Here is a 60,948-nt window from a genome sequence, read left to right on the forward strand (position 1 = left end):
TCTCTCTCTATATATATATATATATATGTGTGTGTGTGTGTATACATAAATACATACACATATATATATCCTATGAAGTAAATGCTTTAGAACACTGGCTGTCTTTTTGTGCTCCCTCAACCCCACACCACTCACAGCAAATGAGTTGCTTTTATACTAACAACCTCATGTAAAGAACAGACACAGAAAATTTTTCGGTGAAAGTAAAAGGATCAGTTTAGAAACTGAGTATAAAATATCCAAGTTATTGCCTTAGCAAAACTTCTGTGTATTCATACAAAAATTACTGGCCCTGTTAAAAATTAACTATTGGCCACCTGAGGGTTTTGAAGGGTCAGGGGTGGGAGGTTGGGGGAACAGGTGGTGGGTAATGGAGAGGGCACGTTTTGCATGGAGCACTGGGTGTTGTGCAAAAAGAATGAATACTGTTACGCTGAAAAAAATAAAATGAGAAAAAAAAAAAATTAACTATTGGCCAACTGGGTGGACATCCCCCAGCCATCCCCCAAAGCAGATAGGCCATCTATAATCATGACGTTTATGGCAACCAGGCTCAAAATATTTTTTTGACCAGCTGCTCTTTGAGAAAAATTATGAAGACCATGTGTCATTTTAATGTCCCCTTATATTCGGCTCAGCTGCAACAAATAACTTGGAAATAAGAAATGTATTTCTCTTCCGTGCTTATGTGAACAGAGCATTTCAAGGTTCCTACAGAGGCTTGAATATCATCAGATAGCGAGACTCCATCCTTTTTACTGCTCTGCTATTCTCAACATCAAGCTCTTGGCCTGTGGTCCAAGATCCAAGCCTTTTGCCAGTATCTATTTTATTAGTCATCCAGAAGGACAAAAGGGAAGGAGAAAATCATGTCTCTCTCTTTAGGAATATTTCCTGAAAAAAATGTTAACACCAATTCCACGTATGTTCCATCAGTAAGAATTTAATAATGTGGCCACATCCCAGCTTAAAAGGAGGTCTGGGGATTGAGGTTTTGTCCTGGGCTACAGTTTCTGGTAACTTTTATGTATGCATTATTGAGGGAGAAGGGGAGGATGGATCTTAGGAGATAAGTAGTCTTTCCGCTTTCCATTTTTTCCTTCAACAAAATAGTGTAGCCACGTATATATAAGGCGCTAGCAACAGATTCTAAGATGTGGGATGAGCAAGCATACCATCCTAGCCACGTCCCTCCCACGTGAATCGTACAGTCAAGTAAATGTATGCAAGTTGAGTAACTAAGAACGTGTATCTTCTATGCCCTTCCTACAGCCTATTTTCCGTCACTTCTGTGTGTACTGATATGCTGTTGGTCTAATTCCCTACAAGTCACCCATATCATTAAGCTCCCCAAGAACTCAGCATCACACTATGAGAGAGTCTTTCTAATTAAAGTACACTTCAGCGATCATTCATCTTTTGTGGTTAAGAAAACTGAGGTCCAGAGAGGAAGGGACTTACCCAAGGTCCCTCCTCCAATCTCTTTGTTGGCAAGAACTCAGTTGGCTATCTAAAGTCACTACGGCTCCTGTCAAGACTGAAATTCAAGAAGTAAAAGCTGAGCTTCCCTCAGGATTCCCCTGCTGTGTATGAGTCATAGGGAAAAACCCCTGGGGACAATCACCAACTAACTAAGGCTGCAGCTATGAAAATGTAGCTGGCTAGGCATTTGAACTCCATTCTTAAGTGGGAACTGATGCCGCCTAAACAACTGAAGGACGTTTTGAACCAGCCTCTGTGCCTGGAAAGAAATCATGCTGGAGAAAAGGAGATCGTGCTGGACTTAACTCCCCCACACTCACCGGCTGTGTATCCTTGAGAACACTGCTTCGCCTCACTGAGTTAGACTGCTATCTCTAACTTGCAGATGGTTATCCCTAAACCACCATACTAAAGGGATCCTCTGAAATGCCATAGATAATACGCCTGGAGCTCCCCAGCTGGTACCCGATTAATGTCATTTTCATTCACTTACACTTATGTATCATCGCTTCCAAGGAGAACTTCCTCTACCAAAATTAATCTGGCTAATTTCACCACTTCAAATCCTTCTGTGGCTCCTAGTCACTTCCAGAAGAAAGTGAAAACCACTCGGTATGATTTTCAAGCTCTCCTCCTTTAAAAAACAAAATAAAAAAAAAGAAAAAAGAGGAGCTTTGGCAAAAATCAAAGATGGAACTAGAACATAAGTCCACTGACTCCTGTCCCAAGAATCTCTGAGCAAATAGCTATAACAGTTATTTACAAGTAGTTATTGAACAAATAATTATAGTAAAATGAAGGGAGTTCTACAAGAGAGATTTATATACAACACGGGGTTAAGAGGAGGTTCGTTGATCATCATGATGCTTATGTCTTCTCAACCATTCTCTCCAGGGAGCAGAGTGCATCCTAAAAGATTAATGGGCATCGTCACTCGGTGGCAGAGTTGTGGGTGGTTTTTAATAATTTGTTATCCGTTTGAATATTTTCCAACAGCAGAACATTTTTCACCTGTGTAATAAAGGTAAAATGATAACGATAGTGGTATGTTGTGCCTAGCCGAAGCTTAGGCAGGTGAAGGAAGTGATGAGGGGAAAGCTGGTGAGCCACGTCAGACACTAGGAGGCTGAATGATGAGATGACCCCAGTGACCCTCTGGGATCATAAACACATATATGTCGCACAGAGGATCACCAGCAGTTTATTTCATCTCATGTCTCAAGGTCATTTGTCTGTTTCTGAGACGCTATAACTCTGTCTTGAGGCAGGGCTCACAGTGGAAGGGCAATCCCCAGCTAACAGGTGGATTCATTAAGTCGCTAACGAGACATTAATATCTAAAATCTATTAAAAGAGCATGCAAATCAACAAGAAACAGCTGCCCCAAGAGAAATATGGCAACAGGATGTGAACAGTCGATTTCAGAAGGGGAAGCCTCAAAACTTCAGAAACTGATTTAAAAAAAGTGTTCAAAGTCATCAGCAATGCAAGAAACACAAATGACATTTTGCACCCAGGAAAAACGATACACATTTCACACTAGCAACGACTATAAAACTGTGTTTTTAAAACGTTGCTGGCAAAAGAGGTGGAGAAATTGGAATCCTCTACACTGTTGGTGGGACTACAAGACAGTGCAGCTGTTATGGAAAACAGTACTCAAGTTCCTCAAAACATTGAAAACAGAATGACGGTCTGATCCAGCAATTTCACTTCTGGGCGTATATCCGAAAGAACTGAAATCGGGATTTTGAAGGAATCGCTGCCCTTCTGTGTTCACAGCAGCAATATTTACAATAGCTAAGAGACGGGAAAAATCCAAAAAAAAGTCCATGGATGGATGGATGGATGGATGGATAAAAAAAAGTGGCATGCGTGCGTGTGCGTGTGTGTGCACGTGTGGGTATGCGTGTGTGCGTGTGTGTGTGTCTATCTACACTCAACGGAATATTATTCAGCCTTAAAAAGAAAGAAATCCTGCCATATGCAACAACATGGATTAATTTGGAGGACATTAGGCTAAGGGAAATAAACCAGTCACAGGAGGATAAATACTGCATGATTCTACGTGTATGAGATACCTACAGCAGTCTAACTCATACTGAGACAGAGAATAGGATGATGGTTGCCAGAGGTTGGAAGGAGGGGAAATGGGGGATCAAGTTTCAGTTATGCAAGATGAGTAAATCCTAGAGTTCTGAACACACAGTGCCTATGGTTAACAACACATATTGTGCACTTAGAGAGTATGTCTCATTTCATTGTAAGTGTTCTTATAAAATAACAGTAAGAATAATCCAAAGAGGCATAAGAAAACTTTTGGAGTTAGGAAAAAAGGAAGAAAGGAAGGAAGGAAGGAAGGAAAGAAAAGAAAATAAACTAGATTAACAGGAATGTGAAAATACTAATGTCCCAGTGATCTTGGAGGATAAAGTATTAATATTCACCCCATTACATATAAATATGCCCAGCAATCTCTCTCTCCAGGGTATAAAGCACAAGAAATTCTCACACAGGTTCATCAGAGAACATGCCTAGGGATATTTATTGCTGGGTTTTTTGGTGGGGGGAGAGCAAGAAGGAGGAGGGAATGGAAAGTAATGTTGATATCCTTCCCTGGGACAATGGGTAGGTAAAAGTAGGTAACTACACGCCATAAAATACCACAAAGTATCAGGCAGGCGTTCAAAGGAATGGCTTAGATTATTGTCATAGCAACATAGATCTTAAAAACATTGCCCTTAACTAACTGGAATTAACATTTTAAAAAACAAATTAAATAAAATAAAAATGTTGCCCTTGATGGGGAAAAAAAAGGAAAACCAGAATGGACACATTTATGGAGATTCAAAATATGCACATATATTTTGAGAGAACACATAGGAAGAAAGAGAGGGTCATAAAGGTTAATAGCATCTCTTTGGTGTCCCCTCCTCCCACACTCCCGGTGTGTCTATACTTTCCACGCCAACAATACCGAATGCTTGTAGTTCCACCAACTCAGCATGCTATTTCACTACTGGCTTAGCCTTTGTACATGCTGTTCCTCCCCCCACCCGTCCCCCTAGTTCACTGGGGGATGGGCACACAGAATCACACTACTGAATCATTAGAACTCCGAGCTTGCTACTTGGTGCAGGGAGGGGTGCTCAGTAAACAGTGCTCACTTGACCTCAGTTTGGGCACCGTCATCAGGCCTGCCCTGCATCCCAAACCGCCTGCATGCCTTCCCAGGCTTTTTGTGTAATAGCTCTCTTTGTTGAGTACCTTCTAAAGCCCAACACCAGATGGCTGTCTGGAAGGCACACAATTGAGGGCCATGATTCTGGGATCTCAGTGTGGGAAGAGGACTGGAGGTATAAAAGTTCCACATGTTGACTTTCATTTCACCTCCCACCCATTTTCAATGAGGTACCCCCTTCTTCCAACTACACCTGGAACCGACTTGTCCAGAGTCCCCTGACTGGCTTCCTTTAAAAGTAAACCTCCCACTACGCACCAGGCTCTAGGAGCACATGTTGGCTGATGTGATGGGTGGGTGATCTAGAGGTCCCTTTGCTTTTACAGATTTTCAGCCACTTTGCCTGTTTTAAGGCTCAACTTCACCCTGTTTGGAAGTCTCAGAATCCAGAATCTTTTGGGGGCTTTAGAGTGTGAATCTCTTTGGTCTTCTGCATATTCGCCTGCTTACGAATCAGACTTCTTGGGTCTGCTAAAATCAACTGGGACCAGTTGTCCACCAGCTTTTCAGCTTCCCGTCTTCTTACCACTCCCTCTTCCCTTCTTTTTGTCTTTGAGAGTTGACGCCATACATTATGCTAAAATCCCAGTAACTGTCCTTTTATTGGTGTTTCAGGTGAGAACGGGATAAATGAGAATGTTCAATCTATCATCATTAACCAAAAGCTGCCCGTTTTTATATAACTTAAACAGTTATAAAAAAAAAAGTCTTGCTTAGTTTGAGATGAAATGGGAAAATTAATAAGATTCACTTCCCATTCTTATCTAGATACAACAGATCTTAAGATGTTAGAGAAAACCTCGATTTCCCCCTTTGACTCCTCTCTTCTCCAAGATAAAGACAAGGAACCCCCACCCGCATATTCATGAAATCACTTTATTCTTGAGCAATGGAAACTATATCCAGCAAACACACACCAAAATTGTTGAGGGTGCACTGTTCCTAGGTGAGTGGTTTTCAACATATGCTCCCAGGCCAGCAGCATCAGGAGACTTTGGAACTTTCCAAAAAGCAAATTCTGAAGCCCCACCCTAGATCTACTAGATCAGAAACTCTGGGAAGAGGACCCAGCAGTGCCTCTTTTAACGAGGAGGTTCTGATACACACTCAAGTTTGGGGGAAACCGCCCTAGAACAAGGTATGGACGAGGACACAGAGGGATGAAGAACAAATCTGGCTACTGTGTTGCAGTCCACCATATTACCTGAGAAAGAATGATTATAAACTGAAGGCCTGCTCAATTGGTCTCACACTTTAAACTCCCAGTAACTAAAGTACTCCGATGGATCAGTCTGTGTTAAAAATGGCTCCCTCCCCCCATTTGTGCTTTACTCTCATGGTTTTACGAGCTCTAGCTACATCCTGTACATGAGCATCTATCCCAAGGCAGTTGACCCAGATCTTTGCCATCCTCCCATTGGGTATCCTTGGGGCTGCTCATAATTACAGGCTGGAAACGAGCTTTGTGCTGAAGGTGTGGCTGGTGGCCTTCCGAAGAGCTTTGCTCCAGGAGCTGAAGCTGAGGTTTTTCACCAAGTGGTCACCTACAATGAAGACAGTGAATTTCTCACCTCTGGTTTGACTTCGTTCCAGCCTTAGAAAATACAGAGGGGGATGGAGCCCTGGGGGTGGGCGGGGGGAATGTGACGTTGGTATCTGAGTTGCCATGATTCAGAAAAGTTTCTGAGACATTTCAGGAGAATGGGTGAAAAGTCATAAATAAAATATAACCTGTTTCTCTCCCCCATCCCCCACCAAAAGGCACTGCTTCTTACCCTTAAACTAACTTATTCTAATTGCTGCTAAGATTCTACTGTTCCAAAGATCCAGTTACTGAAATGAGAATAATGGTCTCACTACTGTGCCCAGCAGTGTGCAAACCTGTACGTATATTATGTCTATTCACTGAAAAGATACAACCTTCCCGAGTTTAACCTCCTTTTAAATATAAAGAAGCTAGGGCTCAGAAAGACCAAACCATTGACAAATGCCACACAGCTAATAAGTCAGAATTCACCATATCTATCCTGCAATATCTATGATCTTAACCAGCTGCCACAAGGGCTCCATGACCACACAGAGCTAGGTTTCTAATAAGCCAGCTTCCAGTTCAGACAGGACTGGGTCACTCCAAGAGCTATTCTGAATTTCGGGGTGCCCAGAACACACTCCTAATCTCCCATCCAGCAATCTTGTCTACCTAACACATTATTGCACGTCCTTTGGGAACCCCACACAGGGTCACCTCCTCTGTGAAGTCTTTCTCACTGCACCCCAACTCTGAAGCAGTCACTTACTTTATTCTCTATTATTTGGTTACCTGTCTGCCTTTTCCATGAAACTCTGAGCTCTTAGAAGGCAGGACTGACCTCATGGCTTGCCTTGCTAGCACCTAGGACAGGGCTAAACACGTGGGATACAGTTAGTACTTGTTTGTTGCTTCAAAAAAGAATGAATGGATGGGTGGGTGGTGGGTGGGTTTCAAAAGAAAGTGATAGCAGCAAATAAAGGACTCTAGTATCAATAGCTCAAGAGTTAATTAGGGTAAAACCAAAGCCATTTATCTGCAAACAGGGGTGCCTAAGCCCAGGGAATCTTGCCCTTGCTGCGTCATTTTCGCCTCTGCCATTTCTGCCTGTTGTCTCTCTCCCTGTTGTCTTTCTTCTCCTTCTCTCCCACAACCTCACTTTCTTTGTCTCCCTCTTCCCTTTAAATGCCTGCAATACAGAACGGAAACCATACATGTAATATTTTCATTTGTTGTAATATATGATTCAGATATAAATAATGTTCCCCATTCTTAATTTCAAAATCCAGTGGATGGAACATTTTTGTAATGTCTAAAAATAAGATCCAAAGCACAAACACCCACAACTCCCTCCCTCAAATTAAGAGCATACACTAAATTGATTATTTCTTCCTTCCTTTGTTTCTTGTTTTTTTTTTTTTTGGTGAGTCAGTGACTATCAATAGGAAAAAAAATCATCCAACGTTGTTCAATAGCAGGGATTTACATGATTTCAGTACCTATGAATTAACAGCAATGTGTTAATCATATACATATGATAATTAATCATAGACATAATATATAAATCATTAATTATACATTTATATGTATAATGTATCATAATATATAATTGACACAGGTATATTCTTATATAATATATATTCTCCATCTTCTTACTTCCATTTATAAGGAGACAGCCGAGACTCAGAGAGGTTAAGTGACTGTCGAAATATTAACCAGTAAGGAAGAGGAGGAGGTGGGATTCCAACTCAAGGCCCCTGCTTTCTCACTGGATTAAACATTCTCTCAATGCAAAGAGACCATATTGTTAAAGAAAAGGAAGAGGAAACGCCCCCCAGCTAAACACAAAAACCTAGGATTAAGGAACACTTTATTCAAGGCGAACAGCAAAATCCTGGGCCACGGTTTTGTAAGAACCCGTGCAGTGCTTGCCTGCTGACATTTCCTATGATTCAGCTCTGCCGTCTTACTCGGCTCTTTGCGAAATTAAACCACATTTCAGAAAAGGAAACAATATCGGACTGATAATAATTTCTGTTTAAAATCTGATCATTTAAAACGAAGGTGAAAACCAATGGAATGACATAGATTTTTATCTCACCTTCTAGTCACAGAAACGTTGAGTGTGAAAAACTTTGAATTCCAAATTCCAGAAATAATACTTTCTTTGCTGCCTCTGGAGGTTTCTCATGCTGTTTCACAACCTACATGCCCCACACCCCCACTCGCATGGTGTCTGCTTCCTCTTCCTCCCTCAGCCCATGCGGTGAACCCGAAGGCATGCTTCAGGAGGGTGCTCCATGGAGAGGAGCCCAGGACTCCTTCCCTGCATGGGGCACTCCTGAAAATCTCCAGAGCCCTCCTTCCCGTGATTCTCTCAGGCTGCTCTGTCCTGACCAAGCAAGGAGGAAACCAGGCAGGATGTTAGTTAGACCCGCCTGGGTTCTGAGAATTGCTACTTGACCATAGTTTTTCTCTGGTTTGAACCGAAGCAGCAGGAAGGGTAGAAAGTGTTAGAGAAGAAAGTGTTCTCGGGGAAGCCATCAGAGTGAAAGCAGGTGGGGTCTGCGGGAGACCTCGGCTCTGGCCAAGACCAGACTGACTGAAGCTGCCTGGCCTCCCTCCCGCCCAGACGATGGGGAGCCTCGCAGTATCGGCGTTCTTCCCGCACACCGCATTAGTTTCCAATTGCATTTTGCACCTTCATTCTTAAGAACTCACATATCCCATTAAATGTGAGTCTTGCCCAGGGCCAAAACTAAGCTTGTAATCTCCTGCTTCTTGAGAAAGTTTTAGAGTGAGTACAGTCTGTGGTTGAAGATGGACTATAGGCTTAGATCTGACTTCAAATTCTGGGTCTATCACCATTCATGTGCCTTTGTGCAAACCAGTCTTCCTTCATGGCTCTCTTTCCTTTGACTTCTCTGTGAGAACGACTCCCTGATCTACACCTTCATTTTCTACTTACATAGCCAACTGCCCACTAAAGACATCCACTTGGAGTTTCCTTCATGCCTCAAATATGAACAGACAAAACCATTATCTACTCTCTCCCTGCCCGCAATACCCTTTATACTGTTTGTTCTTTCTCTTGGTCCATGGAAACCCCAGTCATGTTGAATCAGAACATAAATCCTGGGGTTTCTTCCCCCAGAGCTCTGCCATGCACTCCTTCCTTCCTCGCGGGTTCTCATCAGTTCATGGCATTTTATTCCCCTTCCTGTATACTCCTTTCAAATGAGCCCTTAAACCACAGTCAGAAAAATCACATGGACCAGAATACCCTTCCACCACCACTGAAAAACCGTCAGTGGCCTTCCAACCACGAAAAACAGGACACAGTCCTTGGACTGGCACTCAAGACCCTTCATAATCTGGGCTCAGCTTCTTCTTCAAGCATCATCTCCCAGAGCTCCCCGACCTAAGGCTTCCATTCCCAACAGATCACTCACTCAATATGCATGCATTCACTCCATTCACTAAGTATCTGCAGAATGCCCACTTTGAGCCAAGCGTTAGGAACACAGTGGGTGAGTAAGCAGACATGGACCCTTTGTATTGGAGCAGACAGACAAATGACAAATTGTGAACTCCTCGTTCAACTCGATAGACTGACCACAGCATTTACATGGTTTCCTTCCCTCTATGAAATGGGGGGGGAAAAGTGTAGGATATAAGTGGACAACAAATTATAATGAAATTTTGGAAGACAGGCTATAGACAGATGAGCAATGATCAAGTTAGCAGAATGGAGAAAACTTCAACATAAAGGCCTAGAGACATGTATGCTGACCAAAGTGCATCATGCACTTTGCTGAAGACCTGGAAGGCGAGGCTCTCAGAGACCTGAAGCCCCAGAAACAAGGGGTAAGATGTGAGGCTGCCTATCTGGACACAGGGAGAGTAAAACCCTTTGATTGTCCCCTTGGTCCCACAGAGCCTGATGGCCACCATGCAGGGAGAAGAAAGAAGGGTGTTAGTGTCTGGAGAAATTGTCAGAAGAAGCTCCAGACTCACACACATCAAGCCCAGAGCAGAACAAAGATGAGGCAGGAGCTGAAAATGATCACGCCGAGGGGTGTCACCATGACATTTCAGGACTGCCCTGATAAAAAGATGATTCTAAAAGTCCATAGATGCGGGGCCGGGAGAGAGAAGAAGATCACATGCCCACATATACAAAGAAACACAATTGCAATCAGGCACTACCAGAAATTCTAGAGGCTGGAAAATAACGAGAAAGCCTCCTAAGTTCCAGGGAAATTTTTTAACTCTCAAACCCATGACTTCACAACACTACCAACAAACAGGGTGTGCATATAGATATTTTCAGACATAGGAAGACTAGGAAAATTTACCTCTCATACACACCCTCTTTTTTGAGAAGTTACTTGAGAATGTCCTCCAGCGGAGCAAAGGAGTAAAGCCAGAAAGAGGAAGATACAGAAACCCAAGACATAAGTGGTCCAAAAGAGGAAGGCAGTGAAGGGGAATTCCAGGATGTTAGCAGGCGGGACACAAACAAGGACAGGGAGGACATGTCTCCACTCCAAATGGAGGTCTGCAGGACAGTAGATGCAGGAGAATAAAAATAGTACGCATTAGTATCTGACATATTTTATCATTGAGAACCGGGGTCTGCAAACTCCCACCCGTGGACCAAATCCTGTTTGCCACTTGCTTTCCTCCATAAGATATAATTGGAACATGGCTATACCCATTCATTTAAGTCCTGTCAGGAGCTACATACTGTCCTTGACCGAGTTCCCTCTGCAATAGCAGAGCTGAGTGATTGCAACAGACTGTACAGACTGAAAAGTATACACTTTTTACATGTGATCCTTTATAGAAAGATTCCGTCAATCTCAGTTCAAAAGGGGAAAAAAATTACTGACTTGATAGACTGGGTTAAAAAAAAAAAAAAGATAAGAGTAGGTATAGAGAGTGCCTGGGTGGCTCAGTTGGTTAAGCGACTGTCTTCAGTTCAGGTCACGATCCTGGTGTCCCAGGATCAAGTCCCTCCTCCGACTCCCTGATCAGAAGGGAGTCTCCTTCTCCATCTGACTCACCCCTCTCTCATACTCTCTCTCTCTCATTCTGTCTCTCAAATAAATAAGTAAATAAAATCTTTTTTTTATAAAAATAGTAGATATAGAAAGAAAAAAAGCCCACAAAAATTGGGGGTAAAGAGGTCATTGTAAATTCAGGATATCAAAGTTGTATGAGAAAAGAAATGATCTTAGGAAAGAAATGATCCTAGGATGGTACTTGGACTCTGCAGTGAGAAGAGATCTTGAAGTGCAAGAGAAAAGATCTTGCAGTGCAAGATCATAAAAACATACATCTGATGTTTCTGATTCATCTAAAAATTATGATATAAATATTGAGGAAAAAGAAGAGGAGAAATGAGACATACAAAAGACCTAAATTGTCATCTCTTATAGCAGGAAATCAACAGAGCACTGACATTCATAAATCAAGAGTTTAACAATGTAAACATCTTTGCTGGAAATACAGAGGCTTATGCCATAAGAAATAATGAAAGAGTTAAAAGTAATTTGTCTGGTGAACAGGACCAAATGTGGTAGGGATTGGTAAGCAGGGCACTACTGTTTTCATCATAAGTCTTCCAAAACCTTTTTTTTTTTAAACTGTGTATACATATTATTGGATGAAGTAGCAATTTTTCAAAAATACACGATCTCAAAAATTACAAAAGACAGTAGGTTGAAAGCTATTCAGCTAGCTAGTTTAGGTAAAAAGGACTTCCCAGGCAGACAGACTAGCATGTGCAAAGGGCCAGGGGTAACATCAAGTATAATGATTTAGAGGACTGGAAATGGATGGGACTGGCTGACGAGAAGAGAGTGGATATGGAAAGACTAAGAACCAAACTAGCAAACACAGCAAGAAAGAGACCACAATGTCACCATGAAGCATCTCAAAGGCATTGCTCAATCGCTGGCTGATAATATCATCAATGGATTCACAAGACTGTGATCAATATTTGGAGCACATTTCTTCCTTTCATAAAGAAGAATTTTGCTTAAGAAACAGACTCAAATCCGTGACCTAACAAAAGAAGTTACTGGACAATCAGAAAGTTGAGCCAGATGGTATCTGTTTCCTTCAAGACCCTATGACAAATTCTTCTAAAAGCATCAAGGGGACCTCCCAGTGTCCCTGCCAGCACTGGAAGTGATCTGCCTTTCCCAAGGAAATTCTTGCTCCCACATCTGCCTACTCCATCCCCTTAATCTTTGTTAGCATTCTGGGGTAGAATTCCCTTCAGTCTCTTCTTGAGCGCCCACTTGCTACTCTTCCATCAAATCCAAAATCTTGGTCTTTGCCATCACTTGACTACCTAAGTGCCCTGTTCTCCACATTCCTTTATCAGTCTGTTCCAGATGTCTCAAAACAGACTTGAATCTTTCAAGAAAGGACCCAAGAGATGCTCTCTCTCTATCTTCATGAGGAAAACGGACCTCAGGGAAAGAAAGGATTTTCCCCAACGTCAGGCAGCAAATTGAGCAGAGAATCAGGATCACAATGCAGATTGCATCAGTTTTGGTTTGTGAGGGCCTCCCTTCAAGACTTCAGGGAAGACAGTATGGAGGTTCCTCAGAAAGTTAAAAATAGAGCTACTCTACGACCCAGCAACTGCATTACTAGGTATCTGTCCAAAGGATGCAAACATAGTGATCCCAAGGGGCACATGCACCCCGATGTTTACAGCAGCAATGTCCACGGTAGCCAAACCATGGAGAGAGCCCAGATGTTCATTGACAGACGAATGGATAAAGAAGATGTGGTATATATAATACAATGGAATATTACGTGACCATCAAAATGAATGAAATCTTGTCATTTGCAATGATGTAGATGGAACTAGAGTGTATTATGTTAAGCAAAATAAGCCAGTCAGAAAAAGTCAAATACCATAGGATTTCACTCATATGTGGAATTTAAGAAACAAAACCAATGAACATAGGGGAAGGGAGAGAAAAATAAAATAAGATCAAAACAGAGAGGGAGACAAACCATAAGAGACCCTTAATTCTAGGGAACAAACTGAGGGCTACTGCAGGGGAGGGGAGTAGAGGGATGGGATAACTGGGTGATGGGCATGAAGGAAGGCAGGTTATGGAATGAGCACTGGGTGTTATACACAGCTGATGAATCATTAAATTCCACCTCTGAAACTAATAATACACTCTATGTTAATTAATTTGAATTTAAATTTTTAAAAAAGAAAAGGAAAGACTTCAGGGAAAAATGCTCCTACACACCAGTAGGCAAGAACCTGAGATTGGGAAATTCTCAAAAGTGAATTTCCTCTTTTTCCCCCTCTATAAGAGAGAATTTTTCCTCTATTAAAGAAATAGCAATTAATATCTGGGGGAATGTGTTCAGGTTATATTTTACAATCATGTACTTGGGTTAAGGTGTACCCAGATGTAATTATTTTTGTGAGATAGCAGTTAAGACTGAATATTAACTCCTACTTCCTTTAGAAGTAGCAGAAAGCCTCTGTGTTATTGTTGCTGGCAGTTTCTTGTAGGAATTCCTAAGAATCAATTACAAATTACTTTTATTGTGCTGGGATGAGGCCGCACTGACTTAATAATGTGTTCTAAACATTAATTTAGCCAATGGTTCTCAGTCACTTTGGTTTCAAAGCTTTTTAGCTGTTTAGAAATCGAGGACCCAAAATTTGTGATTATACATATTTATCAATAAATATCATTTGAAACAAAAACTGAGAAATTTGACTTACGTATTCATTCAAAAATATCAATAAGTTACATGTTGACATAAATAACATTTTTTATTTAAAAAAACACTATATTTTCAAAAAACAGAAGAGTGGCATTGGTTTTACTTTTTTGAAAATCTCTTTCATGCCTGGCTTAGTAACAAACAACTAGAAAATTACATCTGCTTCTTCATTCAGTCTTAGGCAGATATCCACATCATGCGGCCCCTGGAAAACTCCACTTACACTCACAAGTGAATGAACTTGAAAAAGGCCAAAAACATATTTGTATTGTCACAAAAATAGCTTTGATCTCATTTCACAGGCACCCTAAAAAATTGTCGGGGATCCTCAGGGGTCCCTGGATCACATTTTAAGAACTGCTGGTTTAACTAAAATAAAAAAGACAAAATGTACTTATTTATTCAAACATTTGTGTTTTCACATGATGGGTTTCACTACATCTTCCCAACTAAACAGGGAGGAGAAAGGTTTCTATTCCACTACACACAAGAACGTGTTTGTTAGTAAAGACATCGGTGAACTTGCTTTTTAAACATTCGGATGCATAAGCCATGATTCAGGGTCTGTGGGACCCTTTGGGCGGACATCCAGTGGCCACAGTGATGTCATTCAAAGGTGATGGACTCACCTTAGTAAGTAGCTCTTGAATAGTCATTGTGGGCAATTTGTTTGGATCCATCATTCACTCATTCACTCATTTAATTCACTCGTCCCAATTCCATGTTATCTGTGCAACTTGTACATTCTTATTTCAGGAAGCAGGGTATCTTATTTTGGTGCCTCCTATCTTCTCATTGATGCCACTTTTGAGGGGAAGGCAACATGCCCTTCGCTGAGTACTGGAGTTGAGAGCAAAGAGGACCATGGCAAGAAGTGATATGTTTGCTCTCAGGACTGAAGTTGTGCACTGAAATGGAACTGGTTTCCAGTTCCTGTCACACTTACTGCAACATGGGCAAGTAAGTCACAAGATTCCGTGAGCCTCAGTATCTCTGTCGATAAAATGGGGATGACAGTTCCCAGAGTGGCTAGGAAGTTCCCATGGAGTGATGCATGGAAAGTACCTACCGCTGTTCCTGATGCCGAAGGAGGGCTCCACAAATGCCAGCCGTGACGCTGTGGATCATGGGAAGGGGGCTGGAGCAACACCCCAATGTTGGCACAGCCGGCTGACTTAAGGACCCACAGAGGGGCTTTGATGCGAAGCCACAGCCTCCCTTCCCTTTTGTGTTGGAGCTACAAAAGCCATCTTACAGATACTCAGTTATGATGGGCTCCTGCTTCCTCCAGCATTTTCCTGAATGCAAAGCTCTCCAGGTGTTCCAGAGAATCCATCAACAAAAAAGTCTTCCTTGACAGAGTCTAGAAAAGTCTTTCTTGACACTCCTACTCCAGTCTCCTGAGCGATCTGCTTGATATCAGCCAATCCACTTACCCAGAAAATGTGCACAAGAGTCCCTTTTCCCAGAAAGTCCACCCCCCAACATGGTTCAGGTTTGGTTTCCCTTCCCCACTGCCATTTTTCTTCTGTAACTCTCATTTCGCACCTTTGTTAATTAAAACGACCAATCTCTTTTGCCTACAAAGAGCACGCTGATAATTCACCGAGTTTCCCTGCATAGTTCTTAGACATTACTCTGAAGGTGAAGAGCCGTACTGAGTGAGACTCCGTGATTTGCCCCAGTTCCCACAGGTCACAGAGCAGATGGTAAGTCCTCCTCCCCTCCCCCACCCATCAGCAAACTGACAATCAGCATACTGCAATTCACTTTGATTCTCAAGATTTCTGTCTTAGTTCATTGAAGCCTCCTGGCTTTCTCTGGCATATTGAGAATTAGCATGGAAAGGGAACAGGGGAATAGCAGCATATTTGGAAATAAAACATTTCAAAAATAAAACAGCTCCTGTTAAACTGAGGAACCCACAAGATAGAGAACTGGGTCTCCACAGTGGCTCCCACAGTGACTTTCTCATCCCTGCCTCACACTTTCCCCCTCCAATTGTCCAGCCCTGTCCTGCTAGATTATGTTTTTAAACACAGCTAGGGGGGCACCTGGGCGGCTCAGTTAGTTAAGCGTCCAACTCTTGGTTTTGGTTCAGGTCATGATCTCGGCCTCGTGAGAGGAGCCCCGCATTGGCTCTGCACTTGGTGGGGAGTCTGCTTGAGATTCTCTCTCTCTCTCTCTCTGCCCCTGCCCCTACTTGCTCATGCTCTCTCTAAAATAAATAATCATAAAAAACCCCACAGTGCTAACCTTGCCATTCTTCTCAAAAATGTCTAATGTCCCATCACTGCCCACAGCCTAAAATCTCAGCTCTCTACACTGATATCTGCCTCCTTCTGGCTGCATTTCACTTCACCAAACTTCTCTTTCTCTCTCTGCAACTCCGTCTTCTACCTACGAATACCAGGTAGCCCAGTACAAGACTGTCTTGATGAAGGGAACAGTGCACTGAGATACATTCAAGCACAGGATTCTTGTCTCATGGGTCCACAGACAAGCTCCTTCGAATACCACTGCCTAATACAGTTGTCTTTCCCTGGAATGCCTTCCACCACCAAAGGTAAGATCTATCTATCCTTAAAGCTCTACTCACATGCTGCTACCTGCAAGAAGTCTTCTCTATTCATCTTCACTGAGAACAGTCATCATTGGCACTCCTTCTTATGCTGCTGACTATCGTGTCTTATAGTAACATTCTATATACCCATATCCTAACTCTTCCAATAGGCTACCTGGTGTCTCTCCCCCCTATGTCTCTTGAGCACATAAAATTCTTGCTGGCCTGGGGCCCTTCACACATGCCCTTCCCTCTTTCTAAAACCTGCTTCCTCTCATTAATTTTCTAGTCCATAATCTCCGACATTTCAGGTTTCAACTTAAAAGCCACATCCTCAAAAAGACACTCTTGAGGATATTTCAGTCAAGGGCCTGGCAGGAAACAAATGTCACCTACAAAGGGGGGTAATATTTTAATAAAAAGCCTATCTACAAAGGTATGGCCAGGGTTGAGGGACACCAACAAGAGATAGCCCAGTACACCACAGCTGGAACCAGCAGGTGCCTGAAGCAGGAAGGGAGGGAACGTGTACCAGAACCTGAAGACAGTAGGTGCAAGAGGAAGGCCACCTGAGTTCACTAGTGGCTCACAACTGAGCAGTGAGATCTATAGGGTAGGACTAAGGAAGTAAATACCACAGCCTCCTGCTTCTCCCACTGCCCCAAAGGCTAACCCCCTACTGGGAGCAGAGGAGCCCTTCAAGGCAGCCCAGCCAGGTCAACGTCCCAGGAGGGTAGAGAAGGATGGGAAGAAGGATGACAGAAGCAACCCAGAACACCCACCATTCTCAGGTAGACCCTCCTGTTAGCCCACCTCCTAGCAACATGTTCTTTTTCTTCTTAGTATTTAATAAAGCGTTCACTTTTGGAGTGGCTGGGTGGCTCAGTGGGTTAAGCCTCTGCCTTCAGCTCAGGTCATGATCTCAGGACCCTGGGATGGAGCCCCGCATGGGGCTCTCTGCTCAGTGGGGAGCCTGCTTCCCCCACTCTCTCTGCCTGCTCCTCTGCCTACTTGTGATCTCCCCCTCTCTGTCAAATAAATAAAATCTTAAAAAACAAACAAACATACATTCACTCTTGTATCTTTTTGCTGACTATCAATAAGCACCTTCAAATTGTAAGTCCCATGGCCATGAAGGCATGTGTCTCGTTTGATGTGCTCAGTGCAGCATCCCTAGAATCTCTCTTATCATCGGTGCCAGATAATACTTGCTAATGAACACATGAACAAACGTAGATCAGTCAGACACAGTAACACATGTAATTTATACACGTACACATCTCAGTTTCAAAGGGAGAAACCTTCTCTACAGAATTAAGAAATGCCAGGAAATTTCACATCAAAGTCAATTCAATGAAAACAAAATGCTGCCTCGCATAGAAAATCAAACTCTAACTTCAAAAAAAAAGCTGATCATTTTCTAAGAAGAGAAGAAAAAAGTCTTTCCTATTAACCTGCAGTGAAAACACTCTGAACCAGACTAGATAAGCTATTGCTATAGTATACAAAATTGTCCTCCTCCCCAATCCACACTGCAGATTTAAACAAGGTCAAGTGCAAGTGGTATTCTCTCTTGAACTCTGTTTCCAGCAACACCTCGGCAGATCTCACACCGGATTTACAGTTGCAAGAGAGGAAAAGTGCTACCAAATCCTCCAACCCCTCTTCCTGGTCTTGGGTTTTAATGCATCTCCCCAAAGTCTCAATTTCTCTGAACTCTTGTGGTAACATTATGAGGAATGCAAATACAAAACTTTTAAATCAAATTCAACATAAGTTTGTTTACGTGGTAAGTGTATTTTATAGACAGTTGAAGTTGATAGCCAACCACAAATGTCCACATTTGTTTCTCTCCACCGTTCCCCAACACAGTCACACTTTGATGAGGAGGAGGAAAGTCTTTTTCCTTACAGCATGTTACACAGTATGATTTCAAATACCTCATCTTTCTTTCACTTCCTCAAATGTGTCTTGGGCATCTTCTCCCCAACCATAGGACTTTCCTGTTGGCCACTCCCTTTCACGAGAAGATGCATCCCTCTTTTCTCCAACTAATTCTACAAAAATGAGCTAATATTTGGACCTAGGTCGCAGCACAGTTGTGAAGAATCATTGCGATAATAATATAATTAAGGTAGTACACTTAAGACAAGTAAAACGACTCCTGGCACATAGTACCATCTTGCTTGTTTGTTTGAGTAATCTCTACACTTAACATGGGGCTCAAACTCACAACTCCAAGGTCAAGAGCCACATGCTTCTCCAAATAAGCCAGCCAGGCATCCCATGGTCTTGATAAATATCATCATCATCATCATCATCATCATCATCATTAATGATTACTTCCAAATTAATCTTCAGATCTGCTATCAAACATTACTTGCTCAGGAAGATTTTATGTCCCCCAGGTTAGATTGGATGTCTCAATCATGCCCATTCATGTGACTGGGTACCTTTCCTTCATAGCACTAATTACAATCCATAATTAGGTGTGACTCAAATTATCATTAAAAATAATATATATGTCCCTGACTAGACCAAAACAAACAAACAAACAAACAATGATGAGAAATTGTGCAGCAAGTGAATTTATTGGTCACCACTATATCTCTAGTTTCAAGGAAAGTATTTCACACTTAGTGGTCAAAATGCATGTGAAATAAGATGGACAGACGTCATCTCTTTCTCTGATTGTGACACAATAATCACCACCACTTTCCATACGTTTCCTTCATATTCATTATCTTAAGAGCTGTAAAAGTAAATGTTTGAGGAAATGGATGCATCAAGAAGCCACATGACTAGAGATTCTAGTTCCCAGAGTCACAGGTAGTCCAGAAGCCAAGTATCCATATTTCTAATCATATAGCATCCTGAGCACAAGTGGAAAATGGCAGAAGGTTTCTGTTATGGACTGAATGTTGGTCCTCTCCCCAGATTCATACGTTGATGCCCCTAATCCCTAATGGGAAGGTATTTGGAAATGAGGCTTCTGGAGGTAATTAAGTTTACATGAGGTCATGGGCTGGGTTGGGGGTGGGGGGCTCCCCTGTAATGGGATTCGTGTTCTTAGAAGAAGAGACTAGAGATCTTGTTCTCCTTCCCTTGGGCCATGTGAGGCACACCAAGGAGGCCGCCATCTGCAACACAGGAAGGGAACTCTCACCAGAACCCAACTATGGTGGTACCCCTATCTTAGACTTCGTAGCCACCAGACCTAAAGAAATAAATGTCTGCTGTTTAAGTCCCCTTGTCTATGACATTTTGTTATAGCAGCATAAGCAGACTAATGCAGTCTCCTGTTGAGGAGAGGAGTCAGGGGGATACTCTGCTGTACTCAAGAGGCCCTCAGTCTTCTTTATATAGTTTCCTATACAGTTGTTAGAGCCAACTGTGAAGGCACAGAGAGTGTGTGGAGAAAATGCTTACATTCACCGTGCTATTTCTTCTTCTTGGACACATAGAAAAGGTGCATTTCCCAGCCTCCCTTGTTCTTGGATTGGGGTCATATAACTAGCTCTAGCCAACAGAATTCAGGCAGCAATGGTATAAACCACTCCCAGGCTTGATCCGTTGAATATTCCATGTGCAATCTTTCACACTGTCTTCCCTCTCCATAGCTAACTTGGAGACCACGAAGGCTGCCTATCACCTGCTAGACTCCATGTAAGTGAGAAAAACATGTTTGTTTTATTAAGTCCCTGATATTTCAGACTAGCTTCCCACTGCCACATATCCTAGTAGTATCCTGACTACTACAAAGAGGCAGAGTGGAAAACTAAAGAGAGAAATGAAGACACCAAGAGTCTGAGGCCCACTCTGGCATCAGCTTCTAATAGGACATTGGAAAGTCGTCTCTCTGGCTCTGAATTTTCATCCATGTTACTCAGACAGGAATAGATCACAGTGGTTGTTCTAGGTTTTGCATATTACCTGGAAACTGGACTCAGTACTTCATACATCCTTCTCTCCTACATGTACACACAACTCGGAAAGTGATAACAAAACACATTGCGTTACTGAAGACTTTGTTGGGTGATAAGATGGATTATACCTAGAGTTACCATACGTGCTATGCCAGGACAGTGCCCATTTAGACCCATTGTCCCAGCTTAATAGGTGTAATTATTCATAGAAGAGAATTCTTGACCTCTAGGGCTTTCTGGCTTAAACAATAACATTGTAAGTTAAGCTAGTTATGTTACACACAACATACAGGAACTCTGACCCAACATCTCTCTGTTGTTTTCTCTCTACCCTGAGACTCCACCATCCCCTGCATGTCTTTCTTGGAGTCTTTCACTGGATTTTCTGCACCTAGATCATTAGTAGAGAAGGAGCTCAGAGAAACACACCAACTCATAACCCCTCATCATATCTCATTGCTTCAAACTAGTCACATGACTCCACCTTAACTGCAAGGGAGAAAAGCTTACTATAGGCTTCATGGTGATCTTATATGCTTAGAAACAAAAACAAACAGGTGGGTATGAATAAAGGTTTAACAAAATGCCTTCACCTTCTAGGTGGGGAAATGACAAAGGCTTAACCTCAAAGCACTATTTCCTTGATAAAGGTAGAATGACACGCTAATGGGGAAAATGACTCCTGATTGGTAAACAGCCTCTAGATGGGGCAAACTCTACTTGAACTACGAATACTGGTGGAAAGCCACAGATTTGGGACCTGGAATCTGTGAAAACAGATATTGGTTCCAATGGCGCTTTGGATTCTCGAACCAGACTGGCCCATGTACCCAACTGTGTAGTCTCATCACAAGGACAGCACCTGTGTTATTGGAGAGAGAAGGAATATAGACCCTAGACTGCTGCGAAGAGGCCCACTGAGAGACTCATTTGGCACAGTGGTCTTGGCCTGCGGCGTTTCCTCTGCTGTGTCTTTCCAAGTGGAGTGGGCCGCTGCAGTCATGTGGATTTGATAATCTACGCTCTGTGTAGCCCTTGGAGAGACAAACCAGCATTATCTGTGACTTGTTAGAAATGCAATCAGCCGCACCTCAGACCTACTGGACCAGAATCCCCATTTTCACAAGACTCCCAGGCAGTTCTTCCACATGAAGTTTGAGAGGTGGCGGTATAAATGAACCCAGGACCAGAATCACTGGTCAATCAGAATGGGCATAACAGTGGACACAAATCTCTGCCACTCTTACTCATTCCCACCTCAAATCCATATTCATTTGCATTTTCCTCTTGTTATTTCTAGTTTTCACTTATAATCACAAAGTTACTAATGTTCTTCAGTGGGCTCTATACGAGCCATTAGGTCCTTCTATTTTAATTTACAATTAATCAATTCGCCTTCAGTCCCAATGTAGCAGAGAGGCAACAGTTTCCAGAGTGTTCCACGTGAATTAAGTTTGAAGGATTATTTCCTCTCCCCCAAAATGCTTATCAGGCTCCATCACATCAAAGCAAGAGAAGGTTTTACCAAATGGGCAGATGAGCTCCTTGGACTCATTCCTTATGCTGTTTCAGTTCCCATAAAGGGTTTTGAGGTTGTCCAGGTTTCGCTATGCTCACATTTTCTGATGTGGAGTACAGAATGGGATACCCCAGAAAGCAACTTCACAGGGGAAGGAGAAAAGGGCACACAGGACTGTGTCAACCACTCCGTGGGCTGGTTTCAGAGGGAGAAATTTAAATTCTTATATATTCCACATTCCCTGGAAAGAGGTAGTGAAAGGTAGTACATGGTATTCAGACAAGGAAATAATAGATTTTCCTATGACCTATAGGAAACTACATATATTTAAAAAAGAAAACAACATTCAATGTCCAGTGTGATCCAAGATATTATTTGTGGTCACCACTCTGGGTATAGATTCTGGGCTGTTTCTAGTACCTTCTGTATAAAAAGTGATACATATTCATAGTAAACAATTCGGGACAAACAAAAACATATATAACATGAAAATAGAAGAGCTAAATATACTCAGTAAAATTGCATCTGGGAAGTTGGCAAGAGGGAACAGAGGCACAAAAATGGGAATAAGGACAAATGAGCAAAGATGGCGGGAAACAGCTCGGGAGGAGAGACAGAGGAGACTGGAAAGGGGGAATGATGTCTTCGGTGGTTGGACTGGAGATGACAGGAGAGGAGTTTGGTTGCCTAGATAGTTTGGTGGCCCAGAGAGGAGTTTGGTTGCCTAAATTAATGGTTTATGTTCTAACACTTCAAGTCAACAAAAGGCAGGATTCGATCCCTTTGACGAATGTAAACCAAGAGCTCACCATGCACCAGAAGGTGTTCTAAGGTGTTTTAAACACAGTATCAATCTTTTAACTACCCTAAAAATGAAAATAAATTATCGCTCTTGCATTGCCAATGACAAGTGAGACCAGCGGGCAAGCAGACCCACTCCCAAAGGTGCTGATCTTTTACCCCCCAGAGAGTGTTCAGCAGATGTTTGCTAGAGTAGAAGGAAGACGAGGAATGTGAAGTCAGGCCTGTGTTTCCAGAACACTGCTCTGAACCTCTCTCCACCTGTGCACACTCTTCTAGGCTTCACCTCCCCGCCACGTGCTCCCCTCCTCATTCTTCCATTCGTTAACACCTCTACAGATGCTCCCATTTCAGTCTCTCTGTCTGCCAATAACCCCCTTTCTTTGCACAGATGAAATTTTGATGGTAAGAAGGCAAGGTTAGGTTGGGACTTTTTTGTTCTTCTTCCCAGTAAAAGTAACAACCACAAAAAGTGAATTGGTACATTCTCTTGTGGTTGACATGTTTTCTCCTTGGCTTGTTGCTTCACAACTGAAAATAGGTGACATGGTACAGCTAAAGCACTTGTTCAATTTGAGATCATTTGCTCCGGGGATAAATCGAGTTTTACTTCAAAAGCAGGACTCATTGAGCTTCATATTTCGTAGAAAAAAAAAAAAAAAAACCTAGCCTACTTTAAAGAGAAAAGAAAAGGTCACTTCCTGATTTTGCTAACATCAGGAAAAAACACTATAGGACATCGTTCAATGTCAATCTCCACCAGCCACGGAGTCCACAGATCTAGCAGGCTCAGGAGATCGAGGCTGTACCCTACATGAAGAAAGTCCGAGTAACTCAGAAATAAGCCACTCTTCTCTTCAAACAAAACAGACCCTAAACTTCTGAAAAGTTTCCAAATTTCTCTTTCTCCCCCCTGCCCCCTCTTTCTCTATTTTTCTTTTTCTCCAAATAACATTTGTCCGTTGACTTCTTTGCCCACCCGTTATGTTCCAAGAAGACACAGATTTCCTTAACATGTCATGGTATCTATTCTATTGGAGACCACGTGTTTGCATATGCTTAGGGGAAGGGACCGGACTTGACAGAGAGATGGGAATTTGGAGAATGGACGGCAGCAAGAGGGGAGGCTGGAGGGAGGATCAGGCCTTGGATCTCTTGTCTGCAACGGGCTCACATTTAGACCTCATTAATGAAGATGGCATGGTGTCTTAAAACAAATGTTTCTTCCAACATTGTGTCCTAAAAGTGGACTTAATAGGTAAATGTATCATTTAAATATTTATCAGGAGCCTGCTAGGTGTGGACATGTGTAAGCCATTTATTTACTCCAGAGACGTGCTGTGTTCTCAGGGTGATTACCACGCCATTGGGGAGACAGAGCCTTAGGTAGGTACCTAGAGTACAGGTAATTGAATCTCATGGTGTTTATAGCAACCTGCTGGCAGTCAGGCAGCTCTGGGTCAGAACATAGCTCAATACCAGTATGACCTTGAAAGAGCCATTTGGCAGCTCTGAGATTTAGTGTTCTTTATCTGCCAGAGGGCAATAAGAGCGCTCACAGGGTAATGTACAAATTAAGTGAAACTATGAACGTAATGTGTTTGGCACACAATGAGCTCATCTCGTTAAATGTAGGTGGTGGTTGTAATCATAAAACTATTACTCTCGTCCTTATTGACTAGAGATAGACGTGTGCTCTGAAACCCTATGGAGGGATAGACTTCTTCTGAAAGTCGGGGGTGGACGCTCAGAGCAGAGACAATTATTTGAACAGCAACTTAAACAAATGTGTTGAATTGCCAGAGCAAGATATGTAAGAAATGGCATTCGATGTTGCAGTAAGGATGCTGCCTGCACAGAAAAGGAGTCAGAGGGATTAGCTGAAGGAGACAGAGGGATTAGCTGGCTTGGGGTTCAGAATAAACAGGGTACCTGGAGTGGAGCTAGGTTTTTAGTGGGATCAGAGGCTGAAAATGAAGCTTAGGAGACAGCCAGTGAGGCCGTGCGAGGACTTGTGACCCAGACTCCACAGGCAAGGACAGACACTGAAAGATGTTAAACTGGAAGGGGAAGGATGGGAAGCAATCTAGTAGCATTTGAGTGCATTTTTACTTAGTAAACCAGTGTACACATCAAAGATGTCACCGCCAGGAAGCCCCCCTGGAGAATGATAAATGAGATTAGGTTTCCCACCCGCCATGCGCATAGAATGCCCTGAATCATCTGGTATGAATATCCATTACATTATATTATATTCACTACTTAATTGTCCATCTGGCTCCCCCGATTGTAAGACTGTAAGCTTCTCGAAGTCAGGGCTGATGTCTGTGGGGTGTTCGCTGCTACAACGATGGTGCCTAGCAACACACAGTAGTCCTCAGACACTGGATGGGTGGCGTACCATAGAACGTGTCATCCTATCTCTTCTTCTCTGTCTTTTATTGATATAGAAGGACCTTTCTCCAGCTTTGCAAAAAAATGCAGACTCGCCTCCCTTCTTTGAATGACAACAGAGCTTTTTTTATCTATTTCATTCTTATTTTTTTATTTTTTATTTTTTACCATAACTGTACACAAATACCCTTCAAGAGTCAAATCATTTAAAAAGGAAAACAACTCAAAGACTCAAAAATTGGAAAGACTTACTTAAAAAAAAAGACAACAAAGCTGTCTGCCCCCAACTTTCTCTAGAGGGCAACTACTAAAATTGTTTTAAAGTGGTTTGTTTGGTGTTTGGCTCCGGATTGCATCTCCCTGTGGGCTTCTCAAGGTTAAGAACCCCTACATTTTATAACTGATTCCGTCTGTGAGGTGGGATATTCAACGATGGTTGAAAGGCAATTATACAAATGATGACAGTTCATTGCTTAAAGCTTCTGTAGGAGTTTTCCCTGGAGCAGATCTGAAATGTCAAAAAGGCAATTTCCAGGAAATGTATTTTTTTAAGTTCTTTCTGAAAATGTTGCTTCTTCACAAGACTTATCTTGCTACCTGAGAAAGGCCCTGTGCAATGGTCTTTGGAGTCCTACAGTGAGGAAAGAGCACAGCAGGGCGTGTGGGGGCAGAGACCCTCCCCTCCAAGGGTTCAGTGTCCTCGAACACAGATTGCAGGTATAGGCTTGAGAAAATGCAGACCTTTCCAGGAGGCAGCCAGGTTGGTCTGGACTTCTGGGTTCCACCAACTCTGAGCGAAGCAGGTCTTAAGGACCATCTAGCTTAACGGTACTTTCCCTCTCGGAAGCTCCTAGATGCCAGGAAAGTGATGCTCTTTTTTTCTCTTTATTTTTTTTTCTTTTTTCCCTTTTTGGTCTTGACTCCTCCACCCCCTAGTGTCTGGTCATCTTTAATTCTGCATCACTGACCATCATAAAACTGTATTTCTTTTTAAATATTCCAGGATTTTCATTTGCTCACATCGGTTCTTATCCTGATTCATTGCCATGCCATGCTTTAAATTCATAGATTACCATCAGCCATTTCATAAAATGCTATGTATTTCAAAGCACCTGTACAAACAGCAAAGGGTCCATTTCTTCTTTTGAACTCATCTGCTTCTTACCATCAAAGAGAACTATGCAACCCAGCATGTTTTCTTCTTTGCCCTGATTACCAAGAAGCTCAGAAGCATACATGTTGTACATAACCACTGAACACAGTCATCTGCCAGGGTGTGTCTCTCTCTTAATCCTTAACTCTCCCTTTACATCGTGGCTCCTACCTGGTACCTTGTCTTAATGGCTTCAGTTCCAATATATGTGTGCATTTATTTTAAGTGTTCTCAAAGCCTCTTTAAAGTAGGTAGGAATTGGGGTACCTGAGTGGTTCAGTGGGTTAAGCCTCTGCCTTTGGCTCAGGTCATGATCTCAGAGTTCTGGGATCGAGCCCCGCATTGAGCTCTCTGCTCAGCTCAGCGGGGAGCCTGCTTCCCCCTCTCTGCCTCCCTTTCTGCCTACTTGTGATCTCTGTCTGTCAAATAAATAAATAAAATCTTAAAAAAAAAGTAGGTAGGAATAATGTGTGTGTGTGCCTGTACATGTATAGATTCATATATATGTCTATTATGTATTAATTTATGAACACACACACATATTCTCAATGCTGAAAGTATATCTGTCTACATATTTCCCAGATCTCTTCTGCCAACCTCTCTCTCAGCTCCTGGGGCCTCTCCAGTAGTCTACATGGTCATGCACAAATGAGGGTATCTAGCTACTTTCCAATTAGTGAATCCCAGGAAAGTAAGTTCTCATCTGAAAAAGTGAGTTAGTGATGAAAATAAAAGTGCAGATTTTATGGGGGAATCTCAGAAAAACGCATTTCTGTTCTTTTCGCCAAATCCCTTCTTTTGTAATCCTGCCTTGAGTTGAGTTTATTTTAATACTTTAAATCAGGGGTCAGAAAACTTTTTCGGTAAAGAGCTAAATAGTAATATTTTAGATTTTGTGGGCCGTGAGTTCTGTCTGGGTTGCAACTATAACTATTCAATGCTGCATTGTAATGCAAACATAACTATAATTTGCATAAACAAATGAGCATGACCCTGTTTCAATAAAACTTTATTTATAAAGTAGGTGGTGGGCTGATCTGGCCCATGACTGTAACCCTAACCCTTCCATATCCACTGTACCTGTAGCCACTAGATCCTAAGTTCAGGGTCACCCTGGCCAACTCCAATGTCCAATCTACTCAAATTAGACTGCAAAAGAGAGGGCTCTCCAGTTAATGGGACGAGATCCATCCTGTGTGTTTTATTGCTTGAAAATACCTTGCAGGAGTTTGCCCTTTTCTCACATACACCAATAATTTTTTAAAAAATATCTGTTTCTACCACAGTGTTCACCACAAGAGAACTTCAGATAAATATTACAAATGTATTTCCATCTACAATAGTATTTTTCAGCCTACAGCCATACTGGGGTTTAGAAAGTGGGCCCAAACAAGAGACGAAATAAACGAGGCTTCATGCCAACAATCTCCAGCTACATGACCCTGATCGTCACAGTTGTTTGCCTCAGTTTTCTCATCTACACAGTGGGGATAAGACTTCACCTGCCCAAAGGCCACAGCGTGAACAAGATGACCCCCCATAGACTCTTTCTGGAATTTAGACAGATTATTTTCCTAACCAGATGATTTCCAAATGGTTTCAGGAATTACAATTTCCTGGGGGCACTTGTTAAAACAAAGATTGCTAGACCCCAGAGTGAGTTTCTGATCGAGTGAGTTCTGATCGAGGTCCTAGGGTGGAGCCAAAGAATTTGCAGGGCCACCAAATTCTGTTAGTGCTGGCCCAGGGACCACAATTTTGGTCCACGATAGAGATCTCACAGTCCTCTACACAGGGAAGCAATGGCTGGGCAGTGGGGGACAGTCCTACAGTTGGTTCCTCTTCATTTTTCCAAAATGCCGTTCCTTCCCAAAGGGGTGAGAGAGTAGACCTGTTTGCTCACAGAGTCTCAGATGCTACAGTCACACCTCAGCTAACTACAGGCTGAAAGGAGGCTAGTGGTGACTTTTGCAGGGTCATGCTAGAACGTAAAGGCCAATGGGCAGCCAGGTAAGCCCTAGAGAAGGACAGGGAAACCGGGGACCATTGAGAAGTGAGAGACGAATACACCGTCAGGCAACGCCTTTTTATAAACCAACCTTCTAGAACCTTCTCTTTCCATAAACACAAAGTCAACACAAGCATTGACTGAAGGTTAATCTTACATGGATCCCACAGCAAATACTGCAGGGTAGGAGGCAAGGAAGGCTGCCTTCAGGAGCTCTCAGTCTGACCGGGAAGGCAAAAGGCACACCGTATTCACACACTTGACAGAGGTCAAAACAAGTAGTTAATAGGATACAATAGTGTGTGTGGCATGACCATGGAGTGTTCTGGAGAGAGAACCTTGGTGGGCTTGAGAGCCCTGAGCAGGCCTCCCTGGGAGATGGAAGCAGGCGACAGGGGCAGGAAGGCTCTGAGGCCGTGGAAGGGTGAGGTCAGTGTGGCAGGAAGCAAGGCTGTGCCTGAGGGGCTAAGAATGAGCCCAGGGTACTCGTAAGCATTACTTTACACCCTCAGCTCATCTCCATTTCTCTGCCTCAGTTTCCTGATTTGAGGAATACGGGTTTTGAGCTAACTCGCAAGTTTGCAAGTTCTGTTCCAGCCTGGAAAGACCCCAGGCCACTAAAAGGTGTATGACCATGCTGGGCCCAGCCTGCCTCTTCGTCGCCCTGCCTCTGCTTCAACCAGAAAACTCCACTTTCTTATGTTTCTGCACTCACTGCACAGTTTCGCTTCCAGAAGGGATTTGAAAGTCACTCAACAAGAAGCTCTGTAAAAGCTCTTTCCATTTGTATCTCAGGTGACCAAATGAAAAAGAGAAAGCAGCCAGGTAGCACAAAGGATGGGACCACCCCATTGGCCGGGCTGGATCCCGGAACAGCTGGGCAGCGAGGGGGGCTCAGACCCGTGGGGTGGGATGCCGGGAAGCTTGCAGGCTTGCGTGTGGAGGAGAGGCATGGGGACAGCAGTGAGATTGGGCCCACGGGCTGCTGGAGAAGCAAACGGATCTGAAAATCTCAACCGCTCAGAAGGTTCTGAGTAAAAACAAAGGGTGATTTTTTTCCCCCTTGTCAGCCTTCCCTCTCAGGACATTGTACTGTATGCAAAACGTGTAACTGTAAGACAAACATTTTTTTCCACTGCCCTTCTCAGCCCCACGGGCCTTCAGGAAGACCTGCACTTCAAGCAAAGCCGTTTTATTTTTCAACACCCACAGCTTCCATTCCATAATCAGAAGTTTTCCACTTTCATCAAAGAGACTGAAGACAGAGGCCAAGGGAGCAAATTTGTTCTCAGCCGCGCTGGGCAGGTTAGAGAGACCCCGCTACCCACTCACTGTCCGTGCCCACCGCTGGCCACAGCCTTCTCACCAGATCAGCTAGGTGCACACCCCAGAGGACACTGGCTGGCTTCAGTCCCACGTCAGCTACCAGACCAAAGGAACCCGTGCACCCACTGCTTCCAAAACTAAGCCTGACTTGGGGTCCGGGGGGAGCGGGGGGGAGCGTCAGCTTCCTTAACCATGACGCAGGTACAATTTATACCACTCTAGGTAGCGCAAGAAAGCAGTTTACCTCTTGATGGTTCTTCCTTCTCCAGGATCTGTGATTTTAGGGTTTCACTGGAAAGGAATATTCAGACCCATCCCTAGAGTCTGACCCAACTCCGGTGACGCTCAGCTGTCTGGGATCACTGCATTTGCAGCAGGAAGAATCATCCAAGCTTGACTTTGAATACAGGGCATTTCCTTAGGAGGAGCTGGGGTTCCTGCTGGCCCTCTGAGATACCGTGCCACCAAAGATGAGCAGAAAGGCAGGGGAGGGCGGGCGCTTACAGAGGACTGGGTACTTCCGAATGAAGTTTTCAGAGCTACAGCTGGAGGCCTCAGCTCAGCAGTGATTCATATTTTAAATAGGGTGTTGAAACGGAGACTGTTAGTAACCGCAAAGGGGACAACGCTGTCCCCTAGAGAATCTATTGTATCTGTCCAAATTCTCCACTGGGCCCAGGGGACCACTAAGCATGCTTGATTGACCCAGGTGAGCCAACACCTTGGCCAAGTCCATCCCCATTCCTGGCGGGACTCTCATGTGAAATGCACAGCAGCTGTGCATGCAGGGGGGGGAAGGAGAGGGGCATAAGGACCCCCATGAGGTGCCAAGGCTAATAGGGGGCAGAGCGGAGAGCAGATCTCAAGTTTTCAGCCTTCAAGCCCAGTGATGATTGAATGATTTAACACAGGCAGGGGGTACGAGGGCGGTGGGGGGGGGGGCGGGGTGCGGCAGACAGGTATGTCTACGCACCGGGGTGATGTCATTGATCGACATTTCCCACTTGGGCCGAAACAGTTTTCACATTCTCTGATCCTCAGTTTTGCCCTCCGTGGAGAGGAAATGTGAGCTGCGTCAGAGGGCAGAGGTGAGAGCAGAGTGAGGCAAGGTGTCAAGCTCTGCTAGTCCCGGCGCGGCGCCCGAGATGGTTGATCTTCAGTTGCAATAGTCACACACACACACACCTTACCCCACGCAGAAGACACACACAACACGCGCCCCACATCACGTATGCGACGCGCACATGCGCCACACAGGCATACCACACGCCCACCGCCCCGCACGCCGCACCCGCGCCCCTCGCAGAACACACCCCCACTTTCTGCACCACCCGCTTCCCCACCCCCACCCGGAGCGCCAGGCCCTTCCCCTTTCTGGGAGCGTGCTGGCAAAGCCAGGTTTCTCTGCACGCTTGACACCCCCCAGTGCAGGCAGCAGGAATTTTTTGTTTTGTTTTGTTTTTGTTTTTGTTTTTTAAAGATCTGAGTTTCCAGATTCCTGCTCTCTTTGGATTCGCCCCTACAATTCATCTTCCCGCCGGCTTGCCCTCTTGGGATGAATCTCCACATTCGTGGGCTCTTCCTTCCCAGGGAGCTGGTGGCATCTCCAGTTTTCAGCATAAGCTGATGCGGTCAGACTGAACCCTTCGGGGTCCCTTCTAGCCCCGTGCCGAGACTCCAGCTTCTCTGAGGTCCCGCAAAGAGACATTTTCTGCCCTGGTCTTCTGAGCTGCAGGCCTCGCCTCAGAGAATGTGCGGCTTCTCAAGCAGGAAGGCGTTTTGTGGCTGAGTCTAAGTGAAAGAGAAGTTGCTTTGTGCACACGCACACACACACACACACACACACACACACACTCCCCAGAGTAGGGAAACCGTCATTTTCTTACTCGCCCTCTGACATTAACCACCTTCTCTGTCTGCACTCAAATTCATCCCTGGCAATGAAAAATGAGCCTCTCCCCCACCCCTGCTGCCGCCTTTCGCCTCACGCCCCCAGAGAAGAGTATCTCCGTGTGGCAGCCGGTGAAGGTTTTTTTCCACGTCACATGATTCAGGATGCAGGGGGAGAATCCTTCTTGGAACGGAGATGGGCCCAGACCAGAAGTGAATCAGATGAGGAGAGATAAGGTGTGCTGCGGGAAGACTATATAAGAATGGACCCAGGGCTGCAGCAAGCACTCACCGGAGTGGCCCCTTCTCGAGACACAGCCATGCATGTGCCAGCGGGCTCCGTGGCCAGCCACCTGGGAACCACCAGCCGTGGTTATTTCTACTTCATCACCACAGCGCTGGCTCTGTGTCTCGTCTTTGCTGTGGCAACCATCATGATGTTGGTAGTTCAGAAGAAGGTAAGTGGACTCCTGGTCGCCTTTCCTTTCCAATTTTTGTTCTGTTTTCCCCAGAGAGAGAGAGCCTTGAGAATAAATTAATAAACTAGTGGAGAAGGGAGAGGGGGAAAAGGTAGATCATGCAGAAAGACGGAGAAAAGAAAACAGAAACTCAGCACTCTGAAATAATTTAGGTTTTAAGAGAAAAGTGTGCGCGGCCATCACCTCAAAACTTTCCAGACTCACGTGGGTCAGAAGAAGAGAAAGAAGCTATTAGTATTAAGATATTAAGATTTCAATTTTGCTGGGCAGGAGATGCATATCGATAAAAAAAGGAAGTGATAAGGAAATCTGATAACCGATTTGCACGCCTCAGGACCATGTCTTCAAGGTCTGCTACCAGATTCCAGGGTTCTCTGTTCTCAGGCCGAACGTTGCTCAGATCTCTGGGGTCTCCTCTGTTGCCAAGAGCTTTCACGACAAGGACTAAGTTTCAGTGCCCACGATGTATGAGGGAAGGAGCAAGACAGGAGGCCAGGCTTAACTCCTTAGAGCTCTTTAAGCCTATAGGGCAAGTTGAAAGCTTCCTCTTGAGTCACTGTTTGGAAGAGTTTAGGATGTCAGGAGAAACTTAGAGCATGGAGGCAGAACATAGAAATGCTTACAACACCTGTTCCCTTGGAGATTGCTCAGAATACTAACACGACAAGCAATCAGACAAGCAATCATGGGTGCCCACTGTAGAGGCAGATGGTCTCAGGAAATTTACTTTGTTTGGAGGAAATGGTACGATTTGTTGCAAAAGCAGAAGAGACGAAGGAGAGCACTTCTTCATATTTTAGGAAATTGGTGTTTACAGAGAATGCAGCCAGTGTCCTTTTTTGTAGAAAATACCGTATTGATGGTATATATTGCCCATGGATTTTTTAATGAAGTAACGTTTTTGTTAATACTGGTAATTTGAGAACTCACTCCCTCTCCATGCCCTGCCAAAGTGAGAATGTTTCTGTTTATTCCTTCCCAGCTCCCGTTTTTCGTTACAACCCTGCAGAACTTGTCCCTGTTTCTCTTCCATTGTCTTAGGTTGAATGTTTTATACCATATGGATTGCTGAAAAGAACAAGGCTTTAAAAGATTTTGGTATCTGTTTCTCAAGTGTCATCAGCTTTGAAATTTAAATGAAGCTTGGAGGCTCATATCTTCATAAAAGTGAAAGAAAAAAGAATTACTAACATTTGATTTCGATAGTGGAACTTATGAAATGCATCCTTGAATGGGTTCACCTACAGCTACTAAGAGTAATACTCCTGAAAATATTCTAGGGCATTTTTTTGGGGGGTAGAGGCTAGATAGTTTCTATAATTCTAATTTGAAGTAAACCAGAAATATATCATTTTATAGCAATGGCCAAAGAAAAGAAATTGAAGTGGCCTTTAAGGTTTTTTTTAGTTAAATGTTGTAGCTAGAACTGCTAAGAAAGAGGAGAGGGAGGAGGGAAGGAAGGAAGGTGGGAGTGATGGTGAAATATAAAGCTGGAGAGAGCTCTGGAAGGTCCTTATTCAAATCCATTCTTTCCAGGAAAGAACTACAGTGGATTCTTCTGGCCCATTTTTGTATATGTGGAAAATCAGGAACAGAAAGGAGAAGGGGCTTGAACTAAGTCATCCTGAGAAAGTGATGGCATCAAGACCATGCTTGATTGTTTAATGAGAAGAGCACTCCCTTGGCTAATACAGCCAGCCACAGAAGCACTTAGAAAGTTCGTTTCTGCTCCTCTCTCAAGAGCTTTATCTTCTTCTGCATCCATTTCCTTCACTTACTCCTCTTGTTAGGATATGAAAAGATTCACTTCACAATCTGATTGTAGGGTTTGATGGGCTATGGTTTCTTTAGTCTGCCAGATATCAGTTACTTGCTTAAAAGCTAAGGTTTGTAATACTGATCTTGATATTAAGTGTTCAATGTTTTGCACATACATCATTACCAGTAAATTATTCAGACATTAACGACTGCAAGAGCTGAGAAGAGTTATTCCCTTGAGTTATCAAGGAAGGCTTCCTGCAGGAAGAGGGAATACAGGCTGACTCTAGGAAAGGTAGAACTTAGATAAATGGAGAGACTCTAACAGGACCTCTGGTAAGGAAGTCAATGGGAGAGACCCAAGAAACTTAAACTCACATCCCAATTATCAAAAAATGGAATGGGTCAATGACTACAGAGTACTCTGTGTTAGGTTGGAAGGGGCAGAGATGGAGTACCATGAGAATGGTTTTACTGGCCTATGAAGTCACAGTTCTGGGTAAGAAGCACATGAGCACAAAATTTAAAACAGGATCAGTCATAATATGTAATAAGTGATGGAAGGTAGCCACATAGGGTTTCCACAACACCACAAATTAAGGAGACAGAGTGTTTTCCCAGTTTAAGAAACACTTCACTGGAGATTAGAGTTCCAGACTGGCTTGAGAAATTTAAAGCAGGTGGGAAAGGTGAATCAGAGGAGAGGGGGCACTCCGGGCCAATGGATAAGTGTGAAAAAGTGATGGAGAAGAGAAGACACAGAGAATGTAGAAAAACCAACAGAGATTACCTTGAGATTGGCCTACAACCCAAAAAGCTCCAAGGTCAAATTCCTTGGGAGACACAAAGAAGAAACTTGGGTTTCAATCTCAAATATTCACTGGGCATCTTCTGTGTGGGAGGTCATTCCAACCAATGGGGATAGAGCTTGAAAAAAGCCAACAAAATTCCCGCTTTTGTGTTTCTTATAGAACTACTTGTCTAGTAATGTCTTTAGAGTCCCTGTGGTAGTTTTTCTTAATTTATATTTAAGCCAGTATATTTATTATAAAATATTATATTCATATGGTTTAAGAAAAGTAAACAGTAAACATGGGAAAAGAAACTAAAACTCAATCACACCATACTCACCCAACCACCAATCCCTCTTCCCTGAGATGACAACCATGAGCAGACTTTCCCACGTCCTTCCAGAAATATGTGTGTCTGCAAATAAATAGCATAACATGCCGTTCTATTAGACTCATAATTTTGCACCTTGCTGTATTGAGGTTGACAATGTATCTTGGAGACCCTTGCATGACAATGCATGAAAGTTTGTCTCATTCTTTGGGAGGGTCAGAAAGTATTCTGTTATACGACTGCTTCATAATTACTTTGTGCCTAATGAAGGATACTTCTATTTTTCTCTAGAAGTTTTACCCACTGTACACATCTGCAAGTATATCTGTAGGAAGAATCACTAGTGAGGGGAACAGAATGTGTATTTTTCACCTTAGTCAATATCGTCAATACAAGAGATTGTACCAATATACTCTCGAGTCAGCAAAAGTCCTACCAACAAAGAGACACCTCTTCACGACCATATGGAAAGACAGAAAACTGACCTGTTATTAAGTAAGCACAAGAGAGTACACGCACATGCATCAGGATGAAACATCCCACAATTTGTACAGCAAAGCAAATGAAAAATAATGAAATGTGTCTTATCTTGTCCAGAAAGGAGGGGTTATACAAGGAGATAGGCAGCGAAGCTGGTGGTAGAGGAATGATTTCAAGAGGCTCTAGGGTCTTCAGTCTAAGAGTCAATTCTATAAACCTAGGGACTGGGTTTATCAGTCCCTGAAAAGATTTGTTTACATTCCAAAATGTTAGAGTAAGAGTTCAGGATCATTAGGTTTTTAAGAAGACCCTTTCTAGAAAGAGAAAGCAGCTGCCTCCTTTCCCTTTGTAAGTAAAGAAAATGCCTTTAAAAACAAAACAAAACAAAACAAACATATCCTTCTAGTGCCACTCTACATCCCCATCAAAAGTGGACTGAGCGTTCGGTTAGGCATAGAGATTGTTGGTTGTGGTGATATGGATTTTGGGTTTTCTTTGACCTTCAAAGACAATGTAGGGGTGAGTTGAAATGTCCCATGATGCTTCTTTCTACTCACACTACTCTCTACAGTGCATTCAATTTATCAATTAAAAAAAAAGAAAACCACAGAAAGTTTTCTCAGGGGCTAGCCTTTTGCTAGGGTAGGAAGGGAGGACCCACATGGACAGAGCAGGATCCCCGTTTCTGACGATTCTCAAAGTAAGGCCCAAATACCCAGGAGCTTGAGTTCAGGGCAGAATGACACAAAATGCCATCAGTGGGAGGGGAGGAAGAATTGCATCTTGGGATGAGGACGGGACTTGCAGAAGAGCTAGAACAGAAGCTGAGCCTCCTCCAAGAATTAGAAGGATGTCTTACGCCTGAAGTTTTATTTTGAAAATTTTGAAACCTATAGAAAACAGGATAGTAAACACCCATATAACCTTTCACCTAAATTGACTGGGTTAACATTGCTCTATTTGTGCTCTTTTTATGTGAATGACAGTAAGGTGCAGATGGCGTGGCCTTTTACCTGCACCTGTCTCAGCATTCATCTCCTCCTTACTGCAAGACTATTATCACAGCCAAGGAAGTCAATGTCAATTCAGTGGTTCCATCTAATAATAATGCATAGTCCATATGTCAATGCCCCCCACTTGTCCAAAAATATCTTCTACAGCTGTTGTGCCCTGTCTTGATTGGGAATCCTGAATTCACACTCCAGTCACACACCACATTTGATTATGTCATTTTCAAGCTATAACGTTGCTATTTAATAGGTGGTCCTGGGAGCTTGTTGGAAATGCAGAAACCTGGGCCCAAATCTAAACCAAATGAATAAAAATCTGCCCTTTAATAAACTCCGTGGGTGACTCCTATGCACACTAAAGTTTGAGAAGCAATCATTTAGCAATTTCCTCTGCCCTTTGTTGTTTGTTTCTCAGGACGTTGACTTTTTCAAAGGGTCTGGGTCAGTGGGTCAATTATAGAATTGTCCAAGTTTTGGATTTGGCTTCATATTCATCATGATTATATTCAGATGAAACTTTTTTGGGCAAGAATAGTACATAGGTAATGTTACATATGATTATAGCACACCTAGGGGCGTATGTCAGTTTATCCCATTATTGATGATGATATATGGTTACTTGATTAAGGTGGTGACTGCTGGTGAACACTTTTGTCTTTCTTACTAATAAGTAATCTATGGGGTAGTACTTAAAAGATTTAAATATCTTCCATTCCACAGTTTGGGCACGATCCTTGTCTGAATCGGGGAATGAGCCAAGAGTTGGAGAATGATGATTGCCTAAGCCTATCATTCTTTCTGCGTTTATTAACTGCTATTCTTCAGTAGAGAAGAGCTCTCCATTGTGGCAGGTGGCAGGTGGGGCTGGGCCAGGGCTTTCCAGGTGAAGCAGAAGAGTGAGCAGAGGCATAGCCCAGAAGCAGGCAAATCCAGGTGTCAGGAGAGGAGTGGCAGGGCCAGAACAGAGGTCAGCCCAGACTGCACATGGGAAGAGCAGGAAGCAGAGATAGCTGGCAAGAAGAGCTGATAGAGATAGGTAAGAAGTAGGATGCTATGTCCATCAGGAGAGTAAGAAGAAGATTTCCTAAACCCATGTATGAGCCCAGCCTGTAGCCAACCCCCGCCCCCAATTCCTTGAAGGAAGGAAGACCTCAGGTGTTCTGATGGCCTAATGAGTAATGTCTTTAAGCCCTTGCCACTCAAAGTGTGGTGCATGGCCCAGTAGCATTGGCATCATCTAAAAGCTTATTAGAAATGAAAAACCTAGAGGGTCCATCCCGGACCTACTGAACCAGAGTCAGCATTTTAACAAGATCCCTAGTGGGAAAAGCACTGCTTTAAGCCACTCTGTTCTAGTTTCCTCCTGGACTAACCATACCAAAACCAAGGCAGAAAAAAAAAAAAAAAAAAAAGTCTTCTCTTGAGGATTTTCTATGACCTCCATCTACTTTCTCATTGAGTCACGGGAGAATTTTCTGCCCCAGCTCCATCCTGCCCTACTCGAGCAAGGCAGCGTAGCATGGCATTGAAGAGCATAGCCTTCCAATTCAACACACTTGACGTGAATCTTTTCCCTGCTACCCACCATTTGTAGGACCTTCTGAAATTTCTAAGGCTTCATCAGTCACAAACGCTTGGGGTAAAGCCCAAGTGAAATGATGAATGGAAAGCATTATTCCTGGAGGACTAAGCAGCCTTATGGAGGGCTTCCTCATGCTAGCTTGAAAGTAAGGGAAACGTTCCTGGCCCCAAATCTCCATGACCCACCTTAAGAGACAATATGAAGCCAGCAAAGAAGGGGATATGTAATCACCCTGGCGTATTCCAAATGTTGTTTGCCTAGGGCCATTTTCAGTTTCAAAGGACATTTGACTCCAGAGCACACTTGGTATCTGATTGCTTCTGCACAGCACTGCTCTGTAAAAGAAATGAGCTTTTCAAGGTATTGGGGAAAATTAAGCACATCATCAGGATCAAGAGAGTAACCAAAATAACTATCAGTACTTTTCAGTACTTTATATACAATATCTTGTTGTGTCTGCAATAGGCCAGTGGAGGGAAGGATGATTAGCCCTCTAATTACAGTGACAAAAAGGAAGAGGAAAACAGAGTCCTGGGCAGGGAACATGATTGCAACTGAGTCATTCCACCTGGGGGCAAGTAGGTTAAATGTGACGGTTCCTCCGTCCATCCACAGAAACACTGTTGGAAATACCCATCAGACACCTGGAGTCTGAAACAAAAGAGGTACAGTGAAGGAAGTGTAGCTGGTCGTTAACCATGGAGATGAAGTTTCTTGAGCTACTTAGTGAGAGCTGAGAATGACAGCCTGGGAGGGTCCATTAGCTTGTGTCTGTGTCTAGCCTACGTGCCACTGACCACAAAGCCAAGTCATTGAGCAAGATGGTCCACATTTCCCCAGCCAGGACCCAGATCCCCAGGCAAGATTTGGGAGAGAATGCTAGGACTGAGAAGCACCTTGCCAAAGAGGAGTTGATGGACAGCACTAGATAGTGCCTCGGGCATAAACAACTCCCAGCAAACTGTAAAAGTCACCATCTCTTTACACCCTGCCCTTCTACCTTCAAATGCAAGGATTGTTAAAGGGAGGGGAGAATGAGCATCACCAACCTTGGCCTCCTGAAGCTAGCGTCTCTCTCTTGGGGCAGTGGAAAGAACACCAGAGAATTTCAATCCAAGATCTGCCCTGACTCATGAGTGTCTTGAGTTCCTCTTCTGTTAAATTAGCCTGATGGACTGAATGATGTCTAGGTCCCTCTCTGGCTCTGTTTCCCTGATCTTTTCTACCAGGGGCAGCCAGGGGAGCTCTGGCAAACCTCATCCCAGGAGCTCTCTAAAACAGGAACAATCATATTTATGTCTTGGATGTCCTGGGCCCCTGTACTAAGATATATTGTTTCTGACATGCTCCCGCCTAAAGTTGGGAAACCAGGAAGCCCTCCAATAACCAACAGAGGCCTCCTCTGACCCCCATATAAATGAGGTCCCCCTCCGAGATATTATCTCTTACAACCTTGCCACTTACACAAAGTGTGTTCCGTGGGCCAGGAGCCTCAGTGACACCTGACAGCTTGTCAGAAATACGGACTCTCAGGCTCCAGCCAAACCAGCTGAATCAGAATTTACATTCTAACCACCTCCCTGGGTGATCGGCATATACGCGTTAAGTTTGAGAAGGGTTATCTTGAAAGGCTCTCTTCCTTTGTTGTCCTTGCCTCAACTTGCAATTCAATTCTTATATTTATTTGTATATCTTAAATGACGGCTTTAATGACTAAGCCATAAAATCCACAGGATGTCTTCCGTGACTAACATAGTTCCTGGCACACACCAGACCAGGTGCTCATTTGACAGGTGCTGAGTGTCTGACTTCCTGGTATTTCCGGGATGGCTTGTGGAGGCTGGGATGGTCCCAGTGCTTCTACTGTGCCAGTCTCCTCTCACTCTCCCTGGACACTTTCCTGGGGGTTCGACGAATTCAACCATCTTAGCACCACATTTAAACATAGATGCTTTTCTCCGTGCATTTGCACATCACACGAATTGATGATCGTACTCGGTAGTAAGCTCGCTGCTCATTAGATTTCGAAACGCTCTTTGCCATCTCACAGAGGCACCATGGAGGGGAATTTGGTGATGTCAGGTTTTCCTATGAACTGCAGGCATAGTCGAGAGACCACAAATGCACGGCGTTACTAGTCGGGTTAAGCGCTTTCAGCTAAAGCAATAAAATCATAGACTATTCGAGCCGAGAAGGAAGGAGCGTCCAAGCCAAGTTCACTTCTTTTGCCCTGAAAAACTGAAGGCCAAAAGTTTATACTGACTTCTGCCATCTGCAGAGCAGGGGTATGCCAAGGCTTTGCCTTCGGGAGACTTCCTCGGTTCATTGCAACACACTTGGGCTGGAGGAGAGATCCATTTATCAGAAAAGGAGCCATCAGTGGAAGGCAAAGGACAGGGCCCCCAGGGAAATGGTGGAATACAAGGGAAACTCCGGATGGTCCTAGGTGTTCAGACAGAACTCTAAGGAAGCAAGATGTGTACAGATGCTAACTTCTTGCTCTGGATGTGGGACTGATTTCATTCATATCAGTATCACACCTTCTCTAGGTCTTTATTAGTATTTCAGTCCAGTGAATTATACATGACCCCAACCTAGACAAGTCAAAAGAGAAATAAGATACTTTATTCCGTCTTGGCAAGACACCTGAGGTGCAGCTCCATGGCTGAGGTGGGGAGAAGGGGAGGGAGGCTAAGGGTGAGGACATCCGTGTTTGAGGGATTTGTGAGGGGTGAAGAATTACGCCCATCTGCTTCTACTGCCTTCTTGCTCAGAGCACCGCAACAAGACCTCCCCCTCCGTCCCTCCAGTCCCCAGCCCAGGAAGCCCCCCTTCAGAAGACAATCTACTTCTACCAACCCCTTACATATCTGTATAAGTATTTCTCTATATATCTATGTTCATTATAGAATAAATAATATGAAAGATAATGTGAATTTATAAATATATAACATTCCTTTGTGCTTATTTATATTATATAGTTATAAATATTTGGATATTATAATCATATATAAATTTGTAATAAGGTCATGAGGGCAGGGACCCGATTTCATTATTTACCATCTCATCACAATGCTTGGCCTATAAACATTCAATTAATTCAGAATTTCCAACCACAGGAAAGGGAGAGATGTACCTTCCCAGGTATGTTTTCAGCATACTTTCACCGTTTGATGAATCAAATACGGAAAAAAACCCACATATATTTATATATTACAGTTGCTTGTTCTTTTGTTGACCGAAGGGGGGAAAATATCAAATGTGGAAGTGAAAACAAAAAGCCCTGGACAGGGCGATGAGTTTCAGATTCCGGTCCCCGGAGCTGCCAGAAACTTTTCCTTTCACACTGCTCGGCCCCCTAGTTCCTCACGTGTGAAATGTGGATAGTAACCCTCCGACTGTGTTTCCGATAGGCAAGTTATTGAGCAAATGGACGAGAAAGCCCTATGTAAACTGGGTCAGCGAATTCATTTTTTTTTAAGAGTCAAATGGAACATGAGTTCTAAGTTGCATCACGCTTGTAGGGCAACCAAAATGGAAAAGAAAAAAGATGAGTCCTTTCCACTGGATGCTGATCTCATGCTGCCTCTTTTTTCCTCTCTTCTCTTCCAGGACTCCGTTCCCAACCCACCGGGAAAATTCCCCCTTAAAGGAGGTAAGACCTTGGAATTGGGAGTAGATGTATATTAAATCATCCATATGACATCATAGTAGATTAACCCCCAGAAGCATCCTAGCAGTGCCCAGCAGAAAAGCCGATGGAGGCAAAGACGGAGGCTGCTCAGAGCTGAGCTGGTGTAACTGCGTTCATCCCAGCAACCTCCGTAGGGTACCCTGGTGCCCGTAGCTCTCTGGTTAATGAAAATTCCACCTGTGCCATAGGCCATCGTGTGGACATGGACAGGCATGCAAAAGAAAGTTGTGTTCAGAGCTTGAGATCTGGAGTCAGGCTAATGTGGGTATGAATCTTGGCTCTCCATCCTGCCTCAGAACTTCAGTTTTTTAATCTATAAAATGGGAATAATGCTACCTACCTCATGAAGGAATTGGAGAAGGCAAGCAGATCTCATCCATAAATTGCTTGGCGTGGCCGCTGGCCTATTGTAATCATGAAGTAACGGGTAGTATCCAAAAGCCTTAATGAAGGTGGGATTGTAAAAACCGATTTCCCCCTCACCCCCTACCTTTCCTACCATTGCACACACTAGTTAACGCATTGTCTCTACGAGCCCCAGAGGGGATATGCAGAGGTAGCTTAACACTGAGGGTAACACCAGAGATCATCTGGTGAATGTTTTCCTCACACAGAAAAGGAACAGTAAGAGCCAGTGAAGTGTCATGTCCAAGGTCAAATGGAGCCAAAGCCAGAACCCAGGTGTCCCCATCTCTTAGCCAAAGTTGTTTTTTTTTTCCACCCCAGAACATGAACCCATCTCTGCCCTATAAACTTTAGAACTTAGATAGCATCACAGCTGGATAACTGGACATCTCAGAGAAAAAAAGTCAAAAAGAAAGGGTAGGATGTGATGGGCATCCCACTAGAGACACCAGGGCATCCGTGGGACACAGGGTCTGAACATAGCCCCGCATACCAAAAGCATCCCACAGGGAGTTTTCTTCAGGAGGCCTTTCCTGCTATCTATACACAGACATTTAGCCAGTAGAAGCAAAAGCCACAAACATACAAGCATTCTGGATTTTTCAAGGAAGACTAATAACTACAGCCTTGTAAAAATAGGCTATAACCTTGGCTGGAGTTACTTCACAAGTGACCTCAATTCCTATAATGCCTCTGTGGTACAGGCGTAACCCTAGACTTTGAAAACCAGCAGGCACAACTTTATTTCTAGAATGAGGTGAGAGGCTGGCTGTGACGCACAGAGCAGACGGAGTCTGAGAGCCCTGTTACGGAAACAGCACAGGTTTGGGAGTCAGAAGGTGTAACACAGGTTCTCACGGAGCTTAGCAAAACATCCGGGCACACTGAGTCACTGTCATTTTTCCTTCTCCGCTCCCACCATCCCACTACCACGTCCCTCCCAGATCTTCCAAGTTAAGACCAGAACTTGTCATGTCTTGAGAGAGAGAGGGAGAGAGAGGGGCAATCTTTAATAGGAACACGATTCGATGACCAGGGTAGTTTTGATGAGGCAACAGGACACCAGAGAGTCCGAATCCCCGATCCTGTACCTGCAGAGTCCATCCTTCACAGGTGGCCAAGCACAGAGACTCCCACTGCCGGTCTGGCCCTATGCTGGTGTTCACCAGCCCAGAGTGAAATAGGGGATGAGAAGGATAAGGTAGCCCTTCCTTCCCATAGCCAACAACTATTTTAATGTAAGGGGTTCTCTTTTCCTCTGAAAGTACATCCTTCCTTCCCGAAAGCATAAAACTGCCCTTTCTTTTACAATATGAAGCTGAAACAGATACCAATTAAGTTCACTTGCTTTTTGTCTGAGTTATTTTGTTTTGTTTTAATGGGCACAAGAGACAAAATCAAAAGCTGCCCACTCTGTATTGGCCACTGAATTTTCCTCCGGGTGTAAATTTCTCTGGTCCATGAAACCCAAAATTGTGGGAGCCATGGGCTAGGTCCCTCATCAAATCCCTTCTTATCTTGGCCATCCCTGTATCAGAACACGCACGAATCCAAAACCAACCTCGGTTGGCAATTCAGCGTTTCTGCAGCCAGATTTTAGAAATGCTAACAGTCATCCCCACCAGGGCTGTGAAACTTTTGTCAAGGACCTTCCCGTGCCTCCCCTGGGTTGATCTTCGCCTTGACCTTGTGAGCAAGCAAAGTGGGGGTTCATATTTCCCTACCACAGATGAGGAGCTGAGGTCCAAGCCCTCAGGGTGACTTGCCTGAGGGTCACCCAAGAAGCTGATGGCAGAGCAGGGATCAGAATCCAGTCCTCTCTCTTCCCTGAATGACATGCCGCAGACATGAAATGTTCATGGTTGGCTGTTGCTATTCTCCCTGTCTCCTATTTATAATATGCATCTACCTTTCTCCTAACCTGGCCAGCTGCAGACACAGTTCTAGGGTGAGGTGGAAAGAACATTGCCAAGGGGCAAGGGCTCCAGGACAGATTTTCCTTCCAGCTGGCTGTGTTTCTCTGGGCTAGTCTTCCTCCTCTCTGGGTCTCACCTGTAATAGTAATAGTGTACTAAAATTAAATGAAAGGGGCTTTCCAGCTTTGACACGATATGACCCTCCGATTCTTTCGCTCAATATGTAAATAGAAAAGAAAGAAAGCCCAGCAATAGTCTTGAGGGAATCTATATCCACAGCCTCCTTCCCCAGTAAGCCCCCTTTTAAACAGACAGAAGCAGCAACTGCCTCTTTTCAAAAGCCATTGAGAGACACCTGGCAGAGGGGAGCCATCTCCCAGAAAGCCCTGGGAAGGGGCGCCAGGGGCCACATGTCGTTTGTGACTGGAGTGGACAACAGCAGAAGCCAGGTATGGTCTAGGGAGCCCTTGGCCACTAGCAGAAGCAAATCACACACCCTCGTCAGGCAGCGGCCCAGAGCCCAGGAGGCAGGCCCATGCACACGCACGAAGGTACCCTAACACAGGACGACACTTGGCTGCAGGATAACCACAGAAAAACCAACCTGTTTTGTCATGGAAGGATTTCTTCGTCCCAGCACAAGCTTTGCATACCAGCCAGGAGCCTGGTGACTGGCAGACTGCCACGTCACACTCATTCCACAGTGCTTAGGGCACAGTGGACAATTCTGAGGGTTCAGCAGGGACTGTGGGCCAGGAGGACCACAGGGAGGAGACCTTTGCCCCACGTCCTTCTCCTCTCATCTAGAAAATGGAGTTAATAAGGACGCCCCTGCACCCCTGAGCCACCACGAGGGTGACAAGGGATGGCAAACATGACCTTCATCTGCCACCTGGCTGAGCCTATGCCCCTTGGACACGGAGTCCACTCTCTTCTTTCATCCCCAAATAAAATGACTCCGTTGCATCCCACACAGGGTGAGCAACCAAGGTTGGGCTCCAGGGAGAGCCCTGGGCGGCTGGGCTTCTTCGCCTCACTTCTTATTCTAATTTTCCACTTCTGCCACATTTTGAATCTCACAGGTGCTTATGTTATGTGGCATATTTGCCCAAATCACAGAATGCAGGCCCTTTGCCTTGATTTCCCCCAGAGCTCCAACAGCACCCCACCTTTGCTAAAGCCAAGTTTGCCGTAGGATTCAAAGTACTTAGCAGAGTTGGTAGGGCAGTGTCTTCCATCCCAGGATGATGCAAATAGAGTACTAGAGCCTTCTCTTCTTGTAAGACCTCTGCTCCTCCAGCCGCTGGGAATTTCTCAAAGGACAGCTTTCCCCACTGGCGCTCAGCCCTCCGTCCAGCATATTAACCTACCCTCCTTCTACCTCTTTTTTCTTCCCCATTTTCATTCCCCAACCCCTGCCCCACAAGCTCGACATTTATTTCATAGAATGGTTTTGGCCACCTTGACTGACTTGCCTGAGATTACACAGCTAGTAGGGAGTCAGCCTGGATTTGGAGGTCTTGCCCCATTCCCTCTTAGCTTATCCAGGATTGTATTGCCAGATGCTTAGGACAACCCCCCGTGCTTCCTTCCAGTACCCGTACCAGTTGGTTCCCCGGGGCTGGGCACCCTTCCAACACTGTGGCTTCCTCATCACGGGCTCCCACAGCTGTTTGTTTTCTTATTATGGAGTTCTGCAGCAGTAGGGGTCATAAACAGTCCACGTAGGGAATTTGGAAGCCGAGAATTGAAACCCTCGCTTTGCGGCTAAGGCATCATGAGGCTGAGAGATTCTCTCCCTCCCCACAGCCTCTAGTTAGAAGAAGTCAGCCTTTCCTGTGTCATGGAGTGCCCCCTCTCCACAGGTTCCTGGAGGCCCTGAGGAAGGGGAACCAGTGAATAGACCAATTCCCTGCCCTCCTCTGCAAACTTTCTCCTGAATCCAGTGCCCAGCAGGAGACAGGAGCAAAGACAGAGAACAAGGTCGAACTTTGGAATACCTGCGTTCTGGTCCTGGGACTCGAAGCTGTGCGTTTTTCCTCTCAGGGGCCTGGAATGTCCTATTGTCTGAAATGTCAAGAGTGAGGAGAACCAGCCAGATGACCTGAGCCTGGCATGGATTTTGTTTTGAGGCTGACATTCCTGGAATTAGACAAATGGTGTATTTTACAGTTCGAACAATGGACAATTTTTACGTGGCTTGGCAGATTACCCTCCTCCCCACCCCCTCTGCTAAAAAAGAAAATGTAGGCATTAAAAGAGATCAAGTAAGGCTTGCTTTTCATTGTGCCCAGTGAACCTACCCGCTCACAGACAATAAAAACTGCCTTTGAAGGCAATGAAACTGATCCACCGAGGCTTGCTGCTCAGGATCCCCAGCTACCCCTGCTGTCTCGGCCCCACCAGGATGCCACACTGAGGGCGGAAGAGGCAGGCAGAGAAGCAGCAGCCTCTCCCATCCCCAGGACCACTGCAAACAGCAGAGACCTGCCTCATGTCTACCAGATAGAATGATCTGGTTCACGATTGCCCAATTCACCCGATGTGGTGAGCCTTTTTTTTATTTTTTAAATTTTTCACAGCAAGAGGGGGTACTTCTGCTCAGAGGGCACATTGCTTTTCAGAGAGTCACAAGCCTTAAAGAGCCTGTTTGCTTCTCCATTTACTTTAAACGCAAAGCGCACCCTTATACTGACTTTTCCTTAAGGCAGAGCTAACAGGAGTCGGGAATCTGTCCGCAAGAAATAAACTAGGAAAAGGGCCGCTCAGAATGGAGGGGAATGGAGTCCTGCAGAGGCCATCCAGAGTGTTAGAGCAATCTGCACTCTCATCACCAGCCCCTACTGCCAAGGAAAGCCAAGGGGGAAGAGAGAGGAGAGGTGGGGCAGGACAGAAGAGGGGTCCAGAGACAAGAGGAGAGGAGAGGAAAAAACATTCGGATCACTGGAAAAAATATTGAAATTTGTATTTGAGTTTAGCACATACAGATTACAAATCTCTAAATCTAGAAGAAATCCCCATCTTTCCAATACTTCAGGGAAGGAAAGGGGAGAGAAAAAAAAGGTAGGAGGAGAAAGGAGGGATGGAGGGAGAAAAGGATGGAGAGAGGGAAGCTAAGATGATGCATTTCACCCAAGCTCTCACAGGTAGCCACCTGTGTTGGCTTGAATTTCTACCAGCTCAGCAACACAAGTCTTGCACCAGGGGGCAGGAACCAGCCATTCACCTGGCGTCCTTTGGGTGGTGGGCACAGGGCTCATAGCTATGCATGATCTCATCTGACCTTCCAGCAGTTCTTCAAGGCAGATTGTTACTATCCTCCCTTTGGGGGAGGCTTCAAAGAGGCTGAGTGACTTATGCAAAGCCACACAACTTAGTAAAGTAGCAGAGGAGGAATGGGAAGCCAAGCTTGTTTGAGCCTAAGCCTAACTTCCCAAGTGCACTGCCTTACCTTTGCATCTAGAATAGCCAGGAGGTGTTTTTTAAAAAGATTATTTAAGACGTTAGCAGATTTCACCATGTGGCTTCAGATTCACTTTACCTTTTGGATTACACACTTTCTATGCCTCATAACTACCCCCCAATAATATTAATGCCACCTGCATTTAGATTAAGTCAGGTGGTCAGATAGGTTGATCTTACAAACTATAACAGCTCACAATTGAAAAGACTCCAAAATTCTAAAAAACTGCCAAGAAATTCAAATGAATTCCATTTGTATCTACTGGTCACTTTCCCTGTGCTTAACACTGAGCATGTGGAGATGACTATTCCCCGAGTGCTGTTTGTAAATCCCAAATCACCTCATTGTGCTTTGTTGAACAAATAACCCATCTTGGAGTCCTTCTATCACTAGTTGGCTTTGTGGCATTGAGGAAATGGTCTAGTTGAAGCCCGCTGAAATGACCCTTAGGTTAAGGATTCCCTTTGATTCCAAAGTCTACTGATAAATTCTACTGGAGAGACTTTCCCCCTAGATGTCACTGTTGGGACTCTCCTGGATATCCTGCCAGAGGAAGGGACTGCCAAGACCTTGGTAGATGCCGTCATTAGGGTAATTCCTCTCCTTCTTGGAAGGCTTAAAATATTTTCAACAGATGGAAGGAACATTCTACACACTCATCTGGAAGCCATCAGATGGCCTCAAACATTTATGTGCTTAGTTGAGAACTTCAGTCCATCAGATAATGCCATGAGCTTTGCTTTAATGAGCGTTTCATCAGCCAGCTCACTCTGCCAAGGGGCATGGTTAATTGTCTAACAAGGACAAGAGGAGTAGAGGAAGGGACTACTGTTTCCTGAATGTCTCTTCTAAGCCACATGCTACACTGGACACTTTACATTCATGGTGTCTTTGCAACAAGCATTCATTTGGGTTGAGTATTATCAACCACCTATATAGATGCGGTAACTGAGGGTCCTTAAGGGGAAGTAACAGCTAAAAACCTTGACCGGAGCCCAGGTGCACTCTGTCTTGTCTTGTCTGAATATTTGCTTGGAAGGTGCCTGGCACTCAGATCACATACTGTCTGGCCAGAATGGTTGGCCTAGTTTGTTTTGCCACTCTGGGCATTGCTGAATCTTGGTGGAAGCCCAATCAATACTGATGACTTATGACTTGGCAGGGTTCAGCACATAGTCCTAAAGTCACCTGCTGGCATTCGTCTGCAAGAGGGAGTCCAGAAGGCTCATTAGCCATCTTTTCCCAGAACCTCCAGCTGTCTCATCAGTTTTCAGCCCAGTGTGCATGGTGGCTGCAAACCCACTTTTTCTTACATTTAACCCTTCCTCCTCCATGGAAGGACTAACCGGAGGACACGAGCCCCGGCCGGACTAAGAATCAGGAGACTCTTAGTCCTCTGAACCCATCTTGGGCCAGACCATCAATTCCTCTGGGCTTAATGTCCCCACTCATAGAACAGGGTCTTGGTTAAGTTTGTGTCAAATGGCCCTTTCAGGTCTAACATTTTAAGATCCCAAGGCAGTGCCCAGTCTTCAGGTTGCCATTATGCTGCTTCCTAGAAGATGGTCTTTTCTTATCTTTTTAAGATTTTATTTGAGAGAAAAAGCATGAATGCAGGAATGGGAGGTTTTGCAGAGGGAGAAGCAGACTCCCCACTGAGCAGGAAACCTGATGCAGGGCTCCATCTCAGGATTCTGAGATCACGACCTGAGGTGAAGGCAGCTGCTTAACCGACTGAACCATCCAGGTGCCCTTAGAACATGGTCTTTTCAAGCATCCTAGGCAACATCTCTCTCTCTCTAGCTCTCTCTTCTGTAAAAGTGGCCAAGAGGATTTTATTGACACATGCTTCTCTCCAGGCTTCCAAACAATGCCCAGAAAAGTTCCATGATCCTAGAGAAGGCCAAGTCTGGGCTTATAAATCTTGCCCATCTAAAGGCCTTGGTCCTCAGAGAAATTCACAGAGCACTTAAGTTGTTTGAAAGATGGAATGCTCCATAGAAGGCTCTGGTCCTGTTACTAATTCATGGGGTGACCTAGGACAAGTCCACCAAAGGGGTAACATCGAGGAGCACATGGGTTATATGTTTACCAAGCCTGGACCGGGTAACCTCTCCAGGAACTTCCATTTCTACCAGCCATGCAAAGCCTTACAGAATCAGTCTGCTCATAACTTAGATTGACCCCAGACCTAAAACATTCTGTTCTACCACTGTGGGTGTCTGGAGATTTAAACATGTGAAGAGAGTCTCCTAGATGGGGTAGAGCAACATGCCCACAAGGACAGACTGTTGGAACTGGGACTGACATTCCCCCTGCTGCAGCAAGCCTGCCCACGTACAGTTGAACCTACACAGTCTGCTAGAATAAACTAGAAGGGCCCTTCTAGGCCATCAAACCCACAGTGTTCTTCATCTAGCTAGGGACACTAGGACCCAGAGAGGGAAGATTCCTAGATTCTAACTCCCAGGCCACCAACTCAGCCATGATTTGCAAACATTTCTCATTATCCCCCGCTGAGTGGTAAGTTCTTCCAACTAAACCCTTCTAGACAGCACACTCAGCTGGGAAAGGAGAAGTTTTGCTGCCCATGCTCCCAGCATTCAGAAACGCCAGGCACACCACAGGTTTCCTGCTGCAGGTCCCACCACCTATTTACAAATCACTCCTTCCTGTCTTCATAACCGAAAGAGAAAGTTGTATCACAGACCCAGAGGGTGACCCATGGCTGGCGGAATGACCCTCAAAACAGCCCAGCACAGCTCTGAAGAGCACTAACTGGTCAAATAGTTGAGCGGCCAGCCTTATGATTTACAGCGTGACGTGTGTCCTTAGAGAAGGTCTTCCTATTGCCTCGTCTAAGAAATGGGGACGAGGGCAATGCTAGTCAGGAACCAAGTGCTTCATCTCTTCAAACCTCCACGTAAAGCCTTGGTGTCTGGGCCCCACAGAGCAGGCTGCAGCTCCTTCCTGGGGACAGTCTGTCAGATGTGAATCGCCAACAGCCATGCCCTCCTCTGGGCTCCTCTCCACATTCAGCCGCCCCCTTACACCAACAGCTCCTCCCATGTCCCCTTGTCCAGCTGCCTGCCCTCAGGCAGCTTCAGCAACGCTATTCGTGGAGAGGGTTACCTGTTTTGCTTGAAAAGATTCTTAAAGAAAAACTAAAATACACCTTGCCATTTGACTTCAGGAAATGCAAATGCTTCAGAATGAGGCTTGTTCTTTTTTTTTTCCATCCTTGGGTTTCTCAGAATTACAGCTGAGGTCAACCAACCAAACATACAAAGACCAAAGGGGAAAGGAAAAACAGAACCTGCATGTGTGAGAGGCAAGCCCAGGCTTGTACTTCTCCAGCCACCTGCCTGTTTACGGAAGCTCACCTGACAGATGCCACCACAAGTGACATGATGTGAGGGGGGCCTCCAGCCAATGAGCAGAACCCGGTCTTGGCATCACTTGTTGGCCTCAGCCTAGGGCATGAGTCCTCTCCTCCCATTTAATCTATGCTAACCTGAAGAACTATGGGGGAATAAGGCAAGATGTTATTCTGGCCTAAGGGGAAAGGCAAACTAAGCATCTCCACTTAGCCTCACTCATGCCAGAACGCAGCTGACATCCACAGAGGGAAGTAAGAGGGAGAGAAGAGATGATTCAATTCAATAAACATTTACAGAGCATCTTCTGGGCTGAGCAGTGGGGATATAGAAATAGTTGTCTGTGCTCTGAGGGTTCATCGTCTAATGGAGGAAGCAAATAGGCAAACAGAGGGAAGGTCAGAGATGACTTCGAGGCCATGCTTTAAATAAGGAATAACTTTCCCAGTAAAGGGGGGCTTCCAGGTGGAGAGGCAAATTAATATGCATGTTTGGGGGCCATGGTGCCCCCAAACACCAGTATAGTTGTCAGCAATCGACCCAGGCCATTCAAGTCAGACAACCTGGGTTTGAACCTCACTCTCCCACTGACAAACTGTACAAATGTGAACAAGTCATTAACCTTTGAAAGCCTCGGTTTCCTTATGTACAAGACAGAAGTCACTGGAGTGGAGGGGGTTGGGAGGGATGGGGTGGCTGGGTGATGGACGTTGGGGAGGGTATGTGCTATGGTGAGTGCTGTGAATTGTGTAAGACTGATGAATCACAGACCTGTACCCCTGAAACAAATAATACATTATATGTTGATAATATTTTTTTAAATCTATGTGCATCCATTAAAAAAGAAAGAAAGAAAGAAATCACTGTAGTACCCTTCTCATGGGGTGGCTATAAGAATTAAGTGAAAGATCAAATGTAGCATGCTTAGCAGAGAACCCAGAAAATGGCCATCACTCAGTCTGTGTTAGCTATTTTTTATTGTCTGCATTATTGATACTGCTGTAGGGATCAGGAGTACAGGGGAAGGAGGGAAGGTAGAGTGAGACTAGAGAATGCAGGAGGGACAGAACACTAGGGACCATGAACATCTATGGAGGATCTGGCCCAGATCCCCAGGCATAGCAAAGTCCCTAAGGGACTCCCAGCAGAAAAGAGATAAGGCCACATATGCCTCTGCTGCAATGTTTTCTGACTCGATGTTCCACATCCCTAAAAAGGGGAGTCTGGCCAGGGGGGAGCTCTCGTAACAGCTCTCACAGTGCATTAGAAAACGAGCCTCCCCCCCCGCCCCCCCGCCATGTTGTATCCCTGAATCAAACCCCTCAAGAGCGTGGTCTGTGGCTGAAGTAGGCAGGACAAGAATGCCAGGTAAAGAGATGGGATCAAAAAATGTCAACTGGTCTACCAGCCCTCATCACCAAGAAGACACTTTGGGCCAGAGCGTCTATGGGTCGAGAACAGACAAGGATCAAAACTGCTGCCTGCTTCTGCAGGGGTTGCTGCTAGCAGTGAGCTAGTTCAGACAGCAGAGGGAACTGTTTGCTTAACTTCCAACCTCTCCAAGGCTCCTGTGGGGAAGTGAGGAAGGCCAGGGAGGGATTTTCTCAGGTCTGGGGCAGAGATGCAAGTGGGGGGAATATTGTGAGCCCAATAGATACTACTCGGAGATCCAGGGAGCAAACACATCAGGGTGTGGCTGCTTCAACCCAGCAGGCCCATGGCTGCCTTGTCTTTGATGGTTGGAGTGAATGGTCACTCCAATGACATCATCAAAAAGATGTCCATGTCAGGTCTTAGACCTCCCAGTTGCATAGACAGGAAACCAACGTCTGAAGAGAAGTAGGAATTCACCCAGAGTAAGCTGAACTCATGAGTCACTGCAGGAAATGTATAACTTGGCTCTTTGCATATAAAATAGTTTCTATAATCAGAAGCTCCTAAGCCAGTATCACTGGTGCATATATTAAAAATATTTTTGTTTCTTAAATATCATAATGACATAAACACCGTCTTTTTCCCCTGCCAAGGAAGCTCCAGATAGCAGGCTTCCTGCTTAGATCTCTTTAATCCTATATCCTCTTAAAATTGAGCGCAAGAATGTGTTTATCTCCAGCAAATGGCTTGGAGGAAGAAAACTGGCTTCTGGAATCAGATAGACATGGGGGTGAATCTCAACGGTACCACCAGCTTGCTTGACTTTGTGTCATTGACTCCGTCTAGGCATCAGGACATCCACTTTGCAGAGTTAGTTGGAGAATTTGATCAGCAGAAACATGTAGAAGTGCACAGATTAGTATCTGGTGTGCTATCGAAGGCAGGATTGCAGTAATCACTACTGGAACTTTTGTTCTGACCACCACTGCCTGGCTGAGTAAGGTGGGACAGTATACTGAATCTGTCTGGTGCCCAGAATTTTTCCCATATGTAAAAGGGACTTAATAATACCACTCTCGTAGAGTTGCTGCAAGAGTGAAGTGAAGTAATTAGGGACAGGAATGGCACCTGATACCTAGGGGAGCTCAGGTCATCTTTGCTTTCCTTCCCCCAGCTTCCAGTCCTTGTGGAAGCAGCCAATTCCAAAGAACCCTAAAGTATGTGATGGCAAAATGAGAAACAAACAGGTTCCCAAATGGAAACAGAATACTAATTGTCTCCATCCAAGTGTCATGGAAAAAGAACTGGTGTTCCCAGTACTCAGAGCAGAGAAAGACATTTAATGTGTGATCTCCTTACCTTTAGGAAATTGCTCAGAGGACATCTCATGTGTACTGGAAAAGTCTCCATTCAGAAAGTCATGGGCCTACCTCCAAGGTCAGTAATGAATCCAGGAACTCTAGCCATCTAAGGGCCACTTCCTGAGGGAAGTAGAGGCCTTCTAAAACTTCCTTCACTTTTCTGTGTTGTCAACCTGGCTTCCAAAGGCATTTGTGTCTGACCCTCGGGCTCCCTCCCTATTCCGCCACGTTTAAGTTTGGAGCCAAGTGCACAGTACTTTTCTTCATGGAAGAGAAGCAAGCTCTTTGTCTCTGCCTCTGTCAGGTTCTTCACAAGGGAACCATGAACTTGCCTTGTCCCCTGATTGACAATTTAATGAACATGTCAGCACACAGTCCATTTGCATATTGCTGTGCTTCAGCTAAGAGGCCCCTTCTAAAGGAAATAATTCGAGGCACTTAGGCTGGGAAAGCCGAGATACGGAGAGGATGGCCAGGATTCTCTGAATAGCCATTCTGCCCATTTTAAAAATTCAATTTTGCAGCTAGATTAGTTCTCACTCTTCAGTTGAATTGCAACAAGGTTTAAAGGGAAGGCATGGAGGCAATTAAAACGAAGGCCAGCTTTCCAGTTCTGAAAGGCACCCTGACTAATCAGTGCTGATTTTCACTTGTTGGACTCAAAGAGACTTGGCTTTCCACACAAACATAGTGGCCCACACGGTCTGCCCATCCTCTGCTTTCTAAAAACCCCAGCTGGGAAGAGCCCCTTACTGAACACTGGCGGGGTTTACACAATTATGTTTGGCTGCCCAAAGGAAGACATTTAAAAAATGAGACAATGAATTGCTAAAGGATGTGTCTTGCTGTGAAAATCAAAAGACTGAGATTCTCCTGGACATCTTGATGCCTAAATTCGTTACTAATTGAACAAAACAGATTATTCTGTCTCGGATACTTGATGCAATGCCTATAAACTAGTAGCCCCTTAGTGATGAAACATTGATTGATTGAATGAACATGATAGTCCAGAACTTCTGGGGAATATAGTCCAGGAGCACAGGGTCTAAAAAAGGGGAAGTTTCATAATTATAATAATAACAGAATAATTATATAATATAATATATAAGTGGAAAATAATTCTATAAGAGGTAGTACTCCGTTTCCATATGTGTTTTGACCCTCCAGCTTAAAGCATTAGAGAAGAGAAACAGGGGTAGTTTTGCACCTGTGCCTTGACTATTAAGCAGCACCTAAAATAAGTAACATGGAAGAGATTCCAGATGGTTAGAACAGCAGGCAATGTTTTAGAAAACACAGGTCTTGAATGGGAAACCTTGAATAAAAACTTCACATTTTCCGATCTGCCCAGTAATTCTTTTTGTCCTTCTCCCTCCAGTGTCAAAGCATATAAACAAATCCAAGTTGTCTTGGAACAAAGATGGCGTTGTTCGTGGAGTCATATATCAGGATGGGAATCTGGTAGTCCAGTTCCCAGGTTGGTATGTCATCATTTGCCAACTACAATTTCTCGTGAAATGCCCAGAACATTCTGTTGACCTGAAGCTGGAGCTTCTCATCAACCAAGACGTCAAAAAGCAGACACTGGTGACAGTGTGTGAGTCTGGAGCGCAAACCAAAAACATATACCAAAATCTCTCTCAATTCTTGCTGGAGTACCTCCAGGTCAACACCACCATATCAGTCAAGGTGGATAAATTCCAGTATGTGGATACAAACACCTTTCCCCTTGAGAATGTGTTGTCTATCTTCTTATATAGCAGTTCAGACTGAACCATTTCTTCTGGCCTTCAGGAAGAAAGCCACTCTCTACCATACAGTACTTCATCCATCCAAACACTTGGGCAAAAAGAAAACTCTAGACCAAGACTGAAACCACAAAGGGTATTAAATAATATGCTTCTCCTTCTGTCTCTTGGAAAGATACAGCTCCAGGGTTTAAAAAAAAAAAACAGTTTTGAGTGAAGTGTTTTTCAAACAGAAAGCAGGAAGCAAGGCAGTATGTGAGAAAAGCCCCACATGGGCATCAGAAGGGTTGGATTTATGCCCTGGCCCAACCACTAACTGGCTCACTGTATGACCTGAAGCTATTCCTTTTCCCTCCCTGGAACTCCGGATCCATGTCTGAAAAATGAATGGGTTGGATTTGAATTTCTCCAAAATCTCTTCCATCTCAGAAGACCAGGATGTCTTGTCCCAGACCTGTGAATTCAGACTCCAGGTAGAAGCCCACAGCCAAAGGGAAGGCCCTCGCCTCGCACCAGTTTAATTCTGATGGTACTAGTAGGATCTGGCCGCATGTCACCGCAACGGAGTCAGAATTTGGGGAGGAGGTTCAGGGTACCTTCCCAAATGATGTGAACTGTGGGATCTAAAATGTGTAAAAGAAAGGATTGCCCAACTGACCATCCAAATCTAAGAGGCCTCCTGGTATTTGGAAAGCCTTCTGACCAGGCTTGACTCCATCCAAGTTAAGAATGACAACACATCAACAACATTTCCTATAGGGAAGGGCTGTGCATTCAGGAAACACTCCATCGGCATGCACTGGTCATGGTGATGTGGCCATTTGGTTAGGGACCAGCTGCTGTCCTTTCTCACATGATCTGTCTCTGCTCCCTCCTTCAAATGCCTCTCAGGGAGCCATTTCTGTGGAGGGCCATTAAGGGCCCCGAATGTTGTTGATAAATGATGATGCCCCTGAACATGGTGAGGACTTCTAAACAATGGCAACCTCCTCTCCTGATTGGGGTAATTGTGAGATTTCTCTAGCTACACCAACCTACCTTTACATCCATCTATCTTTTTCTGGAAGGAACACCTTATCTGTTGAAAAGGACCATTGAGCTTGAAGTATAATACCCCAGAGTTTCTGCTTCAGAAGCAAAAGGGACCCTTTACTGCCGTCCAAAAGAATGGAGCAAAATTTGCATTTTTCTCAAGAAAGGTGACAGTGAAAAGAAAAATGTAAGAAATCAGGAAAGTCTGTCTGAGAAAAACTAGAAAAAGTGTTAAAGAAGAAAAGAAAAAAAAAAAAGCCAGCAGTGTTGGTATGGATGAGAAGGACTCAAAAAACAAAATAGCTGAAGAAAAACTGAAGTCATTTGCTGAGCAATGTGCTATGTCAAACTCCTCCTCGGCCTCCTCTATGAAACATTCAGTAAAGTCTGCATTTTTCCTAATGCTTTCTATGAGTAGATTCTTTGGGAGGAGTGGGCATTGGAAGAGGTGTTGAATTCAGCAAGCCAAGTATGTAGTAAACACAGAGACAGGTTTTGAGGACCCAAAACCAGCAAGTAAGACAGCACCTGGCATTTGAATTATACCCGAACTCTGAAGGACAAATGAACCTTGCTTAAGCCAACTCCCGCATTCTTGAGAAGGTATCCACAATCTAAGGTTGTGTGCACTAAGCAAATTTTCTACTGTTTCATATTCAAACTTGAGAAAGATTTCATCTCTCTGAGCAGTGGCACCTGACTTTTATACTTGAGTGGTTCCTGCTCTCAGTCTCTGCCAAGCAATGACCTGCAAGCCAACAGGTGAAGACACAGGGGGCACAGCATTAAGGAGTCCTCTAGCAAGACAAAAAAAATAAAGGGGAATAATCATTAGTAACTCAACTGAAAATAATAGGGCATGGATAAGCTGGAAAGCTTAAAACCAGATTCTTCTTTTTTTAAAGATTGTATTTATTTGACACAGAGAGAGAGAGAGAGAGCACAGCAGTGGGAGCAACAGGTAGAGGGAGAGGGAAAAGCAGGTTCACCAAGCAGGGAGCCCGATGCAGGGCTCAATCCCAGGACCCTGGAATCATGACCTGAGCCAAAGGCAGATGCTTAAAGGACTAAGCCACCCAGGCGCCCCAAAACCAGATTCTGTTGCTCCCTGAGGGTTAACCAGGCCCCTGGGAATTTGGTAGCATCTGTGCAAGTAAAATAAATAATTCTCTACCTGGGAACTCAGGCTACCTGACACATATGTCCCCTGAGGAAAAACCCAGAGCTCACTTGCAGTCTCTCTCTCTCTCTCTCTCTCTCTCTCTCTCTCTCACACTCTCACACACACACACACACACACACACATACCCACAGTATACTTGCAGAATGTGTAGAAAAGGGCAATGCGTAAACTGATAAGAAACAAGTCGGTGTAGACAAAATGTGTTCCTGCCCTTGGGGAACTCATAAGACTTTCCTTCTCCACATTTAGTAACTTTTTGTTCACCCCATCTGTCTATATTACCCACCAATGCCTACTTAACCTACCCTATTTCCTCTCAGAATTCCCCAGCCACACAAAGGCTGGCTCAGAAGATGTCCCTGCACCCCCAGGAGGATTGATAGGAACAGGCCTGAAAGGGAGGAAGTGCTGAAGGAAGTTGTGCACAATCTACCCAACAGGAGAGCCTTCTAGAACTTGCATTAAGAGGATTGAGTAGTCAGTCAGTGTCGTCTCTGGAAAGATGCTGATTGATGAGCTAAGCCAGTGGTTGAATGCATGCCCGAGAGCAGGCAGAGACTTGTCAAGTCCTCACGTGTGGTTAGAGGAGAGCTGGGATTTGAGCTAGCAGTGGAGCCCAACCTCTTGGCTCCCTTCTCCCTGATTTCCCACCAGGATTTACTGGTCTCATTCTGTAGCCTTCCTGTAATTCCTCAGGTCCCTTCTTACCCCTGCACTGGGGTGGTCCCCAGCATTCAGGGACTTTCTCTGTTCTTCTTTGCCCCCACTCAGATCCTCCAAGATTATCATTCAAATGTGAGACTCAGATGGTCTTTGGATTCAGTACACGGGCAAATCACAGAAAAAGGCCAGGACCCCATATGTAAAAGTTCAATCTCTCAGAAACTGAAGAAATAATTTAAAAATAAAAGTTTATTGTTTTAATCTGAATTTATACATATATGTGTGTATATGTATGTATAGCTATCTGTGTATGTTTATATCAGCATATGTGTGTGCACACATGTGCGTTGTATACACATGTGTGTACTATGTGTGTGTACACATGCATGTACGTGTGTGTGCGTGTGTGTGAGAGGGTGTCCCCGCTTTCACCTAGTAATTGTTTTCAGGTCATCTGCTTAACCTGCAGTTGGGGAGGAAGCTTTATTCTTGCTCTGGGCATTGCAAAATGTATGTACAGTTGTATTTATTTTTAATTATGAAAACAACAGAAAGTAGTATTTCTCCCACGCCTCACTTCTTATTTAATAACTATTAATATTTTGCCATGTTTGCTTCTGTTTCCTTTTAAAATTAAAACACGGCAGATAGAGTAAAGCCTCACTCCATCCAATTCCCTTCAGCCTCCTCAGAGATAGCCACCTAGAAGTTTGCCCAGCCCCTTTACTTGGATAATTTTAGACTTGTTTTCCCATAAGAATATATAGTACAATTGTGTATGGCTTTTACAATTTCAATAAATGAAATTTTTTTCAATAAATGATATCGTCCTTCATATCATATTTTGTGACTTGAAATTTTTCAGGTAACATAAATTCTTTGAGATTTTTACAGACTGACACCTGTGGATCTAGCTCACTCATTGAACTGCGATATCCTATTTCATGGTTTGAATATAATGACTGGCCATGCTCTTAGGGATGAACACTTAGTTTGCCTCCCAATTTTGCCGCAATGAGCATGTCTTCCTGTACAGCTCCCACTCCTTGTTGCCATTTTTCTGTAGAGCACAGATACTCCCTGAAAATTATAACTATTATCCTAAAGCTACATCCTCTTTTAGTGACGCTAGACCCCTCTGTGGTCACAGAGCATAAGCTGGAGCTTGGGAATCCAAAAAACTCGTTCCTTCTTTCCTAGAACTTCTGTGCTCTGTACATGCATTCCACACACCAGTCCTGAGGGCCAGTGTGGTGCCAGGCCCCCATGCCAGGTGCTGGTTTTTCCAGAGCATTCAGGAGCTTCCCTTGATCCAGTTCTCTTCCTGGAAAGCAAATGAAAAATATCAGAGTGCAAGAAGATAAGCACAACCCCAGATAGAAAATTCTCCCTCAAGACCAAATGTCTTTATTTCTTGGTGTCTGTCCCCCACCTTTCTCTTCACACTCCATCCGGTCTCCCTGAATGACTTACTCAACTTCCCCTTGGCTTCAATGATGCCTTCTTACCCATGACTGCGTAACCTAGATCTCCAGCTTTGATTGCTCCTAAAGTTCAACCCCATATATTCAGTAGCCGCTAGGCTCTACCCATGAGTCCTTTCTGAGATCTTGCAACAGAAGATTGGCACTCCACATTTACAGAAGGGACTTACAAGTTTTTTGGTTGTTTTTGTTTTGTTTTGTTTTGTTTTTTACCGTGGCTCAGAGGAAGAAATGCTTTATTTGCAAACAAAGATATGTACACTCACACACACATACACACACACACACACACCCAAAAGAAAGAAAGAAAGAAAAATCCCTAAGACAAAGGTTACATTAAGTAATACTTACCACTTGTGACTAAAAAAAAAAAAAAATCTTGTCGTGACCATCTGAATTGATTTTTATGATGTAGTCATGAGTCACAACCCACAGTCGGCAAAGTATGATTCTAGCATGACTTTCCCTGCTCCAGAAGTTGGAAGGCTTAACATATACTTTCCTAACTCTCTAGAAGTGTGTTGTCCTAGATGAACAAGATTTTAGCCCATTGTCCAGTCTGCCGGCAAGCCCAGCTGTGGGGGGTGTTTGGTTTTTCCGCAAGTGCATCTGCGAGGTCCCAGCATTCAGATACTAGGTTGGGAGGCGTGGGGAGTCTGCTGTAGGAACAGGAGCATTCATTCTGCTGACATGATCTGTTGGAGTTATGCAGTGCTTCTGGGTCTGACAGCAGTAGTGGCTTCCTGATTATGGTGGTTTCCTGTTTGAAACAGCCGTGTTGTGGCTCTAAAGGGGCAGCTTCCTGATTGCAAGATTGTTGAAGAGACAGCAGCTACCCTAGCAGCACCACGGTGAGGGGTAGCATTAGGGGTTGTTCCCGAAAGCTCAGCCTGGATTCTCTTTCTTCATCCCTCCTGGCAAGTCTGTAAGCCACCTAATATGCTGGGATAAGTGCCCTTCTGCTAACAAGCTGGAGGGACATCTGTTCTCTGCAAATGATCCCTGATGGATACAATCTCAACATGTGAAACTGACGTCCCCAGACTCATCCCAAACTTGTCGCTATTCCTATGTTTTAAATATCCAGGATGATCTGAGTCTCTCATAACCCTTCTTTCCTATTTCCCATCTAATCAACATCTGTCCAGTTCACCCACTTCTCTTGGGCCTGGGAGCACCATGTCACTTGTCACCATGTTACCCCTGT

At 44.3% G+C, this 60,948-nt stretch overlaps 1 protein-coding gene across 1 annotated transcript; it reads left to right on the forward strand.

The window, feature by feature from the left end:
• Positions 1 to 31,629: 31,629 nt before the first annotated feature.
• Positions 31,630 to 57,394, forward strand: TNFSF8 (TNF superfamily member 8). Its single transcript, XM_046021763.1, has 4 exons — positions 31,630 to 32,068; positions 41,654 to 41,696; positions 53,636 to 53,707; positions 55,010 to 57,394. Exons 1-4 carry the CDS (start codon positions 31,874 to 31,876, stop codon positions 55,402 to 55,404), a joined length of 705 nt encoding a protein of 234 aa, XP_045877719.1. The 5' UTR covers positions 31,630 to 31,873; the 3' UTR covers positions 55,405 to 57,394.
• The last annotated feature ends 3,554 nt before the right edge of the window (positions 57,395 to 60,948 follow it).

This window comes from Meles meles, chromosome 11, assembly GCF_922984935.1.
Source record: "Meles meles chromosome 11, mMelMel3.1 paternal haplotype, whole genome shotgun sequence".
Classification (NCBI taxonomy): Eukaryota; Metazoa; Chordata; class Mammalia; order Carnivora; family Mustelidae; genus Meles; species Meles meles.

Bases quoted from the DNA above. Each gene is read 5' to 3' on its own strand.
- TNFSF8 (XM_046021763.1), top strand. From the start codon at position 31,874: ATGGACCCAGGGCTGCAGCAAGCACTCACCGGAGTGGCCCCTTCTCGA. The intron at 32,069-41,653 runs GTAAGTGGACTC...CTTCTCTTCCAG, and splicing joins TGTTGGTAGTTCAGAAGAAG to GACTCCGTTCCCAACCCACC. The intron at 53,708-55,009 runs GTCAGTAATGAA...TTCTCCCTCCAG, and splicing joins GTCATGGGCCTACCTCCAAG to TGTCAAAGCATATAAACAAA.